The 72,089-nt window shown below is 41.4% G+C and overlaps 1 protein-coding gene across 1 annotated transcript; it reads left to right on the top strand.

Annotated features, from left to right (window-relative positions):
* Positions 1 to 3,001: 3,001 nt before the first annotated feature.
* On the top strand, positions 3,002 to 47,593 carry PGR (progesterone receptor). The gene is made up of 9 exons (XM_038761672.1): positions 3,002 to 3,213; positions 6,715 to 7,515; positions 11,682 to 11,833; positions 26,374 to 26,490; positions 35,346 to 35,651; positions 39,029 to 39,173; positions 40,375 to 40,505; positions 44,220 to 44,377; positions 45,007 to 47,593. The coding sequence occupies exons 1-9, from the start codon at positions 3,002 to 3,004 to the stop codon at positions 45,160 to 45,162; spliced, it is 2,178 nt and encodes a 725-aa protein (XP_038617600.1). The 3' UTR covers positions 45,163 to 47,593.
* Positions 47,594 to 72,089: the final 24,496 nt, after the last annotated feature.

Here is a 72,089-nt window from a genome sequence, read left to right on the forward strand (position 1 = left end):
CCAGAACCAGTCAGGCCTGAGTAATTTAATTGACTGTTGGCTGGAATTATGGTAAAGTCCAACATCAACCGATTGAAAGAAAGTAATTTTAAGATCTTTTTATACCTAAGTGCAGAAAATGCCTAAATAGCCTTTAAAGTGCTAACGTGGAAATCTTAAACTTTCTGTGAATTAACTCTATTGACATGAGAAAATGTTGATTGAAGTTTTCAGAAATATAACAATGCTTTTTATAGCATCTCTTATAAGACTACTAATAAGATTCTTTAAAAATCCTCAATTACACCTTAGGCATTACTCTCCTCACCACCCCTGAGAGGTAGATATTTCTGGCATTTTAAACTGATCAAGTCATAATTACACTTCAGTGTCTTACAATAGCTTCTTTCCTAACCAGTTCAAGATGGCTATGGAAAGCTCAAGTCTGAACCGACTCAAGGAACTGGAAGGAAATTTTTACTGTAAAGATCAATTATGATATACTGAAAAGCCGTATAATCATCAGAACCTGGAAGGAGTTCAAGAATACAAATGAGAGCTGATTAGAATCTTGAATCCAATAGAGATCTTTTGGCTTATGAGGAGGTTTGCTTATCAGCTAATGAATCAAAGTTGGTGGGGTAGGAAATGCTGAATGAACTTCGATTGTCAACAGATAGTTTGGCTTCAAAAAGCATGAGAAACACTAAGCGAAGAATGTCAGTCTTGATGAGCGAGAAAATGGTGAGGGGATGCCTAATGTGTTTTTCTATATAAAATATTCAATGCTATAATGAAAAATTGTATTAATGAGAAGCAGCGTGGCCTTGTGGCAAGAGTATGAACCTGAAAGTCAGAGAACCCGGGTTCTAACCCTAGCTCTTCTATCTGCTGGCTGTGTGATCATAGGTGAGTCACTTAAGTTCTCTAGGCCTCAGTTTCCTCATCTGTAAAATGGGGATTTGATACCTATTCTCCCCCCTACTTAGATGTGAGCCCTATGAGGGACAGCAACTGTCCCTGCCTTGATTACCTTGTGTCCATCCTAATGCTGAGTGCAGTAGTTTGCTCATTGTAAGTGCAAACCAAGTACATTTAAAAAAACAACTTCTGTAAACAATTATTTTCACATTATTTTGGCAAGAAGGACCTAAAATTTGACAAAAAGGAAAGTCAGAGAGCTAACAGGAGGGGTGGCAATGGGGCCTGAGCACTTAGTGCTCTATCCTGGCCAAAGGAAAGGGGCTGCAGAAGAGGGTGTGTGTTAGATCTAAACCTTAATCAATGGTGTTTATTGAGCATTTACTGTGTGCAGAGCACTGGATTAAGCCCTTGGGAGAGTACAATATAACAGAGTTGGTAGAAATGTTCCCTGCCCACAGTGAGATTACTGTCCAGAGGGGCTGGTCTTAATTGGGCATCTTTGGGAAGGAAAGCAGGAGTGATGGATGGACTAGAGGTAATTCTTCAACATATATGCTCTAGGAACCACCTACCATTTAAGTATATCTCTGTAAAATATACTTTTGTATATTGTTATCATTTGTATTTTCTGAATATTTGTGCTTGTTTTTTCTATGTTAGATGACTAATTCATTGAGAACAGGGGTGCTCTGTTCTTTACACTGTATAGTCCCTCACACTTTTGATACAGCATCTTCCCAGTGTTCGAAGTGAGTCGGTGCAGCATTGTATTTCCTTCTATTTCCTTCCCATTACCTTTTAAGGTTGAAATCTGCCCCTATAGCTAGTCCTTACATCTCCAGTCCTTAGGTCTCCAACTGAAACTGAATAAAAACTATCCCCCACTAGATGCCAAGCTCTTTGAGGGTAAGTGTTGTATCTAATGACGTATTGTACTATCCCAAGGATTTAGGGACTTAGTCCTCAACACTCAGTAAGCACTCAGGAAATACCATTGACTGATTATTCCCCTTCACATAAGGGATGATCACATGAGCTTTGCACACAGTGACTGCTTGATAAGTTCTTTTATCTGAATTCTATTCTCTACTGACTAGTGGGTAATGAAGTCATAAATATCATTGAAAGTGTGAAATCATGCAATATGAATAACTCAGGCACAGAAAATACAAACAACATTATAAGAAAATAACAGTAGTTCATACTTTTTCCATGAGGGAAATGGGATTTTAATAAACTGCATTCAGTGACCAATAGGCAAAAGAACCCACTTAAATTATGGAGGAAATGAGGTTTGGAGAGTGGTAAATGAAATTTTGCCAGACACTTCAAATTATTCATTCAATCAATCGTATTTATTGAGCATTTACTGTGTGCAAAGCACTGTATTAAGCGCTTGGGAGAGTACAATACAACCACAAACAGACACATTCCTGTCCAAAATGAGCTCACCGTCTAGAAGGAGCTCTCTTTCTAGAGGGATTAAGCATTAATTACATAATTGTAATTAAAGGTTCACAAGGTTATGACAGGTCTTTGGTGGGACTGAGGAAGAGGTGAAATTAAAATACTGAATATTTTTGATGACACCTCAGGCAGTGAAACTCCAGGCATTTCACTGCAAGGAAGAATTAAAGGTCTCAAAAGGTGATTTATGATCTAATACTAAGGAGCGCTATTTAGCTGTCAACTACAAAATTATCGGGAGTTTCTTCAAAATGCACTCAGTGGAAGTTGCATTTCTCTTTTTAGCAATGTGGTTCTTTTAACTACGTACAGTTTGTACTTACCTCAGTGGAAATATGACTAGTGGGGGAAAGAAGATGCACCTAGCACAAGGAAAACCACTAGCATGCCATTTGATTCTTTCATGCAGATTCTCAGTCTTAGTGTCACCTGTTGTGCTGGAGAAGCGATTTCTTTGTCATCAACATTATCATCATCATTTTTGCTTTTCTCCCTTCTCTATGTGAGTTTCTCTCCCTCTTGGAATGGGAACACCTCCTACCAAACATCTAGGAAACTGCAAAAGAAAGCACCCTGGCAACTCTCTCCCCCACTACTCATCCTTGTTCCTCTCCCACTGTGATTCAGCAAAATGTGGGTCACTGTGGGAAAGGAACAAGGATACACACTTGGCTATTCCCAAGCCAAACTCCTCACTGTGCCCATCTTCACCCTTCTCACGACCGATCACATGCTCACGCTTTTCGTCCTGTCCGAAGCTCCTTCCTCCTCATCTGGCAGACCCCTGCTGCCTCACCTCTTCAGACCCTTTCTGAAATCAAAATGCCGAGTCTTTTTTGGATGGTACTGTTTGCGTTAGCCAAGACTTTTAACCTCAAGAGGTTCACTTATCTAGGAAGAGCTTCAGCAACTTGCCATTTTTTTAATGGCATTTATTAAGCACTTACTATGTGCAAAGCACTGTTCTAAGCACTGGGGAGATTATAAGGTGATCAGGTTGTCCCATGTGGGGCTCACAGTCTTAATCCCCATTTTACAGATGAGGTAACTGAGGCACAGAGAAGTTAAGTGACTTTTTATATTTAAGTGGTTACTCCGTACGGGCCGGGAACTGCACTAAGCTCTGGTATAGATGCAAGATAATGCAATGTGTTGCCAATTTGTACTTCCCAAGCGCTTAGTACAGTGCTCTGCACATAGTAAGCGCTCAATAAATACGATTGATTGATTGATAATCAGGTTGGACACAGTCCCTGTACTGCTTAGGGCTCAAAGTCTTAATCCCCGCTTTACAGACGAGGTAACTGAGGCCCCGAGAAGTGAAGTGACTTGCCCAAGGTCACACAGCAGAAAAATGTCAGAGGCAGGATTAGAACCCAGGATCTCTGACTGCTAGGCCACAAAGCTTCTCCCTTGCATCACTTCTGAGCTTGACCTGGTTAGAAAGGGTTGGGTAGAAAAGATGGAACTACTTTCTGAAAGAAGTAGACAAGTTCTGCTGGAGCTGTAGTCGTCTGGAAATGCTGCTGTACCCTTCACTGTACTCTACTAGGTGCTTAAGAACTACAGAATAATGAAAGTGACACGTTTCCTGCCCACAAGGAGATTTCACTTGTTTGTTCATTCAATCGTATTTATTGAGTGCTTACTGTGTGCAGAGCACTGTGCTAAGTGTTTGGGAAGTACAACTCCAATGAGGTGGTCATTTGGGAGGGACAGGCCTCCTACCAATGCCCTGATTCCCTAGGGAAGATGAAAGGAACTGGTAGGCTGGCAGAGAAATCTGAGGCAAGTCTTCATAATGGTCTTTTTGAACCTGAAATAATCATTCAAGGGCTAGAGTAAGTGTGCAGGGAGCCCAGAGTAGGGCTGGATTGATTGGGGAAACTTGAAGGCTAGCCTAGCGTCGGTGGCTGGTAGTAACAATCAATAATACTAAATGTAATAATGGTGGTACTTGTGAAGTGCATACTTGGTATCGAACCCTGTACTAAGCATAGAGGTAGATACAAGATAATCATGTTGGACACAGTCCTTGTCCCACACGGGGCTCAGTCTAAGGGGGAGGGTGAACAGGTTTCTAATTTTACACATGAGAAAACTGGCCCTCTCCCCTTACTGAAGAAATCTCTTGGGGGAGAAATGCTGAAACATAAATCCCATCCTCAGTCTTCTTGCCCAGTTGCTAGTGAAGCCTTCTGCCACAGGAGTCAGGTTTTCTTTTCGAGTTCTGTGTGAGTCTAAGACTACGCCTCCCTGACAAGGACAGTCTATTTAATCTTCTGTGCAATTCCCCGAGAGAAGAGAACAATGTGGGACTTAGTAAATACTTGTGATGCTGCCGTTCCCAGAAAACACTACTTGGAAACGACTGCATTTGAAGTAATCCCACTTGTCCCATCTGAGCTCATCCTCTAGCCTGTATACTGGTTACCAGCAGGGAATGCGTCCTCTAATTCTGTTGTACTCTCCCAAGCTCTTAGCGCAGCGCTCTGCACACAGGTGCTCAATAAATACCATTGATCGATCGATGGATTCGTCAGCATGGGGCAATTCTTCTTCATTAACTCTTTCCATTTGTGCCATAGAAAGGAGTGACACATCCTTGGCAGGGAACACATCCGCTAATTCTATTGTTTTGAGAAGCAGCCTGGCTTAGTGGTAGGGCAAAGACTTGCACGTCAGAAGGATCTGGGTTCTAATTCCGCTCCGCCACACGGATGCTGTGTGACCTTGGGCAACTCATTTAACTTCTCTGGGCCTCATCCGTACATGGGGATTAAGAGTGTGAGCCCCATGTGGGACAGGGACTGTGTCCAACCTGATTAACTTGTAACTACTCCAGTGCGTAAACAGCGTTGGCACATAGTAAGAGCTTAACAAGTACCATTGTTATCATGATTGTACTCTCCCAAGCGCTTAGAACGGTCTCTGCACGTAGCAAGCGCTCAGTCAATACCATTGACTGATTAATTGATCCTTCATTATAATGCATAATCGGCTCCCACACAAGGAAAGGGGAGAGGAAGGGATAGGATGGGAAGATGGATAGAGGTGGAAAACGGGGGAGGAAATGAAGGAAGGGTGAGGGAGGTGTCAGGAGGAAGAGATGCGTTCAACAACTAGTATGGACCAGTTGGGGGGTGGCCGGATCTAGTTGGGGGTGCCCGGGACTGGGCTATTTAGGGGAGGGGGAGGGAGGCCAGGGCTGGGCTATTTAGGGGACGGGGAGGGAGGCCGAGCTGGGCTATTTCGGGGAGGAGGAGGGAGGCCGGAGCTGGGCTATTTAGGGGAGGAGGAGGGAGGCAGGGGCTGGGCTATTTAGGGGAGGAGGAGGGAGGCAGGGGCTGGGCTATTTAGGGGAGGAGGAGGGAGGCCAGGCTATCTGGGAGAGGGAGGCCGGGGCTGGGCTATTTAGGGGAGGAGGAGGGAGGCCAGGCTATCTGGGAGAGGGAGGCCGGGGCTGGGCTATTTAGGGGAGGAGGAGGAGGAGGAAGGCCAGGCTATCTGGGAGAGGGAGGCCGGGGCTGGGCTATTTAGGGGAGGAGGAGGGAGGCCGGGGCTGGGCTATTTAGGGGAGGAGGAGGGAGGCCGGGGCTGGGCTATTTAGGGGAGGAGGTGGGAGGCCAGGCTATCTGGGAGAGGGAGGCCGGGGCTGGGCTATTTAGGGGAGGAGGAGGGAGGCCGGGCTACCTAGAGGAGGGAGAGGGAGGCCGGGGCTGGGTTATTTAGAAGAGGGGGAGGGAGGCCGGGGCTGGGCTTTCTAGGGGAGAGGGAGGAAGGCCGGGGCTGGGCTATTTAGGGGAGGGGGCCGGAGCCCGGGGCTGGGCTATTAAAGGGAGGCGGAGGGAGGCCGGGGCTGGACTAGTTAGGGGAGGGAGGGAGGGAGGGAGGTCGGGGCTGGGCTTTCTAGGGGAGGGGAAGGCGGAGCTAGGGTATTTAGAGGAGGGGAGGGAGGCCGGGGCTGGGCTATTTAGGGGAGGGGAAGGCGGAGCCCGGTTTCCTGGTCTCCAGCCCCTTGGCACTGGGCTAAGAGGCAAGTGTACTCGTTCCGAGAGGGGCAGGGCTCCCCGGGAGCAGCCGGGCGGCGAGGAGCCGGGGTCCGGCGTGGGGGGGAGGCGCCCCCAGCCCCGGCTCACACCCGCTGCGGGGCTCCGGGGCCCCAGGAGGCCGGGACCCCCGCTTTTTTTCCTCCTCCCCATCCCCACCCCATCCCCGGGAGGGTCCCGGGGGGGATGGAGGGGCCCGGGAGGGGCTGACCCTCGGGGAGCCCGGGCTCCCGGGGGCGGCGGGCGGACGGGGGGGGGGGAGGGGGGTGTCTCCCCCATCGTCATGACGGAGCAGCCCCCCAGGGGTCCCCGGGCCGGGCCCTCCCCGGCTCCGGCGGCCCCCGGCGCCTTCCCTCCGGGCCTGGCGGAGCTGCTGTTCCCCCGGCCCGGCCGCCAGGACCGGCCCCCCGCGCCCCCCCCGGACGGGCCGCCCGGCGCGCTGGACGGCGTGCTGGACGCCCTGCTGGACGCCCCCGCCGCCTGGGGGCTGCCGGGGCCCGAGGTGGGCGGCCGCCGGGACGGGGCGGCGGGGGGGCGTCCAGAAAGCAGCTCCCGGGGAGGCGCCCTCCCCGCCGGCCGCCGCCCTGCTGGACCTGGTGCCCCTGCTGCCCCTCGAGCCGGCGCTGCTGGCCGCCAGGACCCGCCGCCTGCTGCAGGGGGGCGAGGAGGCCGAGGGGGGCCCCCTCGGACCCCCGGACCCCAAGGACCGGCCCTGCCTCCCCCTGGAACACTTCCCGCCCCCCGCCCTGAAGATCAAGGAGGAGGAGGAGGAGGAGGCTGGGGAGGCCGCCGCCACTTCCACTGCCACCGGTCCCTGCCCCTCCTTGCCGCCCCGGCCTCCCCTCCTCCCGGCAGGCTGCCCGGATTACCTGCCGCCGCCCCCCGCCTCTCCCGGGGCCGCCCCCTCCTCCTCCTCCAGCCTGGAGGGCGTCCTGTCCAAGGCGGAGGCCCCCCCGGGCCCCTTCGGACCCCCCCTCTGCCTCCTCCCCCGGGACGGCCTCCCCTCCACCTCGGCCTCCGCCTCCCCGGGCCTCTACGGGCTCCCGCCGCTGGCCTACCAGCCCCAGGTCTACCAGCCTTATCTCAACTACTTGAGGTAAGCGGGGATGCCCCCGGGGGGTGGGGACGGGTCCCTTAGGTTATAATGGCCTTTATTAAGCGCTTACTATGTGCTGTGAGACTTACTATGTGTCTTTTAGACTGTGAGCCCACTGTTGGGTAGGGACTGTCTCTATATGTTGCCAATTTGTACTTCCCAAGCGCTTAGTACAGTGCTCTGCACATAGTAAGCGCTCAGTAAATGCGATTGATGATGATGATGCTGGGGACCTTACGAGGTGATCAGGTTGTCCCCCAGAGGGCTCACAGTCTTCATCCCCATTTTACAGATGAGGTGACTTGCCAAGTGACTTGCCCAAAGTCACACAGCTGACAACCGGCGGAGCCGGGATTTGAACCCGTGACCTCCGAATCCAAAGCCCGGGCTCTTTTCCGCCGAGCCACACTGCTTCCCTTGTCATTTATTCGTTCATTCAATCGTATTGATGGGGCGCTTACTGTGTGCAGAGCACTGGACTGAGCGCTCGGGAAGTCCAAGTCGGCAGCGTGGCTCAGTGGAAAGAGCACGGGCCCTGGAGTTCTTTTAGACTGTGAGCCCACTGTTGGGTAGGGACTGTCTCTATATGTTGCCAACTTGTACTTCCCAAGCGCTTAGTACAGTGCTCTGCACGCAGTAAGCGCTCAATAAATACGATTGATGGTGATGATGGAGTCCGTCAATTGCACTCCATTGGCTCCGCCAACTGTCAGCTGGGTGACTCCGGGCAAGTCACTTCGCTTCTCTGAGCCTCAGTCCCCTCATCTGTAAAACGGGGATGAAGACTGTGAGCCCCCCATGGGACAACCTGATATTACCTTGTAACCTCCCCAGCGCTTAGAACAGCGCTTTGCACATAGTAAGCTCTTAATAAATGTCATTATGATAATAATAATGTCACAACTTTTCTGGACCTCAGTGACCTCATCTGCAAAATGGGGATGAAGAATGTGAGTCACCCCGTGGGACAACCTGATCACCTTGTAACCTCCCCAGCGCTTAGAACAGTGCTTTGCACGTAGTAAGCGCTCAACAAATACCAACATTATATAGAGACGGTCCCTACCCAACAACGGGCTCACAGTCTAGAAAGGGGAGACAGACAGCAAAACAAACCATGGACGGGGGCGGCGGTGACCCTGGGGCGTGGGGAAGGGTCCCCCACCCGTTCCTGGGCAGCTCGACCTTGGGGGGCCGGGGAGAGGGGCTGAGGGCCGGAGCCGCCACCCCCCGAAGGTAACCACCCCACCCAATCTCCCCCTCCTCCCCATCCCCCCGCCTTACCTCCTTCCCCTCCCCACAGCACCCGTATATATGTTTGTACATATTTATTACTCTATTTTACTGGTACATATTTACTATTCTATTTATTTTATTTTGTTAATATGTTTTGTTGTCCGTCTCCCCCTTCTAGACTGTGAGCCCGCTGTTGGGTAGGGACCGCCTCTATATGTTGCCAACTTTTGTACTTCCCAAGCGCTTAGTCCAGTGCTCTGCACACAGTAAGCGCTCAATAAATACGATTAATTGATTAATTGACCGTCTCTATATGTTGCCAACTTATACTTCCCAAGCGCTTAGTACAGTGCTCTGCACACAGTAAGTGCTCAATAAATATGATTGAATGAATGAGTGAACCACCCGGAGCCCCCAGTGCGCAACCCTCCTGCTGACCCTGGTGGTCCTGGTTCTGATCCGGTGCTGGGCCTGGTCTGGTCCTGGACTGGTGCTGATTCTGGTCCTGGTCCGGTCCTGGTTCTGGGCTTGATCTGATCCTGGACTGGTCCTGGTCCTGATCTGGTTCTGGTCCCGATCCGGTCCTGGTTCTGGTTCCGGTCCTAGTCCGGTGCTGGTCCTGATCTGATCCTGGACTGGATTTAGTTCTGGTCTGGTCCTGATGTGGCGCTGGTCCGGTCTTGGTCTGGTCCTGATCTGCTTCTGGTTCTGGTCCCGATCCGGTTCTGGTCTTGGTCCGGTCCTGGTTCTGGTCCTGATCTGATCCTGGACTGGTCCTGGTTCTGGTCTGGTCCTGATCTGGCGCTGGTCCGGTCTTGGGCTGGTCCTGATCTGGTTCTGGTCCCGGTCCGGTCCTGGTTCTGGTCCTGATCTGATCCTGGACTGGTGTTGGTCCTGAGCTGATCCTGATCTGGTGCTGGTCCGGTCTTGGTCTGGTCCTGATCTAGTTCTGGTTCTGGTCCCGATCCTGTTCTGGTCCTGGTCCGGTTCTGGTCCTTGTCCTGGTCCGGTTCTGGTTCTGATCCTGATCTGATCCTGGACTGGTGTTGGTCCTGGTCTGGTCCTGATCTGGCGCTGGTCCGGTCTTGGGCTGGTCCTGATCTGGTTCTGGTTCTGGTCCCGATCCGGTCCTGGTCCGGTCCTGGACCGGTGCTGGTGTTGGTCCTGATCTGGTCCGGTCCGGTGCTGGTCCTGATCTGGTTCTGGTCCCGGTCCTGGACCGGTGCTGGTGGTCCTGATCTGGTCCGGGCCTGGTCTGGTCCTGGACTGGTCCTGGTCCTTATCTGGTCCTGGTCCAGTCACAGTCTGGTCCTGGACTGGTGCCGGTTCTGATCTGGATTCTGGTGCTGGTCCTGGTCTTTATCCTGTTCTGGTTCTGGCCCTAGTCCTGGTCCTGGTCCTGGTCCACAGTGGTCATCCCCCTCCACCCTTCATATATTTCCCACCGAAACACCAACGTTTCTCTGGGTAGCGGAGGATAGAGCCGTGGCCCCGGGATGGGGACAATAGGGGAACCGAGAGCCGAAAATCAAGGCAAAGTTGCCGGGTACACTTTTCCCACCCCTCTCGGGGCTGAAAACCATCAGTTTGGTGAATATAATTTATTAGAACGATGGGTTGATTTTGCGATCAGCTATATCGTATAGTACCCTGCTTTTTATTCTCTTATCACTTCACAACCCCCAGAATGTAATGATGGGGATGAAGGGGGGGAAAGTAGGGGAGGATAAATTTTTCAAGTGTCAAATGACTTTAAAATGATAGAGGGTGAAATGATCTTTGCAGTTTCTTAACAGTCTAAGGTAAGTAAAACTGTGCAACTCCTCGTCTTTGCCTTAAACTTCTTTAAATAGGGGTCGGTGAAAGCATCTAGGTCCTGATGTGTTCGATTCTTTAAGACTACATCACTCGGAAGCAAAATGCGCAAGGATCAAAGCAGTGCAGTCGTTTCTTTAAACTAATTTCTGAGTAGCATAGTTTAATTACTAGAGACTAAACAGTATATGGAAAGCAATCCAGTAGTTAAATGACTTTAGACTGCACAGCTGGCCTGAGCAGAAAATATAGTATTTAGAAACCTGAAACCTAGAGGATAGAGAGTTTATTGGGACTGTAATTTGCTGTATCTGTGGGTTTTTTTCAAGTGTTTTGTCAGACAAGAGAGGAATCATTATCCTCTTATGAAGTTTGTCAGTCTTTACCTTAAAAATTCAACTTTTGAGGAAATAAGATAAACAGGCCATCGAGTTATGCCTGAAATTCAAACATATTGTTAATAGCATTAAAACTACATTTGCACTTAGTTTAAATGTGAAGATTGTATGTTTTATCCGGGTTGTTGAAAAATATAATTTTACCCTAAATCCCTAAATTTCTCAGTTGAATGGTCTTCCTTAAATGCTTTTTTAAAGCATATTTTCTGTGCATGAATATGCTTATCAGCCTGTACCCGCTTCTAGACTGTAAACCCGGTATGGTCAGGGATTGTCTTTATTGCTGAATGGTACTTTCCAAGTGCTTAGTACAGTGCTCTGCACACGGTAAGTGCTCAATAAATACGATTGACTGTCCATGCATTCAACTAGCATTGGATATTCTTTTTTCCAGGTCAAGTCTTAAGATAGCTGTGATGAACATTAAGAGGCAATAGTTGTCATTTCTGACTGGATCTGGGAATGAGGAAGCAGATCCATAGTCTTATTTTTTGTCAACACTTTAATAATTCCCAAGGAATTGCAATTAAAACAAACACCCTTTTCAGTTCAAAGCAATTCTACTGGACGTTAACAGATTTGAAAATTGGGATCGAGTTAGGGGCAAACTTTTTTCCATTATTGCTCTTAGATATGATTCTGTTACACTTTTGAACTAGTGGAAAAAAAGAAACCTTTTAATCTTCACTCGGTGTGTGTGTGTGTGTTTTTTTAAAGGCCAGATACTGAAGCCAGTCAGAGTCCACAATATAGTTTCGAATCATTACCTCAGAAGATTTGTTTGATCTGTGGTGATGAGGCTTCTGGTTGTCACTATGGGGTACTTACCTGTGGAAGTTGCAAGGTCTTCTTTAAGAGGGCGATGGAAGGTAGGATTCTTCTTTCTGAATTATTTAAATATAAATAGAGCCTTAATAGAGTCGATACACGGTTTTAATATACTTCACTATAATAATGCCTTGAGTCTTTGGAAATCTAAAGTATTTCAAAATAATTTAAAATAGCATTTTTCTATCAGTGCTGACTTCATTTTTGATATTTTCAGTATTAGATGTGGTAACCATCATTATGCTAGTTATTGGAACCATCATTATGCTAGTTGAAGAGTTCTCCCTTAGTTTGTAAAGTGCCTTCAGGTCTGTGGAGTTGTGGTGAAGTGCGAAATGCCCCTGCCATCTGTGCATTGCTGTAATCCCCTTCAGGCTTGGCTCTGAATTTAAAATCCCTTAAAAATATAGCGCATCTAGTTAAATCGAACGATATAAGAAAAATTTTAAAAAAAGTTCACATGAGCTAACTCAGTATATTTGTTCTTTATGAGGATAAGTTTTCTTGACTAAACATACTTTTTTTATATTCAAAGTTTATTATATTCTTGAAAATAGCTGCCACATGCTAGTTTTAAAACTGATTATTAACTAAATAGTTACTAAATAATGCTGTACCTACATTGGAGTAATGATCTCAATTGTTCTTATCACTATGTTGGTCCATCTTTCATGACAAATTTGTATGATGAGAGAATTCTGTGAATCAACTCTTAAAGGCGGGATGCTCTTTTGCTCCATGTTATATTTATTGAACATTTTAAACTCTTATAAGGCTGCTTCACCTTTAATAATCAATTTAGTGAAGACATGTTCTACTGTTAATAAAAAATACTTTTCTTTGGTAGTGGTGGGTTTTTTGTTTTAGCTGTTTTTCAGTCTGAGCACTTAGTAAATGCCATAATAAATAATAAATGAATTACTGCTCAGTGGCATCGAGTAAGGTAAGTAATTATTTGGAATGAGGCTCTACTAGTACTTTCTAGAAAATGTTTTAAAATACGTTTGTAAATACAGTAAGCTCTGGCGCTTATTTAGCATGTGTGTGCCAAGCCTTATGTTAAACACTGACCTATTGACAAGATGAGCAGACTGTCCCTGTACTATATGAAGTGTGGGGAGGGGGGTGATAGTTATGGTATTTATTAAGAACTTATTCTATGCCAGTGTACAAGGGTAGATGTAAGATGATCAGAACTGACCATTTCCTGTCCCACTCCAGGTTCTGGGTATGAAAGGCTCACATCCCAAGAGTGTATAGACAGCAAAACAGTTTTATTTCTGAAAAGGAGATGCTTTCTGCCAAGCACTTAGCATCTACTCTGGGTCAGTAGATGATATTCTGTTATGTTACATGCTGCAGACAGGATTTCTGACCTCAAAGATATGGAATCTGTGTGCCAAATACCAAGGTTGAGCAGATCCCTGGAAAGTAGTGTGTTGGGGGGATCTCATTATTCCTATTACACTCTTTTTCTATCTTAAGGTATCCTGGAAAATGGACAATTGTGTCAATACATACTACATTTTAAAAATGAGTTTGAAAATTCCGTGATCTATTCTAAGTACATTGATTGGGAAAAATCCTGAAATATGAAGTGCATTGTCAGTGTAGATCTAAAGCAATGCTTAAATAAGTGGGGCTGGGGTATTATTATTTTTGTATAACAGTACTGTTGTGATTTTCATTGTCATTCACTCATTCCATGGTATTTATTGAGCCCTTACTGTGTGCACAGCACTGGTCTAAGTGCTTAGGAGAGTACAGTACAACAATATACAGACACATTCACTGCCCCCCAGAGAGTTTTTAATAAGATCCTTGTTAAAAAGCTGAAACTTTATAAATGAGGGGTTTGAATGTTTAGTTGATTACACTGCTATGGCAATTTAAATTGCATTTTAAGATGCAGAAAGAAGTGATCTTGACTACTGGTCTCTCACGTCATTGCATGTCGGTTGATCTACAGAGACACTCATGAGAAAGATTATTTTGACTGCCAAGTATATGTCTCTCGCACCAACCCCTCTCCTTCTCTGCAAACTCACATTTCCTCCTGCCTCCAGGTCATCTCCACAGGCATATCCCAAGGGTAACTCAAACTCAGTATGTTCCAAAACATACTTCTCACCTTCTCTCCCAAAGCCTCTCCTCTAGTGGTAATAATTATGGTATTTGTTATGCATTTACTGTGTGCCAAACACTGAACCTATCTGCCAAATACTGAACTCAGCGCTGAGATAGATAATACACAAGATAAACAGATCGGCCAGCGTTTCTCTCCCACAAGGGGCTCACAGTTTAAGTAGAAGGAAGAACAGGTATTTAATCCATATTGTGCAGATGAGGAAACTGAGGCACATAGAAGTTTCAGCGACTTGCCACACAGCAGGCCAGTGGCAGAGCTGGGATTAGAACGCTGGAATTAGAACCCAGGTCTTCTGGTCCCCAGGCCATGCTGCTTCTCCAACTTTGCATTTACAGTTGACAACACCTCCATCCTTTCCATCAGAAGTCCATAGCCTTGGCATTTTCCTCTTCTCCTCCCTCTCTTTTAACCCTCATATTCTGTTGGTCTCCAGACCCTGTTGATTCTCCCTCCACAAACACTTCAAGAATTTGTCCTCCTTCTCCCTCTTGCCCTACAGGCCCAGGCACTTTTTATATCTTGGCTTAGTCTCCCCTGTCACATCTAACTAAATCTCTCCCATCTCCATCCCCTACTTTGCCGCCCTTCTTACTTTTCTAAAACACTGTTCTGCATACATCTTCCCAAAATTCAAATACCTCTGACTGCCTATCCCTCTGTCCATCAAGCAGAAGTACCTGACCACTAGCTTTAAAGCACTCTCCACTCTCTTTCTCCAATTTTTATTGTCTCTCCTCCCACAGCACCTCAGGTTGCACACTTCATTGTTCTCGAGCCAACCTGGTTTCAATGCCTTAACTTGCCTCTCCTGTTGCTGATATCTTGCTCACATCCTTCCTTCTGCCTGGAAACTTCTCCTTCTTCACATCTGGCAGACCACTACTTGCCCTATCTTCAAAGCTTTTCTCAAAACTCACCTCCACCAGGAGGCCTTCCCAAATTAATTCTCCCTACCTTATACTCCCTACCTCCCATTTCAATACTTCTATTTCACTTCAGCTCTTGGTGCTTAGTACAGTTACTAAGTTATTTAGTTACTGTTACCTTCTTCAATACATAGGTTAATATCTTTAATCAGTCAGCGGTATTTATTGAGCCCTTACCGTGTACAGAGCACTGTACTAAGTGCTTAGGAGAATAAAATACAAGAGACTTGGTAGACATATTCCCTGCCCACAGAAGAACTTCTAGAGAGGGATGCAGACATTAAAATAAATTATGGCTATGTACATAGGTGCTGTGGGGCTGAGAATGGAGTGAATGGCAAGGATTTAAAGGGATCCAAGTGCACAGGTGTCACAGAAGGGAGAGGGAGTAGGGGAAACATGGGCCTAGTCAGGGAAGCCCTCTGGGAAGAGATGTGATTTTAATAATACTTTGAAGGTGGGGAGAGTGATGATCTGTCATACAAGGAGCGGGAGAAAGCTCCAGGCCAGAGGAAGGAAGGGAGCTCGGATCGGTGGCGAGATAGACAAAATTGAGGTACAGTGAGTAGGCTGGCATTAGAGGAGCTAAGCGTACAGGCTGGATGGTAGTAGGAGAGCAGCAAGGTTGAGGTAAGAGGGGGCAAGGTGATTGAGTGCTGTAAGGCCAAAGGTAAAGACTTTCTGTTTGATGTGGAGTTGGATGGGCAACCGTTGGAGGCTCTTAAGGAGTGCGAAGAGGTGGACTGAACATTGTTTTAGAAAAATGATCTTGCTAGCAGAGTGAAGTAAGGAAGAGACAGGAGGCAGAAAAGTCAGTGAGGCGGCTGATAGGTAAAAGTTAAGGCAGGACAGGATATGTACTTGGATCAGCATAGTAGCAGTTTGGAAGGAGAAGAAATTACTTTTCCCTATCAAGATAATTTAAATTAGTGCCTTTCTCCTCCCCACTAGATTGTAATCTCCTTGAAGGCAGGAATTATAGTTCCTAATGCTATTTTATTCTCCAAGTTCTTAATACAGTTCATTGCACATAGACACTCAGTAAATGACTGTCGTTTTGGCAGTATGTGTAACTATTTTCACTCTGAGTAAATAATTCCTCCTAATTGTAGTCTCCAGAAGCTCTCCTCTTAAATTCTTCATCTGAATGAGTCAGAATATTTTATCTTGGTGTTAAATCTTACGCAGTCAGCATTTTAGAAAGAAGAGAGGTGGATCACCACAGCTTTACGTAATTTAGAAGGGGAGAAGGTAGAGATTATTTCTATAGTCCTTTTGAGAGGTGGTGAGAGCCTTTACCAGGATAGTGGCAAAAAAGATGGCAAGGGAATATCAGAATTATTACATGTTATTGAGGAAGAACAGGGCATCTTAGATGCAACGTGGGTGATAAATGAGAGTGAAGCCAGATATGGGGGCAGCTGGGGACTGTTACATTAGTCAAGCTGAATGTCTACTACTTCTTAAACCATGAAACACTGATTGTGGTGTGGGGGGGTTTCTACTCAATCCATCAACTGATCCTATTTATTGGATGCTTCCTGTGTGCAGAGCACTGTACTAAGAACTTGGGAGAGTGCAATATACTTCAGATGATGATTGCAATTATCACAGGTAAATAAATGTTTTCCCCCAGTTTCGTATGAGTATGAAAAAGACTCCTGTACTTTATACTCCATATCTACCACGGGATTTGAAGCAGATAAAGACAGGGCAATATCTTCTTCTGAAGAGATTACTCAGAGACACTCTAGAACTTTAGGACTTTACTGAAAGCTCATCTAGACTGTAAACTCTTCCTCTAGACTGTAAGCTCCTTGTGGGCCAGGAATGTGTCTGTTATATTGTTATACTATACTCTCCCAAGCACTTAGTACAGTGCTCTGCACACAGTAAACACTCAATAAATTCAATTGACTGCCTGACTGACTCCTATCACTGGCCACATGTCTTAAATGGTACTTTTTATCATCAATCAATAATATTTACTGAGTGCTTATTGTACATAGAACACTGTATCAAATGCTTTTGGGGGGGTACAATAGAGTTGAAATCCAAGTGAGTAGGTGACTCACTATTAGCTGCTTAATGGCTGAGGAAACAACAGCTTCTGAATGATTAACTCATCTCTCTCCATCCCCCTGCCACCTCTGAAAGGAAGGAATTAGAATAGGTACCCTAAAGAAACCTGGTTTTGATCCCAGAACCACCTTTATGTGTGCATAGTTAAAGGAACTCCTTATTTTTCTAGTCACAGAAGATAAACTTTCACCATCAGGGTTGGCGTCTTTGATAGAATCTTTGAGTAAGAAGAACAGTCATATGTGTTTCTAAATGTGGATTATATGAAGACAAATCCTAGTTTAGTGATGTTTCAAGCGTCAGTAAGACTTGGAAGAGAAGACTGTCTTTTGGTTTCTAGCCAATAGAGGGAAACACGTAACTGAAGTAGTCTAGAAGAAAGTTAGCCATGGTTTAGGAAGACCCAAGGCTGCCTAATGACAAGAGCATGGGGTTGGTTGATGATGATGGTATTTGTTACATGTTCAGGCTCACAGTCTTAATCCCCATCTTACAATTGAGATAACTGAGGCACAGTGAAGTGATTTGCCCAAGGTCACATGGCAGACAAGTGGCGGAGCCAGGATTAGGACCCACGTCCTCTGACTCCCAAGCCCCTGCTCTTTCCACTAAGCCTCGCTGCTTCGGTTTGAGTGCAAATCACTTAACCTCTCTGTACCTCACTTTCTTATTCTGTAAAATCAGGATCACATATCACATACGTGCTCTTCCTCCTCCTTTGATTGTGAGCCTTATGTGATATAGGGATTGTGTCTAATCTGATGATCTTGTATCTAACCCAGCCCTTAGCATGGTCTTTGGCACATAGTAATTCTTAATAAGTAACATCATCATTCTTCTTCTTATTATTATTATTATTATTATTATCATCATTATCCAACAGGAAGGAAAAGCCAAATGGTAAACTAGCCACCTTTGAAGAACTTCTGGATTATTTGGTTTGATTGACTCTTTAGGAAGACTTTTTTTCTGGGCTCTTCTTTCACCTAACAGGATTATAGTTGGTATCAATTTTTCTTTATCTAGTAACAATTGTGAACATGGTCTTTCTGTTTATAAAAATAATCCCCTGGTTTGGATGATATGGAATTCTCCTGGACCATCTAATGTTGGAATGAGAGAGTGTGTGAACCTTCCAGTGAGAAAACTAGAAAACTGGAAAGCAGCATGGCCTAGTGGATAGACCACAGGGCCTGGGAGTCGTAAGAACCTGGGTTCTAATCCCAGTTCCACCACTTCTCTGCTGTGTGACCTTAGGCAAGTCACTTCACTTCTCTGTGCCTAAATTACCTCATCTGTAAAATGGGAATTAAGACTGGGAGCCCTATGTGGCACAGTGACTGTTTCCAACCTGATTAGCCTGTATCTCTCCCAGCACGTGGAACAGTGCTTGGCACATAGTAAGAGCTTGACAAATACCATTAAAACAAACATAAACCTGATAAACTCGGATCTCAAGCACTTACTATAGTGCTCTGCATACAGTAAATGCCCATTATATAGCGTTGATGATGATCTACTTGCAAACTTTGAACAGTATTTGACTCATAGAAAGTGCTTGACAAATACCACTAGACAAAAAATAAATATGCCATGCAAATTAAAGATATTCTTTTCATGATCAAAGCATTATGTCGCTGGTGGAGGATTGGAGAAGTGATGTGGACCAGTTTCTCCCTCCCATGTGGACGGATAGTGGTGTAATCTGTCCCTAAGAATCTTCATAGTGGGAGACAGCACCACATCCTCCCTTATAAACCCATATCAGTGATTTTTAACCCAGAAAGTCAAAGAATTGGGCCTTTCTCCAACTCAAATCTCTCCTACTGTACTTTAGCTATTGAACTGTACTCTCCCAAGTGCTTAGTACTGTGCTCTGCACACGATAACAACAACCCCAATTCCATTTTCCTTCCTTCATCAGAAAAGCTTGCAGGCATTTTATACCTTAGGGGTTTTACTGTAGTGAGTCTTCTATTGTGTTTTCTGTCTGGACCGTAAGCTCCTTGTGGGTAGGGATCATGTCTACCAACTCTATTATTTACTATACTCTTCCAAACACTTATACAGTGCTCTGCATATAGTACACACTCAAGAAATATATCACTGATGGGTTCAAATTGCATTCCTCTACATCTATGTATTTGTGGCACCCAACTCTTATGTTTCTTACTGTCACAGTTTGAGTATTCCCTTTTATCAATATTTTAATTTTATCTTTTCCCTCAATTTTGTGGAAAATTACTCAAAACTCTTCAGGAATAAGCCTTGTACCCACCTTTTTCACATGGTACTCCATCAAGAAAGATCAGGATTTTCAGAAATGATTTGAAAAAGGACAGGATACCCTTTTGGAAGATGAGGCATAGATTTTTTCAGGTAATGGGGAAGGAAGCCTGGAAAAAATTATGGAAATGGAGATCAAGTCAATGGACAGTGAAGGAGGACAGAGAAAAAAGATAACTTGAGTGCAGAAGCCTTTCAAGGTGAGAGAAAGAAGGCTGAATATTACACTAGGGGCTAAAGGAATCTGATGAAGGAACCTAAGAAAGGGAATTACATTCTCAAAGTGGGGAGAAGGGAAAGTGATTTTAGACAAGAATTTTGAGTAGACTGCATTAGAAAGCTGAAAAGAAGAGAAATAAGAAGATGTGATTACCAGAGTCAGTTTAAGAGAAGCCTGATACGTGAACAAAGGTTTTGTTGGGAATGTTAGGGGGGAAAGTTTATTGAAATAGCATAAAGAAAGTCCAGTGGGGTCAGGTTACAACCTGAACATCAGATATGTATAGGGGAATCGAGCACCACTTTTATTAATTTGACTGATGGGGATGATAATTTAACAGATACAGGACCATGCATGAATACAAATGAGTTTAGTCTTTGTTTAGGAAATGTGAGTTAACTGAAGAAATATTCAGAAGAGATACAAAATAGAATGAGGCCACTGGGATTGAGAGTTGTCATGAGAATGGATGAGGTTACTTATGTTTACAGGTTGACGTAGGGTTATTAATTCACCATTAGAAGCTATTATGATGGAAAAAAGTGGCTCTTTGCCATGACTGTCATCAGCATGGCAACAGTTTTCTCTGAAATTACTTGTTGGAAAAGACACAGTTATTGTACCTCAGCAGCAGCCACTGGCACTGCCACAAGCATCAGAACAATCATAGTAGCAGCAGGATTCACAGTAACCCAGGACAAGCAAACAGCATACTCATCGATCCACATCTGGAGTCCAGTTCTGTGTTTAGTGGTTCCTGGCGGCTGGTCGTCTCTCTCTCTCTTGCCATTCTCCGAATATACTGAGCTCCCCTGGACATTTCCAAAACGGGACTGAAGAGCGTAAAAGAGATAAGAAAGGGAGGAAGGAAGGCAAATGATAACAAATGAGGTCGTTCATAAATCTGCCCCTGGTTCTGTGGCTTCCTAACCTTCTCTACATCCTTAGGTGACCCAGCCTGCCTCTGCAGCTAATTTCTAGGAAATCTGGCTGAGTTTCCAATCTCATGTTCTCCCCATTCAGGGTTTCTCTACGCAGGATTGGCTGCCTTTCTGGGATTGGCTTTTAGGCTTCCAGGTCATAGCCTACGTCAGATGGAGAACAGCTCCTTACCCTAGTTGCCTCTTGAGCCCAACCCCAAATAACTTAACTGGGAGGCTTTCCTACTCCTCTTGGCCAGGAAGATGAATGACTGAAGTTGAGCTACTCAGTGAGAAGAGCTGGTCTTTCCCCCTCCAAAGTGCTCAGGCTTGCTTGTTCTCCTAGGCAAAATAGACAACTCTACATAATTAGAGGGGCAACTGAAGCCATAAAAAGAGACTCGTTCACATGCACAGGAATAACTTAACCAAGGAATAGTCTCATTTAACTAAGCGGCTTATAAAGCTGTACTCAGTTTGGGTTTGGGATTTTCCCACAGAGTTTCTTCTGTGGATTTGCAGACCTGCCTTAGCCTAGTACTTAATCTTAATCAATTTATTTCACTTTAGCTGGATTATTCCATATTGGCTCAAATGTGATTTTTGCATCACTCAAAACCAGAAGAACTACATGATCCACCTTCAAGAAAGATTTTATCCCAACACCACCCAAGCTGGGGAGAGGGAGGAGGAGATTATCAATCAAACATGGTATTAATTGAGCCCTTACCATGGGCACAGTACTTTACTAAGCACTTGTGAGGGTACAATACAGGGAAATTGGTAGACATGATCCCTACCTCAAAGACCTTACAAACTCAGCAAATTCTCAGTGCCTTAGGTTTGCTGGCTGCGATTCTACTCTAACTTTATTGCAGCAAAATATCATCTGGTGGTTCTGTGGCTTGTCAGATTGGATTTTCTTTTTAATTAGCTTCTTAATTTATTGAGTTCAACGGGTTCTAATCTGTCACATTCTGAACATATTCAGCTGAATGGAATGTAAACCAGGCAAAAAACAATAAAATACTTCCAGCAATCTCCTGGAAGCTCCCAGAGTTCACTACTTTAGAGTTCTTTCACCCTAACTCTAGGCTTCTTGCTCTGCTCTCTGGCCCCAATGGCCATGTTCCGGTTTTAAAGCTGAAAGAGGATGAAGACATCAGTGGATTGACTTCCATTTCTCACCAACTTTGAAAATATCTTTCTGCTTTCTATTTCCTGCAAACTACCTGCATTAATTTCCTTTCCATAGGCATCTTTTTCCTTGCACCCTGCCAGGTTTCTCAATCAATCCATAAATCATATTTACTGAGTGCTTACTGTGTGCAGAGCGCTGTACTAGGCACTTGGGAAAGTGCAATACAACAGAGTTGGCAGACCTGCTTCCTGCCCACATGGAATTTACTTTTCTTCTGGAGATGATGAATTCAGGTAATTAAATGAGAAGAAAACTACAAATTGTTACAAACGTAGCATAGTGGTATGAGGGCCAAAGCATTGGAGCATCAGATCAGGGTGGCAAATGCAGGGTGGATAATTTAGAATGACTTATAAGAAGCAATGGAAAACTGTAGTTATTCAAAAACTGTATGCAGCAGTCACCAAATAATAATAATAATGATGGCATTTGTTAAGTGCTTACTATGTGCAAAGCACTGTTCTAAGCACTGGGGAGGATACAAGGTGATCAGGTTGTCCCACGTGGGGCTCATAGGCTTCATCCCCATTTTACAGATGAGGTAACTGAGGCACAGAGAAGTGAAGTGACTTGCCTGAAGTCACACAGCTGACAATTGGCAGAGCCGGGATTTGAACCCATGACCTCTGACTCTCAAGCCCGGGCTCTTTCCATTGAGCCACGCTGCTTGTGGTCTACCAGAATAATAAGGTTATTCAAACTGTGGTTGTCAAACCTCTGGTTGATGACTGGTGAGAGAAACCTGCATTGATTATAAAGACCTAGAAGGGAATTGTACCAACTAACTTACTTTGCATAGTGCATGCCAAATGAATTTCTGTTCTTTCTCTCCGCCTTCAAGTATATTAAATATGTCCTGACTTTAGAATGTTGTGTGGCTCCCACAGCCCCTTTCAACTACTGTCCTATTTCACATTGTTATCTCGTTCCTCAGACCTACTCAATTCCTCATTTTCCTCTCCCTCTCCTTATCTGAAGTGACCATTCATTTTGCACTGGAGGGCTACCGAGTTTTTCACCTTGGTTTTGCCACCTATCAGAAGGCCTGATGTCTGGCTGAGGTTCGACTTTGGTCAAGACAGCAGCTGCGAGGGCAAAAAGTCTAGGAGTAGATGTATCAGCTTCATAATTAGAGTGCAGGGCCAAACTTGAGATGGAAGGAACTTTGAGGATGATAATAATAATAATGATTAAAAAATGATATTTGTTAAGCACTTACTGTCTGTCAAGCACTGCCCTAAGCGCTGGGGTAGATATAAGCTAATCAGGTTGGGCCCAGACCCTGTCCCACATGGGGCCGACAGTCTTAATCCCCATTTTACAGATGAGGTAACTGAAGCCCAGAGAGGTTAAGTGACTTGCCCAAGATCACACAGCAGAAAAAAATGGCAGAGCCGGGGTTAGAACCCAGGTCCTTCCAACTCCCAGGCCAGTAATCTACCCACTGGGCCATGCTGCTTTGTTTTTGGCAGGGCAAAGAGGGAGAGAGTTGGGGAAGGGAGAAATGAGGAAAGAAAGGATAAGAGGAAGAAGAAGGATGGGGAACCATAAAGGGAGTCATAAGGAGAAGCAGAGCTGCCTAGTAGGTAGCACAAGACTTAGCATCGGGCGACCTGAGTTCAAATCCCAGATCTGCCACTTCCTTTTCATTCAATCGTATTTATTGAGCACTTACTGTGTGCAGAGCACTGCACTAAGCGCCTGGGAGGTACAAGTGGCAACATATAGAGACGGTCCCTACCCAACAGTGGGCTCACAGTCTAGAAGGGGGAGACAGAGAACAAAACAAAACATATTAACAAAATAAAATAAATAGAATAAACATGTACAAATAAAATAAATACAGTAATAAATACGTACAAACATATATACATATATACAGGTGCTGTGGGGAGGGGAAGGAGGTAAGGCTGGGGGGATGGGGAGGGGGAGGAGGGGAGAAGGAGGGGGCTCAGTCTGGGAAGGCCTCCAGGAGGAGGTGAGCTCTCAGGAGGGCTTTGAAGGGAGGAAGAGAGCTAGCTTGGCGGATGTTGGGAGGGAGGGCGTTCCAGGCCAGGGGGATGACGTGGGCCGGGGGTCGACGGCGGGACAGGCGAGAACGAGGCACGGTGAGGAGATTAGCGGCAGAGGAGCGGAGGGTGCAGGCTGGGCTGTAGAAGGAGAGAAGGGAGGTGAGGTAGGAGGGGGCAAGGTGATCTAGAGGGTGAGGAGTTTTTGCCTGACTTCCTTGCTGTGTGACCTTGAGCAAATTACTTAACTTCTCTGTGCCTCAGCATCCTCATTTGTAAAATGGGGTTTGAAGACCTATTCTCCCTCCCCCTTTATCTAGAGCCCCACACAGGGCAGGGACTGAATCTAATCTGATTATCCTGTATCTACCACAAATCTTAATATGGTGCGCAGAACAAAGTAAGCACTTAACAAATACTCCAGTCAGTATTGTTACCACAGGCATTGGGGCTACAATAAAGACCACAGCCTGACTGCTGGAAATGAGAAACGGAGCCCCCATATTGGCCCCACTTATTTCCCTTTTCTGACTCCAAGGGGTCGGGTGGATGAGCTGCAGGTGCCTACCCTACTTAAAGTTGTGGAGACACCGTTGCTGACTTTATTTCTCTCCACTTTTGTACCAATGCCATGAGCCCGTGGCCCCTTTTTATCCCCATGGGATTGGCTCCCCAGGCCAAGGAGCTTAGATGGAGCTGAGCAGCAGTGACAGAATGATGGTATTTATTAAGCACTTGCTATGTGCAAAGCACTGTTTTAAGCACTGGGGAGGTTACAACGTGGTCATGTTGTCCCACAGGGGGGTCACAGTCTTAATCCCCATTTTACAGTGACAGAAGAAGGTAAATTAAAGTAGCAGCTGTTCAAGACAGCCCTAGCCACCGGTTTTCTGGCATTCACACTCCTCAGTCAGTTAATCGTATTTACTGAGCAGTTATTATGTGCAGAGCACTGTACTAAGCATTTGGGAGAGTGCAATATAACAATAAGCAGATACATTCCCTGCCAACAATGAGCTTACAGTCTAGAGGACTACTGTTTCCTGCCTCTGCCAAACCCAGCAAAATGCTGCCTACCAATTCCATACCAGATGCTGCTTCTCTAAATTGTACTTCTCATTACAATGATTTCATTGCCACATCATATTAGTAATTAGTGGTAAGGTTGTGAGGTGTGGTGAAGAGGCTAGATGGGATAAAGTGCTATAAAGATAGATTTAACTCAGCTTCTGCTTCTGACAGTTTCACTAGGACCTCAAACTATTTTTGTACACTCTTTACTTAGTGCATAGACATTTCCCTGCTTGTAGTTTTATGGGATTAAATTGGCAGCTATCTTTTGTTTTACCAGAATGTCCTTGGCTTTCCAAGTTGTGACTGTGCTTTACTCCACTAGCTCAGGGTTCATGTTACCTCTTTCTGAAATTTTATATTCAAAACAGCCTTTCTGAATCTAGTGGTTGATCCTTTATTCACTGACTTCAGTGTTGAATAGACTTTATCGATCAATCAATGGAATTTATTGAGCACTTACTGTGTGCAAAGCTCTATACTCTTCCAAACACTTTACTACTATTCACTGGAGAGAATACAATAAAACAGTGTTGGTAGATGTGTTCCCTGCCCATGAGGAGTTTAAGTCGAGGAAGAACTTAGCATCTAGAGACTTTATAGATCTGAGTCTCTCAAATTGAACCTATTTTGGCATCAGATACATTTTATGATGTTGTGTGACATAGTGGGTAATGGCCTGAGAGGAAGAACATGATCCCTGCCTTAAAATTCTGGGACAAATCTCTTAACTTTTGTCATCAAAAACAAAGGGAAGTGGTAGTTTTCTAGCAGCCATGGGTAGATATTTTTCTAAATGCTACCAGTCTTGCAGATGGTTTTCAAAGAGTGGATGTGCCCCGTTGGGAGAAATGTAACAGGATTTAGATGCAATCCTGTGGAGGTGGTGTTTTGGAGGTTTGGGGTTGTCACTGGTTATGTGGGCCTTGGGATTGGATTTACCGGGGTTTCTGAGGGTTTCCGAGGGTTTCCAAGGAGACTAAAGGTAGGAGCAACTTTGGGATGGAAGGGAGAAGGAGTGGGAGATTGGTCTTTCTGCTGCCATTGTTGATGAAGAGTTGCAGGATCCTTTGAAGAGAATCCTTCTCATTTCCCTTATCTCTAGACTCTAAGCTCATTGTGGGAAGCAGGCCAAATCTGTTACATTGTATTCTCCTAAGTGCTCACTACACAGTAAGCACCTAGTAAATAGGATGGATCGATTTATTGATTTATTAAGTGTGTTGCAACTCAATGGAGCCATTGCTGGCTACAGCAAGCACGCTCATGTTCTCCTGATTGCTGCTGCTCCTCCATTCTTTGGTAAATTTCTAACTGCATTTGAATTTCCTCCCAGCTGGACCCAGAAGGATTCATTGCAAGAACCCTCTTGGAAGTGAAGAGGAAAAGCATAATGACATACTCCCTAACTTTTTCGGGATTTTGAATGTGTAAGAAAATGCTGTATGAGATGTTTCCTAAAATTTTAAGCAGTTTTACTAGACCTCCTGAAACTTTCTGCACAGTTTTGATTCAAACCATTAAAGGTTTTCTAACTCGAATTGCTGAACCGCTAGGTCTTTTTTAATCTTGGAGGAAAGTACCTTTAGTCTTGGTTTTTAAGTAATTGCGTAGTGCTTTTGTTTTCAAACATTTGAAGTCCTAAAATGAGCAAAAGTTTCTGAAGAGTTTGGAACATTAACAGTAATGTAAATTTTGTTCTTCTTTTTACTTGTAGGTCAACATAACTATTTATGTGCTGGAAGAAATGACTGTATAGTTGATAAAATTAGAAGAAAAAACTGCCCAGCATGTCGACTAAGAAAGTGCTGCCAGGCAGGCATGGTCCTTGGAGGTAACGCTGACATTTTTCTTGATTGCCATTTTTTAAGTCATTCAAATATAACATTTTGACTCTGCAATTCACACGTTCGTATTATGCTTCTGCTGCTGGATTTGCTCTCCAGCCCGTCTCAGATTTAAGACACCATTCCTAGAAGCTTGTCTAGGAAAAATTGTGAACTCTTACAAAATCAGGACGAAAATGATGATGGAGTCTCCTGTCCATAACGATAGATGAGCCCCACCTCCATGACTACCTCCAGGTTTTGAGGTATGTGTAAAGGCCGAGGTGTGAGACATCTGGCCAACCCTTGGCCATACACACGGAAGTAGCACGGGGTATGCAGTCATGCATTTCTCGTGCCACAAGTTGCCACAAAAAGCACATTCTGAGAAGCACATTTTGCTTTTCATCTGACCAATTCTGGAGTGTGCAAAAATGCTGAGCACCTCCTAAAAGATTGTTTACAGACATTATTTTATCATTCATCTGTGCCAGATGTCTGCACCATCACAGCTGAGCTCTGATATCTTGTTGCCTGGGATCCTGCAGGACTTGGGTGATCGGAATGAGACCTTGCCATTTTATGGTGGCTATGTGCCCGAAGTACCCCAAGTGGAAATGGGCAAGTTCTTTGGTACTGGTGTTCATGCCTCACAGTCATTTAGCAAAACCCTGATGACAACATCGTGATAAACGTAGATTTCTCTTTTCTTCTAGAGCCGAAAATCTGTCTTTCTAAACTCTGCGATGACCATGCCAAAACATCTCGTGCGGTCATCTAAAACAGCATTTCAAGGGAGTGAACTGCTCAAGCAGCCAACTGCTTGTCACAATTTTCAGCTGCACACCATCAATGGAAGCCGTTGAAGCAGGCCCTGTTTGCTGAAGCGTGATGCTGATCTTTTTCAGACTGTCAGTTTGGCATGTTTAATACCACATGTGAAGCAATCGTACCTCTCCAAGAGTGTTAGCCACTGTTGTGCAGTCATCTGCAAATAGTAGCTCATGGGCGAAAGTCTTTGCCACTTTCATTTTTGCACAAAGTCGATGCTCCCTTCTGGGTAATGCGGTAGGCCCCACATTTCACACCCCTTGCAGTTAGCAAAGCTGAGAACATTTTGGTGAATAGATTTAGTGCAAGAATGCACTGCTTGGTGCCATTTATGCTAGTGAAGCAGTCTTGATCCAGAAATCTTGACTCTCAGTCCAGCGCCGGATGGTCTGTGATGTTAACAGACTTTTTAATTGGTCATGGAAAGCCATGTATAGGCCTGGGTCCTGTTCTTCTCCTGAATTTGTCTAGTGGCAAATATCTTAGTTCCACAGTCAAACCTTAAAAGTCAACATGAACTTTTTTTCCACCAACTGCTCAGTTAGTTCAGTATCACTGTAACAATCTTTCCCCCAGCTCATGGTGATCACATAATAATAATAATTATGGTACTTAAGTGCTTACTGTTTTCCAAGCACTGGGATAGATACAAGCTAATCAGGTTGGACACAGACCCTGTCCCACATGGGGCTCAAAGTATTAATCCCCATTTTTCAGTTGAGGTAACTGAGGCACAGAGAAATTAAGTGACTTGTCCAAGGTCATACAAAGCAGACAAGTGGCTTAGGTGGGATTGGAATCCAGGTCTTTCTGACTCCCAGGCCCATGCTCTATCCACTAGGCCACGCCGCATCTCATGAGGGACAATTTCCCTGCATTTTATGGAGATATAAAGCATCACCGACTTTGAAATCCCATGGTATTTCTTCTGGTCCCCAGACTGTGCACAGGTGATTGAAACTTTTCTGGTGAGGTTATACACAACATACTTGTATGCCTCCATGGGAATGTCATCTGCATCAGAGACCTTTCCATCTGAAGCCTGATTTTTAGTCTTCAGTACCTCTGACGGGGTTCATGGAAACGCAAAATCTCAAAATGTAGGAGCTCACATATCCAAAACCATCAGTGGTCAATTGGGAACTCTGTTCGTTCAGCCTACCTAACAGGATCGCAAGACCAGCACTCAGCAGTTGTGACTTCTCTGTATTTAGGATGGGGTAAGCACACCTGGATTTGTCCACAGTCTGGAAAAAGCTCTCTCAAGTTTTTCTTGCTATTCTTTCTAACTTCTTGCCGTTGTACAGCTCCTCAGCTTTCTCCAGACATCACTGCTCCTTCAATCTGGCATACCCGGGTTTGTATCAGCTGGTTGGTGCTCCATTCGGCCACCTTTTTAGCAGCAGAGTTCTTTGATCCATGCTCGATGTTGATTTTGCATGGTCTCCAGCATCAGCTTGGCCTCATCTTCATTTTCATCCAACCAGTCTTGGAGAAGTTAATGCAGCTGCCCGGCATATGACGTCCCCAACTACGGACCAAACTCAGGATCTGTACTGTCGCCATATAAGAATCAGTCGAGAACTTGATCCATACTGTTGGCTAGCATGTGTTTTTTTGGTAGCCAGAGACCAGCTCTCATATTGAATTTCTCCCTAGGAGGCATGCAATAGCGATGTTGAGATGGCACCAGGACGATTCTGGCCACAAGATGGTGGTCAGATATAGAACAGGTGATCATGACATTCTGTCATTCACAGTGCTGCCCAATTTGATGAAAGCATTTGACATAACCAGCTGGATTCCTAGCATACCTTTCAAGAATGTGTTAGCCGAACTTAAACCACACTTACAGTGGATGACGCTTCGAAATGGCAGTCAACTCTGGCATTAAAGTTGCCAAGAATTATGAGCTTGTCCTTCTGAAGGAAACCCCTTGAAGACATTGTCTAAGTCCTCAAAGATGCAGTCCTTGTCATCATCAGAATGGTCCACCATTGGGTCATGCATACTGATGGTTGCAGGTCTGTCAAAGCCCACACTAGATCCAGGCGTTGGGACATTAAGCAATCGTTGATTCCTCTCAGACTCGAACTGAATGTTTTGATGAGAGATGTTTCTATCGCAAACCCAACGTTAGCCTGGTACCACTTTGGAAGCAGTTTTCCATTCCAACAAAAACTTTTCCAGAACCAACTTCCTCTGAGCTAGACTTGGCATCCAGTGAGGACTTGCTCTGTGTCCCTTTGTTGATGGGGTGTCTGGCCAGTTTTCTGGTGGGGAGTCCTGTTGGCTAAAGGAGACAGCTGACACCTGACATTGCCAGAAGCAAGACCGGAGATTTCATTCACTGATTTTTTTACCGCTGAAATGAGTGACCAGTTGGTCGTGGCTGGCCTACGAGTCTATGAGGAAGTAAACTATTTTCAGGAATCATTTTCTCCCCTTTTCCTGGATTGGGGAGAGTAGTGTTATCCTTGGAAAGGGCTGCTCTTTTCTGTGAGAAGGATGTGGAAATCCTGCTGCTTCCAGTCAACAATGAAGGACCTCCAACTCCCTCCACTGGCTTGCAGGTTTGTGATTTGTTAGCCTACTATTTTGCAAGATTGGTAGGGAAAGGAGACAAGGTAAGTTAAGGCTGATGGGAGTAAATGACTTCCAAGTATAAGCTGTATATAAAATTGAGTGACATTCATAATTTTATCTTTGTTTCCCATATCAATGCTTAAATTTTCAAGCTTGCTACCTTGTTACCGTTTCTTTTAAGGTATTTGGTGTTAAAGAGACGAGTATGCTTATCTTTTATTCTTGTGCCTCGGATTCTCCTAGATTCTCATGTTAAAGTGTTGTTTTTTTTCTCAGTCAAAATTAATTTCCGATGTTCCTGGTAACTTTGAGCAAGTGATCGTTATGTTAGCATGTTTCAGTAAGAAGGAATAATTGGTTTTTTTCCCAAAAGTGGGTCACTCTTTTGCCTTTCTCTATTTGGTATGGATAGGAGAAGCAGTGTGGCTTAGTGGAAAGAGCACGGGCTTGGGAGTCAGAGGTTGTGGGTTCTAATTCCGGCTCCACCACTTGTCTGCTGTGTGACCTTGAGCATGTCACTTCACTTCTCTGTGCCTCAGTTAGCTCATCTGTAAAATAGGGATTAAGACTGTGAGCTTCAGTTGGGACAACGTGATTATTTTGTATCTACCCCAGCACTTAAAACAGTGCTTGGCCCATAGTAAGTGCTTAATAAATACTATTATTATTATTATTATCACTATTATTATTACTAGATACTTTTCATAATACTTCTATAGTGAAATTGGAATCTTTCATTAGGAAGAATTAGGATACTAGCATTAAAAATTGTTTTATGCTAGAATTTGAATACCTGGCTCTATACTTCAGCAATACAATGAAAGCTTCTTAGATTTTGAAGAAAAATTTCTTCCATGATGCTCAAAGGTATATAAAATTTCATTTGCTATATGAAGTTACTGAAGAGAAGGGATTTCACACTGAAGAAAAAACCTGTCAAGCTTAAAAGTTACTCATGGAAAGTATTATAAGTTTGACATTCTCACCCAGTTGTAAGGTACGGAAGTGGAGAGGAAATTGAATTCTTATTAGAAGAAAGTTATTTATTTAAAGAAATACAACTACTGGTGGTATATTGGGTTGCCCAAATACATATGGAACTGTTTTTATTGTCATTTGTTCTTCAAAATGATTTTGTAAGTGTAGCAAATAGTTTGAGCTATAAAGATCAAGAAATGGCATGTGTCCCCTGTAAGCTTGTTGTGAGCAGGGAAAGTGTCTACCATCTCTGTTGTACGTACTCTCCCAAACGCTTAGTACAGTGCTCTGGACACAGTAAGCACTCAATAAATACCACTGACTGATTGAAAACATACAGATTTCCCTCTGGGCAAATTCCACATTCACCATTTGCAGGGTGTTTTATTCATTTCAGTTTTATCTCTTCATCTCACAGATTCACAGTACTTTGTCTCAAATAGAATCAGCTCTCCCTGTTGAATTCCAATTGATCATTGCTGTTGCTAAATTTCAAAAATTTTAAGTTCTTCACAATCCGATAAGCACTAGAAAGACCATTAACATGACATAGTTCCTGTTCTCAAGGAGCTAAAACTCTCAAAAATACGCATGCCCTAATTTTTTCCCCTTCCCTGGCTGTCTGGTTACAGAACTCATTCGCGGTCAATCAATCAGTAGTGCTTTATGAATAACCAGTGTGTGCCCATCATCATACTAAGTACAAGATTGCAGGGGAGATGAGAGGTTGGTGCTAGCAAGATTTAAGATTTGAGAGTCATCATCTATGATAAGAGAGTGAGAAGGGTAAGGGGATCCAGGCCAGAGCCTCAAGGGACAACCAGTTAGAGAATGACGAGTGATCTAAAAAACACAGACAAAGTCCATTCCTTTTTTTTTTTTTTCTTTTACAACAAACGGGCTTATGGGTTGTTCTGACTGGGTAAACTCTCCTCTTAAACCTTTCCTCCTTACTATAGGTTTTAAAGCACTTGATCACCTTGGCCCCTCCTGCCTTACTTTCCTGATTTTCTGCTACAACCCAGCCCGCCCACTTTGCTCCTCTACTGCCAACCTACTCACTGTACCTCGATCTCATCTACCTCACCGCCGGCCATTCACCCACGTCCTGCCTCTAGCATGGAACACCTTCCCTCTTTATAGCTGACAGACCATCACTCTTCCCACCTTCCAAGTTTTATTAAAATCACATCTCCAGCAAGAGTCCTTCCCCAATTAAGCCCTCATTTCCTCTTCTCCCACTTCCTTCTGCGTCACTCTTCCAATTGGATTTGTACCTTTTATTCACAGCCGCCCTCAACCCCACAGCACTTATGTTCATATCCATAATTTATTTGTATTAAAGTCTGTCTACCCCTCTAAACTGTAAGTTCGCGCGGGCAGGGGACGAGTCTAGCAACTCCGTTCTATTGTACTCTCTCAAGCACTGAGTAAAGTGCTTGGCATACAATAAGCTCTCAATAAATACAATCAATCGATTCCTCCCCTTCATCTCCCATATTTGTTTCCTATTTCTTCTGTGCATCTCTCAGGTTCCCAACACCCCTCTCCATTTTTTTTTTTTTAGTGGTCCCAGATTGACCTCTTGCTTAGTTGACACTTGTTTCTCACATTCACAATAAAATCCACCAATGGTATTTATTGATCACTTACTATGTGCAGAACACTGTACTAAGCGCTTGGGAGAGTGCGATACAACAGAATTAGCAGAAACGTTCCTTGCGCATAACAAACTTACAATGTCTGTCTCCTCTGCTCTAGACTGTAAGCTCCGTGTGGGCAGGGACTGTGTCTGTTTATTGTTATATTGTACTCCCCAAATGCTTAGTATAGTGCTCTGCACACAGTAAGTGCTCAATAAATTTGAATGAATAGAGGACACACACAAACACACAGCTGAGACCACCGAAGCCTCCCAGAAGCTGATACTGATATCATATATACTGATGTCCTGATATTGATACTAATATTTTGTTCAGGAATTATTTTGTATTGCTTGATGGTGGGATTCAGCTTAAATTTATTTGTGTGGGAGTGGGGAATTAGGTTGCCATACCCCTGGGATGCTTTAGCAGAAACTGTTAGGGAAACTGGCTTATAATGACACCTTCCAGTTTCTCATTTTTGCATTTTGCTATGGTTCCATTTTAAACATACAATGACTGGTCTCAAGCAATATCACTTCTACACACCGGACTTGGATTTTGGTCTGTTTTTGGTAAACTTTCAGATGCTTTGAGCCCTTGATTTTCTATTTTTATCAGATAAGCAAAAACTTCTGTAAACATAGCTGCCGTTGTTAGAGCCCATTCTGTGAACTCTGCTGTATTTTTATTTTTTTGGCCTCTGACTGTTTTTCCTGAAGTCAATCCACCCCACTTTTGATTGTTGCACACCAGGCTATCCTGCTTCTTCCTGCTTTTGCCCAGCACTCCATCGTTAGGCTGATTGTACACCAGTGTCCTCATGCGGAAATGAATCCACAGGGCCAAGCCAACAGGAATCATTCAACCTGTCTATTTGGCTTAATGATTGGAGGATGGGAGTCACTGAAGGTTAAGGAGAATGGTTGAATCGTGACCCAGTTTATTTTATCTCCTCCACGTGTTCAATTAGTTCCAGGCAGGCGCAGCCAAGCTATCTCGAAGGTGTGGCTTCTGCCCACTTTTCTTGCAGAAGCACCATTTCATCTCTCAACTCGGTGGATGCATGGGTAATCATCTTTCACTAAAATGTCTGTATAGATTGCTAGTAGGGGTGGCTATCGTCATAATCACCATCAGTCCTATTTATTGAACATCTGCTGTGTGCAGAGCACTTTACTAAGTCCTAGGGAGAATACAATAGAAATAAAATGCATGATCCCTTCCCTCCAGTGTTTACAATCCAGTCTGCCTGTTAATTACCCTTATTTAATGTCTACTGCAGATAGAGGTGGGACATTCTGGGAGAGATGTGTCCATGGCTTCCTTGTGGCTCGGACACAACTCGACAGCATAAGACAAGTGTTGATTATGTCTTTTATGTGATGTTGATTTTTCTGCTCCAAAAATGAAAAGAAATGAAATTTAGGACTGTAGCATGTCCAAATCTCACAACCGTAAGAAAAGTTAGATGTTGGGGTGGGTGTTCTAGAGCTTGGTTTTTTTATTCTAGGTTTTTTTCTTCGTCAATTAGTACTCTGCTGAGGAGCCTGTGGCTGAGTTTACAAAATTCAGTGGCAGCTCTGAGCTTTGAAAGTCTGCCTGCTGCAATCTCCTGTGTGTCCTCAGCCTTCAGAGATTCTGCATCAATAATCTATAATGTTGAGCTTTATTGTCATTATTATTGAACATTACCATTTATTTCTACATTCTTGATTCTTAAAAATTACTATTTGAGCACCCAATTTATTCATTCATTCAGTCATATTTATTGAGTTCTTACTGTGTGCAGAGTACTGTACTAAGCGCTTGGAAAGTACAATTCGGCAACAATAGAGACAATCCCTACCCAACAACGGGCTCACAGTCTATTCTTTGCATAACTCCAGAAGACTGGGTCTGGCCTGATTATCTTGAAACAACTCCAGTGCTTAGTTCAGTGATAGGCACTTAGAAAGTGAATAACAAGTATCATAATTCTTCTTGTAATTATGAAGACACCAGCAAGTAGCTGCAAGAATAATGCATATACTTTTTTCTTCCCAGGAGTTAAAAAAAATGATCATTTTTAGTAACAGTTAAATGAGAGCCCATTCCTCTTTCCATAAGCACACAATAAATACAATTAATTGTTTGAACTAGATGAAGATAGCTTTTTGGATGGAAGACAGGTTTTTGGCAGGTTGGGTGAGATATAATTTTGGTAATGTAAAGAAAGTAATTCAAAAGTGGAAAGCAGCATGGAGTGAGGGCTTGAAAACTGGGCTCTAAGCAAGAAGCAAGTGTAGCCTAGTGGAAAGATCACAGGACCTGGGTTCTAATCTAACAGTGCTCCACATAGTAAGTTCTCAAAAAATTGACTGATTGATTGGATTCAGATCTCTAGGCAGGAAATGGCCGCACCAATACTTGTGGTATTTGGTAGGTGCTTACTATATGCCAGGCATTGTACTAAGCACTAAGGTAGATACTGGCTGGACACAGTCCTTGTCCCTAATGGGGCTTGCAGTCTAAGTAGGAGGGAGAACAGGTATTGACTCCCCATTTTTCAAGATGAGGAAACTGATAAAATCCCTTTTTCACCCCCACACCGTAGGCTGTGAGGGTCATGGACTGTGTCTGATATGGTTTTCCCTCATCTTCACCCTCGTGTTTAGTATGGCGCTTGGCACCTAGCAAGCCCTAAACAAGCGTTACCTTTATGATTACTAAGAGACTCAAATTTCAGTCAGTTCAAACACAAAGATGGTTTCTTTTGTGATTCTCTATGCAAATTCAGCCATTGTCACTGTCAAACTTGATACTGTACTTATGCTTTTTTTTAGGTCGGAAGTTTAAAAAATTCAATAAAGTCCGAGTTGTGAGAGCGATAGATGCTGTGGCTCTCCCTCAACCAATGGGCCTACAAAATGAAAGCCAAGGTCTAGCACAAAGACTCTCCTTTTCGCCATGTCAAGAAATGCAGTTTGTTCCCCAACTCATCAACCTGTTAATGAGCATTGAGCCGGAGGTCATCTACGCAGGATACGATAACACGAAACCTGAAACACCAAGCACTTTGCTGACCAGTCTAAATCAGCTAGGCGAGAGGCAACTTCTTTCTGTGGTCAAATGGTCCAAATCATTGCCAGGTAATGATAGTTAATTTGTGGAGAGAGGTAGTCAAAAAAGACCAGTTTTGATTATAACCCAAATTGCAGTAAAAACTTCATAATGAATATAACTAAATGAAATTAAATGAAATCTCACCCTTTTTGGTGAGTATGATTTATGTACATAGCCTTAAATTGAATATTAGAAATTATTTGTATTAATGCCTGTCTCCCCCTCTAGACTTTGTAAGCTCACTATATAGGCTGGGAATGTCTACCAACTCTATTGTATTCTCCCAAACTCTTAGAACAGTGCTCTGCACATAGTAAGTGCTCAATAAATACCACTGACTCATCGATTTATGATATGTAAAGGCACTAAACACACAGTCAGTTAAGATCTAGAAATAGATACACTCAAAAATCAGTAAAGTTCATCAGGTTTTTTGAAGTAAATGGGAAAATGATTTATCCTCCCAGTAAGTAATTTCCTACGTGAACAGCACACTAACATAAGTGGCTGAGTTTATAATTATAACATATAATTATAATTATATATTATAATCATATTATATATTATACATAATATATTATCATATATTATAATGTATATTATAATTATATATTATTATAATTATAATTGTTATAATTATAATAATAAGTATTACTTGCCAAGCACTCGGGTTAAGACAAGGTTATTGGACTGGACACAGTTTCTGTCCAACTTTGGGCTGACCACCTACCGTATGCCTATTGTATGCCTATTCTGGGGAAACTGAGTCCCCGGAAAGGTTAGATGACTTGCCCAAGGTTACACAGCAGGACAGTGGCAGAGCTAGACTGGTCTCCTGATTACTGTCCCCTGATCTTTCAATTAGAACATGCTACCACAGAGTACAGTTTGTTTATTTGGCCTAACTCTGATTTCTGAACTTTGGATTCCTAAATTTCAAGCCTTTACTTTTGTAATGCTAGTTATATTCAGGACTAACTTTTTAACACTCTCCCAGTGATACTTCTCTCAGTTCCAGCTTCTATGCTCCAAGGTGCCTACTCCAGGAGAGCAATGTAGGGGCCATTTTCCCCCATAGATTTGGGACTAATTTGGTGACAAAAACCTTTGGGGCTCCCTGCTGTACTTCTTGGGAAGCAGCTAGAACCACAACTAGTCTCTGGACACTGGCTTCCTTCTGTTTTCTGACTCAGCAAGGAATGGACACTGTGGACTGCACTCTACCCCAGCCTCAGGCCTTTGTCTTCTGCCATTTCCTCAGCTGTATATATATGTGTGTGTTTTTTGTGTGTGTATGTGTGTGTGAGCCCCCTTCCACAATCCCTTGCGTGAGCATCTGTGATTCCTCTTCCCTATCCTTCCTAAGAACCATTCATTCATTCAGTCGTATTTACTGAATGCTTACTGTGTGTGGAGCACTTTTCTAAGTGCTTGGGAGAGCACAATACAACAACACAACAGTTTTGCAGTCCTTAATAGATTGGGTAATTAGCAGGAAGCAAGGGAGTATTTCAAAAGCTGGGCTTCTCTACTCAAGCACAACTGCTGATTCAAATTATACAGAGGTTTGTATTGCAGCATGGCATTACACAGTGTCAGAAATAAAAATGAGGGAGTCATTTTAGGTCATCTCTTGGCTAGTACATATTAAGAGTTTTGCTGTAAAATCCTTCAGGACTGGACACCTTGTAACAGTGCTTTGGTAGGAAATTAACAGGTCAGAGTACTTAGAAGGATAAAGCATTTTTCTCTGTTGGTTAAGTGATTAGTGTCCATTCATCACTTTTTACATGAAACCTTTTTATTTTGATTGTTATCTTCAGTGTTCTGTGTTTAGCTGATTGTTATCATTAAGTGGGAATTCGATCTTAATGTTCTCCTTTGTTTCAGGAAAATAGTGAATGATAGTGCAGAAAAAATGTACTTCTATACTATGTTAAAAGCATCTTTAAAATTGCACAATTAAACATAAATAGGCACTAGTAAAAGTTCATTTTATTAGTATTAGTCCATGTATCTACACAGAGAGCAGATTAATGATGGTTATCAATGATGATTTAAGATTTAACAAGCTCATAAAAAGGTAAAAATGGTTTCATTAGTGTTCTTTGCTGAAACTCATTACCCAGAGTTATGCACAAATTGAAACTCAGACAAGAGTCATCGAAGGGATTATGTACGATAGAGGCAAAGAAAGAAGAGTGGAACTGCATAGCACTTTGCAGAAACTACCCAACATTCTACACAACATCAGCAATATCAGCAAGGAACAAACTGATTCATATGGTTGTTGGAGCCAGGATTTTAATAAGACAGTTTCCCTTTATAAATAGTTTCATGGAAATGTCTAGTTCAGGCCATACAATTCTTCTAACAGGAAAATTTCCAGTTGAAATGTTTCTCCTATTTATTATTACTAATAATAATAACTAATAATCATGGTATGTGTTAAGCGCTTACTATGTGCCAAGCACTGTTCTAAGCACTAAGCCTCATGTTCAGAAAAGAAAAGGGAAAAAATAGAGACTCAGCAGCCTCCTGGAAATTACTTACCTCATGGGAAGCCTAGTCTGTACCCACTTTCAAAAATGTGATGCTGTCATTGGAAAACCAATGGGGAAATATCAATCCATAGTAGCAGCTGACCCTAGTTTCTGATGAAACTTATGAGCGATATCTCCCTTGCAGCCACAGTTTACCCGAACTCTTCTCTATCCTTATTCAAACAGGAGGAAATTCTGGGCATTTCAAACACTGTGTACTATTACTGACATTCCACATTTACTTTCTGATTTGGCATGGTCAAACATTTTAGAGATGCCCCTTGTATTTTCCTCTCTCAACACAGAATAATTTTTAAATGTAAGTTTTCTCACTAGCTTTTTGCTCTTTCCTCCACCATCTTGCTTTTGGGACAATTCTTTTAAAATCCTGGCTATATTCTACTGTTCACAGCATGTAGTAAGAATTAAATCCTTAAGCCACTTGGCAAAAGAAAACTTGGAAGAGTGGATGCATAGAAACAGATAAAACCTTTGCAGGGTAATTTTCTTGACATTAGAAATTGCTCTAATATCGTGAGAAAACGAACATATTTACATATTGGTGGCTCTGAATGGAGAGCAAAAGATAATTACTTGGGGGAAAATGGGCAGTTGCTTGCCTGCAATGTCTTGCCAGTGTCTGATTTCCACCTCTGTATTCTGTCTTAGCACTTGGTGTTTCGCACATAGTAGGTGCTCCTACCACTACTTTTGGAAGTCTTTGCAAGCATCAGTAATTTCTGATCTGGAATTATTTTTTTTCATATGGATTAGTGTGGAATTGTGTTCACAATTTTTTTTTTTTTGCTTAGTGAAACGATGCTTAGATCAGCCTTTGATTTTTTTTATTTGAATGTTAGGGTTCCGTAACTTACATATTGATGATCAGATAACCCTTATCCAGTATTCATGGATGAGTCTAATGGTGTTCGGATTGGGATGGAGATCTTATAAACATGTCAGTGGCCAGATGCTGTATTTTGCACCGGACCTGATCCTAAATGAGTAAGTAATGATTTCCATTTTAGTTGGAGGTTGTCGTGTGCTTCTTTCCATTTCCAAGTCATAAATGAGGGAGCAATGAAAAAATAATTTTGTATTCAACAATGCTGCCTTCAAACTGATCATGGCTGATAGATATCAAGAGTTGAATCCTTTGAATGCCTCTCTTAATGTTCCATTTCAAAGTGTTTAGATGTAGAATACTGCAAAGAAAGAATTGATTTATTTATTGCTCAATGAAAATTTAAATTTTATTTTGAAGTGCTGAGAAACCTATTGAACAGTTGCATAGTTGCTTTTAAATAGACAGTGAAATTCTTCCTTCCAACCGAGAAAAGCAAACAAATTGATTACTTTGGTTTAGAAGAGTCCAGAAAGTGAAAAATAGCTGGGATGGAAACATGTTCATTGAACTGGTTCTATTTCAATCAATCAATCGTGTTTGAGTGCTTACCCTGTGCAGAGCACTGAACTAAGCACTTGAAGTTAGCAGACATGATCCCTTCCCTTAAAGAGCATAGAATCTAGCAGGCTAGACAGAAATTAAAATAAATTACAGATAGGGGGAAGCACAAGAGTTTGAGGGGTGCATAAGTGCTCTTGGGGGTGCAAAATGGAGTCGTAATTAAGTGCTTAAGGGTGAGTATTCAACTGCATGGGTGATCTATAATTTTGCACAGAGGGAAAGTCTCGTTGCCAAAATAAGTTGATAGTATTTATTCAGAGGCTACTGAGGTGCAGAGTAATGTAATAAGGACTGAGAAGAATATAACAGAAACAGAAAACATCATACATCTCTTCCCCACACACACTCATTCACATAGAGTTTGTTACCTTCATGTTTGAAAAGGATATCACTGAAGTTGAACTTTTTCTAAGTGTGCATAAAAAGACCATCAGTCCTCTCAAGCTGTGCTTGTGTTGAGCTGTTCTATTTACTATTCACTGCATTCAGTGCTTTTCTCCATTTTGCATCAGTTTTGTGACCCTCCAGGGATTCTGCCCATTCTTAATTTCTGTCAGAGCTCTCTGAAGTTGATGGGAACATCACGACTTAATACATTCTGCCACAGGAAGAAATAAGGAGAGCACAATTTTAAAAAATGGCAATTACTTTAGCAGTGTCTTTCTCCAAGTAATGAATTGGCTAAAACATTGTGGGTCATTTCTTTTCTGTCTTTTGGGGGTGTTTTTGTGATGGAAGACAGCGAATGAAAGAATCGTCGTTCTACTCAATATGCTTAACCATGTGGCAGATCCCACAGGAGTTTGTCAAACTTCAAGTTACCCAAGAAGAATTTCTCTGCATGAAGGCATTGCTACTGCTTAATACAAGTAAGAATCACCCACATCCACCTAACTAGTTGAATTTGCTTGTTTTCTTCCTTTTCATACTTCCCCATTCCTCCATCTACCAGGAACCACTATTATAAAAAGTCAATTTTTAAAATTACTGTGTAAGTAAAGTTACCTTTCAATACATAATACTCTTCCAATAATAACAGTGTTTGTTAAGCACTTTATATGGGCCAAGCACTATACTAAATGCTGGGGTTGATACAAAATAATCAGGTCAGACGCAGTCTTTGTCCCACCCAGGGTTCACAGTCTAAGGGAGAGGGAGAAAATGTGTCATCCCCAGTTTTATAGATGAGGAAACAGAGGCCCAGAAAAGTTAAATGACTTGCCCAAGGTCACCCAGCAGGCCAGTGGTGGAGCCTGGATTAGAACCCATGTCTTGTGACTTTCAGGCCAGTGCTCTTTCCACTAGTCCACACTGCATCCTGATAATTAAAATCCAGCTAATTCAGTGGTTTCAAAATATATTCTAAACGTTAGGTTAATAGATGAAGCCTGCTTTTCAAAGCAGGATCATGTGAATTTTAAACATTAAAAAAATTCCAAAGTATCTATCTGCAACAGTTTCCATAACATAATGGAGATTTGCTTTAGATGCTATTAATCTTTAAAAACATTGTTTTGACCCCCAACTTTCCTTCTCCCTCCATACTGTTTTTCTATCCAAAGCTCTTGAGGTGCTAAGAGACTAAGTATATGCTTCTTGAGGGCAGGAACCATGTCTACCAACTCTATATACTCTCCCAGCTGCTTAGTACAATGTTCTAAACACTGTAAGTGCTCGATAAATGCTATTGATTGTAAAGGTTTTTCCATTACTCACCAAACATGAGGTTTCCAAATGGAAAACTCTCCCTAGTATGATAGAACACATGCATTCAAAGCAAACATTTTGTAGAACAGAACCAGTTACGTTAAGAGCTCAAGATTTATGCTCATATGCTATGATAAATTACTTCTCAAAATGCCTATGGGCCTGTCAAAATGTAAATCTATTAAAAATGCAGTGTGTGAAGGGAGCTTGTAGAGCATGAGGGGACTGTTGAGAATATTAATATTCAATCCCAAATATTTTGACAAAATCCTGAACCATTTAACTTCCTCAGAGAGATTGATGAAAAGAGCTTGCTTAAGTAATAATTCTAATGTTTATTAAATATTTACTATTAGCCAAGCCCTGTAGCAAGCATGGGGTAGTTCCAATATGATTACTCTCACAGTCTAAGGGAGGGGGGAGAACAGGTATCTTATCTCCATTTTTACTGATGAAGAAATTGAAGCAAGTTACTTGCCTGAGTTTCCTCAGGCAGGGAAGTGGCAGAGCTGAGATTAGAATCCCAGTCTCCTGACTCCTAGGTCTATGCTTTTTCCACTAGACCAAACTACTTCTCTCTTTAAGCTAAATATCAGGTGAGTAATGTAGAATAATTGCCATATGCCTGATAATTTTGTCTAAGCCTCTCAGAAAGCATTGCAGTGCAACCTCAAAAGCTCAATAAAAAACAAGAGTGTTTTATAAAATCCTTATGTTATGTATCTATGAGTGGAGGAGGGATGCTCCTCTTCCCCTCCTCCTCCCCCTCCCATCCCCTTACTGTGGGGGTTCCTCAAAGGTCAGTTCTTGGTCCCCTTCTGTTCTCGATCTACACTCACTCCCTTGGTGCCCTCATTCGCTCCCACAGCTTCAACTATCGTCTCTATGCTGATGACACCCAAATCTACATCTCCACCCCCGTTCTCTCTCCCTCCCTCCAGACTTGTATCTTCTCCTGCCTTCAGAATATTTCCATCTAGATGTCTGCCCGCCATTTAAAACTTAACATGTCCAAGCCCTGTCCTCCACCTGACTTTCCCATCACTGTAGATGGCACTACCATCTTTCCCGTCTCACAAGCCCAAAACCTTGGTGTCACCCTCGACCGCTCTCTCATTCACCCCACACATCCAATCCATCACCAAAACCTGCTGGTCTCACTTCCGCAACATCTCCAAGATCCACCCTTTCCTCTCCACCCAAACTGCTACCTTGCTGGTTCAATCTCTCATCCTATCCCGACTGGATTACTGCATCAGCCACCTCTCTGATCTCCCATCCTCCTGTCTCTTCCCGCTTCAATCTATACTTCACCCTGCTGCCTGAATTATCTCTACAGAAATGCTCTGGGCATGTCAATCCCCTCCTCAAAAATCTCCAGTGGTTGCCTGTCAACCTTCGAATCAAGCAAAAACTCCTCACTCTTGGCTGCAAGACTGTCCATCACCTCGCCCCCTCCTACCTCACCTCCCTTCTCTCACTGTAAAGCGCAGCCCACACTCTCCACTCCTCTGCCACCACTAACCTCCTCACTGTGTCTTGTTCTCACCTGTCCCGCTGTCAACCCCTGGCCCATGTCCTACCTCTGGCCTGGAATGACCTCCCTCCACACATCCGCCAAACTAGCTCTCTTCCTCCCTTCAAAGCCCTACTGAGACCTCACCTCTTCCAGGAGGCATTCCCAGACTGAGACCCCTCCTTTTTCCTCTCCTCCTCCTCCTCCCCTCCCCATCGCCTCCTCCCTCTGCCCTCCCCCCCCCCCACAGCACTTGTATATATTTGTACATATTTATTACTCTATTTTATTAATGATGTGCAGATAGCTATAATTCTATTTATTCTGATGGTATTGACACCTGTCTACTTGTTCTGTTTTGTAGTCTGTCTCCCCCTTCTAGACTGTGAGCCCGTTGTTGGGTAGGGACCATCTCTATATGTTGCCTATTTGTACTTCCCAAGCACTTAGTACAGTGCTCTGCACACAGTAAGACATTCTCTCTTCCGTCTCCTTGACACCACCAAAGCATCTCTTAAAAATTTGCAGTAATATCAGGCTCATTGTTATTAGGGTTTTTAAGTGCACTTTATGAAGTAGAAAATAATTCATCTTTTTATCCGTTATTGGTCTTGATAGGCTTAAAAAGAAGGAGGATATCTTTTTTTACTTGAGAAGATACTGGCAGGAAAGTGTCCTGTCCATTTTTTACCCAGTCATTGAATGTAGTTTGCAAGGACACATTCTTCATGGGGAATCCTGACTTCAGCTGTAATACCTTTTCTAGGGTAGGTTTAGTTAGCCTAATTAACCAGCCCTTTAAACCCAAGCTTAGAAGGTCATTTGTGAACAGGAAACACAAGTAAATTTGTTATAGCATTTGCATGTTCCTGTATTGTGAAACCAGAGTAAACACAGGCACTCAGTAGAGTTTGAAAAGGAGTCTGTGAAGAACTAAAATTAGATCTCTGGAGTTAGGCTACTAGATTTATAGCCACATTTCCCCCCACATTTAGCTCACCTAGTTTTCAAGCCATATTCCTTTTACTAATGAACTGAAGGAAAGTAAAAAATGCCTTCATGCTATCAAGTGACCCATTTCCTCTTCACTGTTTACTGGAAAGGGCCCACAGTTAAACATTAAAAGTGAAACAATAATCACTATATAGCTCAGAAGGCAGGATCAACTTTCCCTGCCATGGAAAATTTACAGTGTTTTTCTTTTAGATTGTAAGCTCGTTGTGGGCATGGAATGTGTCTCTCCCAAATGCTCAGTACTGTGTTCTGCACACGGTAACAGCTCAATAAATACAACTGATGGATTGACTGACTGACTTTTAAAGGAAATGATATCAACAGGCATAATGTGTCATTTTTTTAGTTCCTTTGGAAGGGTTGAGAAGTCAGGCCCAGTTTGAAGAGATGAGAGCCAGCTATATTAGAGAACTCGTTAAGTCAATTGGCTTGAGGCAAAAAGGAGTTGTCTCCAGCTCACAGCGTTTCTATCAGCTCACAAAACTTCTGGACTCCTTGCATGATGTGAGTATTTTTTTTTACATTACCAACAATTTTCCTGCAAGTTTATTATATATTTTAAATATATTCCTAAATACATAATGTTGATATTTGTTAAGCGCTTACTCTGTGCCAAGCACTGTTCTAAGCTCTGGGGGAGATACAAGGTAAGTAATCAGGTTGTCCCATGTGGGTCTCACAGTCTTAATCCCCATTTTACAGATGAGGTAACTGAGGCACAGAGAAGTTAAGTGACTGGCCCGAGATCACACAGCTGACAAGCGGCGGAGCCGGGATTAGAATCCATGACCTCTGAGTCCCAAGCCCGTGCTCTTTCCACTAAGCCACGCTTTGCATTTCACTATTTAAATATTCAGTTTTCTACTTGTAAATGTGTTGAATGGGTACTTAGTTCACTCCAGATTGGCAGTTTGAAACATTAATTTTTAAACAATTTCTCAAATATTATATTTTAAATACATGTGTACTCCCAGGATGCATTTTCCCATCTGAACCACAAAGGAATTAAGGTCCAGCCTACCCAAAAATGATCTGGTGCCCTACTACAATGTCATAGGAGTGGTAAATTGTAATCAATGTTTGATAAATGATATTGTCTTCCTTTTCTGTTTTCATCTGGTGAAATAAAACAGCTCGTGAAGCAACTTCATCTGTACTGCCTAAACACCTTCATCCAATCCCGGGCCCTCTGCGTTGAGTTCCCAGAGATGATGACAGAAGTAATTGCTGCCCAATTACCCAAGATTCTAGCAGGGATGGTGAAGCCTCTTCTCTTTCACAAAAAGTGAATGCTATTTCTTTCTTTCTTCTTTTAAGAAATTAAATTCTGTGAAATTGTTTTCCAGTTTTGCTTTGGCCGGCGATTTTGATGTCTCCAGATTTTAAAATATTCTGCCCGATGCCTTATATCTGTAACGTGGAGTAAAGTTCATGGTCAGATCTGAAAATTCCAATTCAAAAGTTTAACTACCATCTTTCATAAGAATTGCAATGAATCCCTAAAAATAAAATCCATAGGAAGTCACAGTATGAGTACTAGTCTAAAAATTGAATTTAAATCAATTTCACTCATCTTTTATATGAGCAATTAGCTATAACATTTTATCTTAAGCAAATGGACAAAAATAAATTTACAATAAGTAAAGAGAAATGAACAGGAAATTAAATGTTCATTGCAGTATTGCTTCTTTTCATCTCCCCCTTCCTCATATCAAACCCATCTCACTAAAACAGCACATGCAAAAGGGTTGTCTTTAACCAGGACCAAGTTCTCTATAACTGTTTGTTGTTATATGTATAGGTTTAGCAAACAGAAGCAGAAATTGTACCATGCTATTATGTCAGATGCAAATTTAACCTTCAGAGAAGCTAACCCTTCCTGTTGGGGAAGGGATTTATCCTATTTGGTCAAGTCTTAGAGAGGATCAAGAAACCAAGACACAGTCTTGAAAGTAGAGACATCAGTGCAAAGGTTAAATCCATTAATGCATCAAAGGCCTCTCCTAGGAAGTCTCGACAGTGTGGCACAGTGTGTTGCTTATACACTGGTCTTTTTAGCCTAACGCACACATGGCTTGGACAGTGCTCTTATTAACATCACAGCTATAATGTACACTTCTAAAATAAGTCACCAGACTTCCTTTTAAAGACATGGAACATAGATATGTAGCACTCATTTCCCATAAGGTCTATATGGATTTAAAACATGGTTAAGGAATTCAAACCAATTTTAGCCCTATAAACACTTGGTAATCCACGTAGGCATACTTCTTAAAGGTGATCTCTTTCTATCAGCCTTTCTTTTGTGAAAGGATAGAATTGCAATTGATTATAAACTTGTGCTATCCTAATATGGTAACAGGATACGTGAAAATCAATGAAGAAAATAGTACAAGAGCAAGAAGCACTCTGTTTTCATAGCATTTCCCTTTGATAGAAGAACACTTACATTTTTTGCCACATAACAGTAACGTTAAAAGACCTATTTTAACTGAAATAAAACTGACCATAAAACTAGGTTAAGTAGCCTTACTGGAGCAAAGAAATTGTACAGTTTAGGAAACTGAAGCAACTGTCATACTTCCTTTGAAATGGCAGTGAATTACCTTAGACATTAATTCAGTCAAAGGAAATCTCATAGCGTACAAAAATTATAATGAAACCTCCATTGTCAAATCCATCATCACCTCTTCAAGTTAAATCCCAACATTTAAAAAAATATATATAACAAGATTTTACTGCATGGTTTCAGGAAACAATTTCCTCAAGTTGGCACCAATGGGTGTGAGTGCTATGGCTTATTTGGTAAATGGGTGTGGTCTATAAATAATGATGTCATTATTTTTGAAGCCATTTGTAGTCCCAGAAATAATTTCATATCAATATGAATAATTTCAGAATATATTGATTTCCTTGACCCAGAAAGTCAAAAAGATCTGGACCCAAATCTACAAAACTTGAAAGTGGTACTGAAAAGTTTCTACTGTAGCCTCAGTTTAAAACTTTTACTTTTGAACTTTGTTGTAAGTAACTGTAGATGAGAGTGGATTTGAGGGTAAGAAACCTGAAATAATGAAACTGGCAATTCTAGGCTTAAAATGTTTTTGTTTTGTTTTTTGGTGTTTTTTTTTTACTATCCTGATTCACTAAAGTACTGTGAACTTTCTCCAACTTTGCAGCTGCTATAGTAATTTTCTATATCTTCACCTTTTGGCTGATGTATCACCTTTCAAGTGGTTGCAAAATAAGATCACATTTTGGGAATTCAAAGAACTTCTTGACTTTCAGGTGGGTTATTAAGGGAAGTAGGGTAGAAGAGAGGCCCAACTGTCTGGAATGGTTTCTAGGCTGTTGTTTCTAGAATGAGTAATAGAAATTGGATAGCTCTTTAAGATCTTTTCCAGCCCTGTTATTCTGTGAGTTAAAGTTTTACAATTCTAATGTAATAGTCTCCTTCCCAGTTAATTCCTTACACACGGTAACATTTTATGGGTGTTTCTCTATTGGGATCAATGACTCATTTTTGGTGGAATATGTCTTAATTAATGTCATGATTAAATTCTTTCATCCATCTGTTATAAATTGCTACAGATGTTCTTGCAAGTGTATGACTACATTGCCCCCCACTAACAAAATACATCCTTGAAATGGCAATAAGGAATCAATGTGTAATTTCTAAATAGCCTCAGCTTGAACAATACATTATTTTAATGAAACCTTTTCAATTGCTTTTTTTCTAACATGAAAAGGCATAATCACCTATCATAACAAATGTAAATGTATTATAAACAGTCATATCATTACTTTTGTTGTTTTTCAAGTGTCTGTTTCAACACTCCAGGTAGCTTTTTGCGATGTCTAGCAGAAAAGGGAAATAGTATAAAATGATCAACTCCAGGAGAATAATCCTACTCTTCTAAAATTTTAAAGTGTAATAAAGTAAAAACACACATACTAATGGTATTTTTCAAGTACTTACTAAGTACCAAGCACTGGTGTAGGAACATGGTAATCAGATTGGACACATTCTTGTTTCACACTGGGATTCACAGACTTGAGGAGGAGGAAAAACAAGTACACTATCCCCAATTTTTAGTTGAGAAAATAGGTACCGAGAAGTGAAGTGACTTGTCTAATATTAATTACTGAACAGGCAAGTGGTGGAGCCGGGACTAGAACCGGAATCTCTTGACTCCCCATCCCCTTCTCTTTCCACTACTCCACGCTGCCTTTCTATTTTTCCCAAATATTTTGATTCAAAGAAATACAACTTAGAGTATCAAAATTAAATAGGGCAATCCTCCTTTTACCAGGCAGAGTGAAATATTTGGTCTAATGGAAAGATTTCAAAACTTTACAATGCAGTGATTATTCTTCTCTGTTTTGGACGTCCCCTCCCACCAAAACTGATCAGTTGATCACAACCACTAGCCTATATTTCTTTCAATGATTTCAATCAATCGATCAATCATGTTTATTGAGACGTTCCTGGGTGCTGAGCACTGTACTAAGCACTTGGGAGAGTGCAATATAATTTCAATAATCAATGGTGAAAATATATATCAGGCCAAAACCGGTCTGTTTAAGGTCAAAGACCAATTTTATCTTTGGCTTTGATGGAACCAGTATAGTAACCCAGGGAATTCCTATATTGCTAAAATTCTCCTCTTGCCTTAAAATTTAAAAGTAGAGCCCTGAAGATCCAAATAAGAGTTAGGCCCTTATTTTAAATTTCCACTGGCTACTTCAATAACTACTCTTTTTAATATATATTTTTCTAAATTCATTTATCACTTCATTATGATGAACTGAAGGGAGACACAAGTGTCTCCTACCCCTGTCTAGATCTTCCTCTTCACTTAGGTTTATGCCTGGACATATGAGGAGAATCAGCTCGGTGTCCTGAAGAAGAGTTCCAGGTTTGGATTCAGGAATCCAATCATTCAACAAGTGGTATTTATCGAGTGCTTACTATGCACAGAGCACTGTACAGAGTACGTGATAGAGTACGATATAACAGAGTTCTTAGACACGGTCTCTGCCCACAACAAGCTAGCAGTCTAGCCACAGAGCACTCCCTGGAAAATCCCAATTGAACCTGGAGAGTTTCCTGTCCCAAACAATTGCTCTAATCAGGCAGCACATTGGAATCTAAGCAGCCTTGGTTCAGACCATGGGAGTGGAAGGGACCAGTAAAGCAACTCCTTTCTTCCTCTTTTCCCTCCCTCTCTGCATGGATACCAAGGAGCTGTCTTGCGTGAAAGGCCCCAGAATCAGGTTTGTGGATGTTTTTTGTCTTCTTTTTTTAGTCTTTCATTTTTTTTTACATCCATTCTCCCCATCCTCTAAATCCTACTAAAATCATAGCTCCTACAGGAAGTCTTCCCTGACTAATCTCTCATTTCTCTACCACATCCCCTGTGTACTTACCCACTTACCCACTCTAACCCCTTATGTACATATCTTTATTGCTTTCCCTTCTTGTAATTCATCTAAATGTCTGCCCCCACACTAGATCGCAGTGTCCTTGAAGGCAGGGACCTTGTCTACTTATTTTATTGTACTCTCCCAAGTGCTTAGTACTCTGCACAGGGTAAATCCTCAAAAAATATGGTTCATTGATTCATATTTTCCACCTTCCTTCTAAATCCTTCATTAATTATTTTAATGGTTTATTTCTGCCTGATTAGCTCTAAGTTAATGCAGAGTGGATCACCCAAGGAAGACTAGGGCCAGTATGGGAGACAAAGGGTGATACAGGACCATCCCTTGTTCAGTCTCCCAGGGGTCCTCCAGGCTGGGAATGATCCAGAGATCCCTAAGCTACAGTATCCCTGAGAGAAGCCCCAACTCCATTCCCAACCTTCCAAGAGCTGGGACAGAAGTCACAAGCCACCAGAGGACTAAGGGAACATGGGGATATGAAGTCACTGAGATGCTACTTTAAGATTGGGTAGATTGGTTAAATAGAACTGAGTTGGAACGATGCTACGGCCTTTGTATCTCTTCATTGTCCTCTTCAGATCAGGCAGGAAGATAGGGTTGGGTCTTTTATTTGGGATTGGGAAATCAGGCACTAGGAAAATGTCTGGCAACTGAGTTTAGGTTTGTTCTCAGCCTTTGCAGCTGTGCAGTTTGGAAGCCCATTGCTACACTGCTGGATCAGGCCCAGCATGTCAACTTCATTTTACATTTACCAGCTCTTGTTGCTTCGTGTCATGCTGACCTTACTGTTAAACACAGGTTTGTTTGCTTTTTCCCCTCTCAGAGAGAAATGGGAAAAGCATTACTTTTAAGTGGATTGAAAGCTTTATCTGACGATGTTCTTTCAGAGAAATGTGTATCAGGCAGTTTTAAAAACACATTCTGTCCTTTGTCAATAATATTTTTCCCCAGTATGTACAGTATTACAATGGATTTTTTTTTGTACTTACTCATATTGAAATTAGTACCGTATCCAAAACTGATAGATTTTCAAAAAGAAATATCAACTGACTATGACTGTGTCTCCAGAATATTATTAATTAGCCCTTTGACTTGTATTTTAAATTCAAAATGCACCTCCTAATCAAAGACAAGGAATACATTCACAAAATCTAAACAACTGTAAAACAAAGCCTATTCTGCAAAATTATTCTGATTAAATGGACCTGATTAACTTGTAACAAACTTAGTACTTAGAACAGTACCAGACGCATAGTAAATGCATAGCAAATACCATAAATTATTATTAGGCCAAATATGCAGTCTATTTGTACCTTTTTGTTTTTGTTTGGTGTTACAAACTCTGTGTATAAAATGTGGATAAAAATTTATTTTCCCTAAGAACCTGAGTACCTTTTCCAAAAATTTTCAGAAAACAATTACAATAGTACAGTGTGTAGTAGTGTTTCTATTGTTCTTTTCACATCCTTCTATCTCTAAGCACTTAATACAGTGCTCTGCACACAGTAACCACTAAATAAATATAATTGATTGATGGATTGATTTACTCTGTGCCAAAGTACTCTGCTCAGAACTGGGGAAATTCAAGATAAGGCAGTCTGACCCAGTTCTCCGTCCACACAAGATAACATCCCTCTGTTCACTGCTGTTTCTCTGAATTAGGCCCAGAGATTAATATGTATACATATATATTTGAGGTGGAACTTGGGGATGATAGAAAATGAATTTTTAATTCTGGCAGAAGTAAAAGTTTACTATTTTATAAGCCTCTCATTTTTAAATGGAATGTAACAGAATTGAATTATTTTTTAATTTCCAAAACCATTTCTTCATTAAGAAAAATGTATATTCCCCTAACTGGTCTATTACTCTTGATTGTGGGAAGGTCAACAGAATGAAGTCGCCCTTTTTCAAGTGATAAAAGTGCAGTTTTTAATCACCAGCACTCTTGTAGAGTAATTGTTAGGTTAGAAAGATGAAAATGAATCTTAAGTGATTCTCAGAGTTGTGGTCTTTATTCTCCAAATCCCAGCAATTCTCTCCATGTTCTCTATCTGCTTCTACCATCTCTAAGTCATTTTTAATAGATGACAGAATGAGTGTGGACTAAAAAAAAAATCTTTTGCAGGTACACCAAACATTTCCAGATCTGCTGAGAAATAGTAATTTGATAATTTGAATGTCATCCTTTCTTTTTCTCTTTTCACCCTCAGATGGAGAGGAATGATAGCTAGTGAGGGATGAGAGGTCCCCAAAGTAATGCACAGTACATGTAAGAGACTTATAATAACTTTAGTATTTGCCAAGCACTTACTATGTGCCTGGCACTGTATTGGGTCAGACCAGTCACGGATAATTCCCAGGTGGAAAAATTTGCATCTGTATAAGAGAGTGTTAACTACACATGATGATGTAAAATGTGGAAGATTGAATATTCACATTTTGAAGCAATTGACGTACTTCATGGCAAAGAAAAATAAGTTATGATTATGATCCACTTTATGGTCAAGAATATGAATTTATTATAACATTTTCCACAGGAAACTTTCATTTCCTCTCCTGGCCATTTGTACTTTCACAAACAGCCATATTTTGGAGCCTAGGAATTTCTTAGCATGAAAGATATAGGAAGCAAGATCTCAGATCTAGATCAGATTTAGACCTTATTAGAGCTCATGTGGCTCCCTATGACAGTTTTATGTGACTTGGTTCAGTAAAAAAAACATTCTTTTCAACCCAAAGCAAGACATGGTAGAGTTTTAATAGCCTTAGAAGACTTGATATTTTCAACACTGTGGTCCAAAATTTTCTATGCCTATTTAAAAAAATGTGTAAGAGGACATTGTGGTTGATTCTCATAGTGATAGTAACTCATATTGTAAACAGGGAGTGCTTGGGATTTTATACTGCTTAAATGTTATACAGTTGAGCATTGACAATAGGAGAGTTTATGTTTCTCAACACAAATGTTTACATTTAAACTAAAAAATATCATTTTACATTTCTTTTACTTGGTCATTTCTGTAAATGTGTTGTCGTAATTATTAATCTTGAAAGGGTTGTGTTTCCAGAATTTTTTAAAAAATCCCAGAAATATCAGTACATAAATTTGGAAAAATCCATTTTAGGTACTTTGAATTTTAATATTAGTAATACTAAGAGAAAAGCAGTGCTCCCCATTTGTTCAGTCACAGAGTTTTATAATTGGATTGAAGATTAAAAGAAAAATTTGTGGCCAAATTGTTTTGCTGTCATTCCAGCATCTCTGCAAGAAATGGAGAAATGTAGTATAATTCAATAACATATAATAACATTGCTCCTTTAGGTGAGATTACTGTATATTTGTACGAGCTAATGGTACGTAAGGGGTTGGGGAGGGGGGAAGAGAGCCCATGTAACCCAATGGCTTTTACAGTAAGGATTCCCATAACTATATAACTAGATGAGGTATTTTTGCAAGTTTCTAAGTGAACATGGTTGTTACGGTTAGCTGTCCCACTGAGAGAGAGAGAATTCTTTTTTGTTCTCAGAGCTAGTAACTAATGACCACAGCTAAATGAACTGTGCTGCTACTTGCAGACCACAATTCATGATTGGAATAGAGAACTTTTGGTTTGACTCCTTTTACCACCTGGTTGTGACCATACTCACCAGTGAAACTCATTACAGCTCCCTGTCTTCCCAAAATGCAATCCTTCATTTATCTGTACTCATGAAGACATGACATCTTTCTGAAGGCAGAAATATATTAATGGTAGTCAAAGCATTTGTTATCAATTAGTCACATTATTGAGCACTTTGTGCAGAGCAATGTACTAAGCACTTGGGAGAGTACAATATAACAGAGTTGGTAGACACATTCCCTGCCCACAAGGACCATACAGCCTGGAGTCTTACTACTTTGCTAAATGCATTTACAACTTTCATCTGCTTGCTTACGCTGTTATTATAATTCAATACTGCATATTTGGTCCAATAGGAATGTCTAGAAAAGAAAAAATATTTGGATTTAAAATATGTTAAATAGTATCTGAATTATTTTAAAGAATAAAAGATACTGATAAAATCATTTCAGTTACATTGTAGTCATGAATCTAGAATTTTTTATTTCAGCCTAACTGAAAAAGTCTGTTGAACAAACGTTTCAGCTGAAGCTGTTACCATGGATAGCCACATGAAAGTTAAACCCCTAATTTTAAGAAATAAAATTTCATGTAGTACTTGTTCTGACAGCGTAAGAACATTGAGCCCAGGAAACTGAAATACACTTTTTCTACAAAATCACATTTGATTCAAAGATGTAGATACAATGTAGAATTGCCTTCAAAACAATACCTATTGTTTAAGGCAAATTATCTCAGCAGTTAGAAGAAAGTGAAATCCGGCATTACTATTAAACAACTTATTTTTTAACACCATTCATTACACCTTTCAATCTTTTCACCCCACCCCACTTCTGCTCAATTCTGTGACACTCTAGTTCTTTTTCTCACTCAACTGTTTCAATGTTAAAATCTAATCTATATCTGAAACATTTCACTAGGCAGATTGATTTAAAAACCCACACTAATATATCAAGGGAAATCTACAATGAATAGGAAAACAGCCAAGGGAATTGAACCCCAGATTTTAAAAAATCAATGTAAGATGTGATTTCTATTACCATTTTTTCTAGTCCCTGGTCTGGTCATCCAACTGTACTGTGGAGATCTGGGAACCAGAAATGAGAAATCTGAGTGAAAGGAAGTGTCATCTCACTCACTCCAGTTCTAATCTCCAGAAGGCAGAGAAGATAAGGAAGAAAAACTGTGTCTAATTATAATAATAATAATAACAATAATAATAGTTGTGACATTTGCTAAGCTTTTACTATGTTTTAAAGACTGGAGTAGATACAAGATTATCAGGTCAGGCACAGTTCCTTTCCAACATAGGGTTCACAGTCTAGGATTATAATTAACAATAATTAAGGTACTTGTTAAGTTCTAGGTAGCAAGCCCTGTTCTAAGCTCTGGGGTAGATACAATTTAATCTGGTTGGGGACTGTCCCTGTCCCACATTCTTATCTCCATTTTACAGATGAGGTAACTGAGGCACAGAGAAATTAAGTGACTTGTCCAAGGTCACACAGCAGAAATTTGTTGGAGCCAGGATTAGAACCCTGGTCCTTCTGTCTCCCAGGTCCATGCTACATCAACTAAGCTGCACTGCTTTTAAAAGGGAGGGAGAATAGGTATTTAAACATCCATTTTGCAGATGAGGAAACTGAGGTACAGAGAACTTAGGTGATTTGTCCAAGACCACACAGCAAGATGGGTCCGGGACTGGAATCCAAGTTCTCTGACTCTCAGAGTTTGGCCTCTTTCCTCTAGGCCACCCTGGATCTTCATAGGTAACTATTTTTGCTTCTACTGCTCTTCCACCTATGTGAATGTAGTGATGTGGTTTGGTGTGGGGGTGGAGGGGCATAATTCAAAATCAAATTAGTCCAGTCATCCCTGCAGCTAGTGTTATTTCCAAGGCTTCCTAGAACCATACTTCTATGGTGATTTCAAGAAACACATCTATAACCCAGCCAGAAGCAAAAAATCAAATCATCCACATGATGATTATAGTATTTGTTAAGCACTTATTATGTGCCAGGAACTGTACTAAGTACTGGGGTGGATACAAGCAAATCCGGTTGGACACAGTACCTGTCCCAAATGGGGCTCATAGTCTCAATCCCCACTTTACATGAGGTAACTGAGGCTCAGAGAAGTGAAGTACCCAAGGTCAAACAGCAGCCAAATGGCAGAGCTGGGATTAGAACCCATGACCTTCTGACTCCCAAGCTCACGCTCTACCAGCTACACCATGCTGCTTCTCATAATGCTTCTAATAATCCCCATAGCGGCTTTTTGGAGCCCAGATGGAAATCTTGAAAACCGATGAGAACATATGCAAAGCATTGCAGTTTTAAGTAGGCCTCTGTTTTTGGAAATTAGTACCTCTTAAATGGCTACTGGCTACTCTAATATACCTAAATCCACTGAGCAAAAAAATCATTTTAGCTGAAGTTCTGATCAGTTTTAGGTAGTATTTCTCCTACTTTTATGAATTCTTTGTAACAAAGATGTTTTGTAAATCCAAGTTTTTAATAAATGAACAATAATTTTTGGAGCAACATGATTTTAGGGACAACATAATTCAAAAAACATAAGAAGATAATATTGAGAATTAAATGGAAGGTTTACATAAATTGCAAATTATGCTAACAATGTTTCTGTAGTATAAATGTCTGGTACTTGTCCTCATTCAAAATTTTCTAGACTCAGAAGTTGGAATTATTGACTGGGTCCCCAAAAAACTCAATCTGTGCATCATAATTTCCTAATATGGGCATATTTAGATGCAGTAACTAGTTTAAAGTGAAGTACACCTGCCTTTTGGTTGCATAGTTTTCTCAGAAATATTTCCCAGATATATTTAGCCCAATAGCTGCAAGTTTATATTTAGATTAAATAGAGATTACATTATAATGAAGCAGAGAAGCAGGGTGGCTCAGTGGAAAGAGCATGGGCTTTGGAGTCAGAGGTCAAGTGTTCAAATCCTGCTCTGCCAATTGTCAGCTGTGTGACTTTGGGCAAGCCACTTAACTCTCTGTGCCTCAGTTACCTCATCTGTAAAATGGGGATTAAGACTCTGAGCCCCATGCGGGACAACCTGATCACCTTGTAACCTCCCCAGCGACTAGAACAGCGCTTTGCACATAGTAAGTGCTTAATAAATGCCATTATTATTATTATACAGAAAACAACTTTGGAAGAAAGTCATGCGGCATTGTTAATGTTTTAAGTGACTTGATCAACTGACATCCAAAATCTATTTTATCTTTAGCATATGATTGTATAGAAATTACTTTCTTTGTACATTTTGATATAAATTTCCAACATTGAAGGTGATGGAATAAGTAAAAGTTTACATTTGAGAAGAATTGTCACCTACTGCCCTATGATTAAAAACTGCGATGTATTTTGGTAACTGAGACCATTTAATATGAATTAATATTCATTCCATTAGATGCTTCATTTTTATTAATGAGAACGATAGTACTCTAATCCTAGTTGAAAAGTATGCAGCTTTCTATAACAGGAACTACTGGATGACATAGATACCATCTTTCACTTTTGTAGATTGCCTAATACAGTGCTCTGCAAACAATAGGGGCTTAATAAATACTGCTGATAATGATCCAGAAATAGAAACCATGTGAATAGAAGTTTAAAATATATTCCTTTGTTAGTTATGATGCAACTAGAATGTATTATACATTGCACTCTGAAGATTTTTTTCATTCTTTATCAAGAATGTGTAGTGTGTTTTTAGACACCTTGGCTGTCCAGAGATACTCGAAAATTAGGGGAAAATGAACTATTCATTTTTAAAAAAAGTATAACTACACACACACCCATAAAATGATCAAAGTTAAAGTTCAAATTTTTTCATGTTTATTTCATTATATTGAACATTGCATTCAATTCTGACAACTGACTTTATTTTGTGGTGAGCAAAATACACTCTGGACTAAAAAGCTACTTTGTTGAGAAAGGAACTTAAGGCACCAAGGTACTATTTAGTTAATTACATCCTGGCCCTGGAATTTAAAAAAAAAAAGCCAAATTCACATTCTTAGTTGTTTTACTTTAAGTTTCTAAAAGGAAGTTTCTGAGAAGAAGGATCATCATCATGACATCCCTTTATGACTCCTGAAAGGCTCTCTGTGCAGAAATCTAGGAGTTAAGTGACAATAGCCCGATCTGACTATAACCATCTTGACATCCTCTAAACTATAAGCTCATTTTGGGTAAGGCAGAATTCTGTTAATTCTGCTATATTATACTCTCCTAAGCACTTCAGTGCTCTGCACATAGTAAGAGCTAAATAAATATGTTTGGTTGACACCAAAATGGAAAAACTGAAATAGAGAATAAGACCCCTTGGTCAATTGTTATCACTATTTAACTTTTGGGACTAAACAACCTAGAAGGCAGAAAAAAGTAGACTCGCATATGCATCAGTTCCTGTATTTGTGTTGTTCAAAGACCATAAATGAACAAAGCTAAGACTTCCTAGTTAAAAAACAATTGCCTGGCTTTCTGATGATTTAAGCTAATAGGAAGTTTGTCTATCAATCTAGTCAATGTACTGTGGCAAGAGCACTGTGCTAAGCAGTTGGGAGAGTACAACAGAGAAGCAGTGTGACAGAGCACAGGCCTGGGAGTAAGAAGGACCTGGGTTCTAATCTTGCCTCTGGCAATTGCTTCCTGTGTGACATAGGACAAGTCACTTAATTTTCCTGTGCTTCAGTTTCCTAAACTGTAAAATAGGGGTACTTGTTCTCCCTCCTACAGGAGATAGACAGGGACAGGATCCAACCTAATTAACTTGTACCTATTCCAACACTTAGAACAGTGTTTTACACATGAGCACTTAACAATTATCATAAAAAAGAGATGCCCTTGAGGAGTTTCGAGTCATGATCAGAAATCCTCCCTGAAATAAAATAGCAAGGATGGTTAGCCCAGAATCCCTGGAAAAAATTTCTAAGAATCCCAATTTTAAAAGTAATTTTGGATTAAAATACACTTTAAAATGATTCCCCAGTGAAGAACAGCTAGGCAAATACTTGAAACAAAGTTGAATTTGTTTTCAGGAATGTCATTGACCATGAGCAATTTTCAAAAAGCTATCAGATCTTGAATCACAGAACTAAAGTTCTTTTTTTTTCAACTCTTGAAACTGTAGGGCTCATGGACAAACCATTCATGGTCTTAAATAGAGCACTATTAATTCCAACAATTACAATCTTACTTGATTTGGATCTCTTTTTCCACATCAATTTTCAGCACATTTCATTTCACAACTCCTTTCTGGAGCCTTATAAAAAGCATCAAATCTGAGATCCTTTCTAAAGGTGAACTTTAAATGGAAAACAATCAGACAATCCTGAATCCATTGGATTTAATTTCAATGATTTAGCAAAGGGGTGTGGCCTGTTGTAATCCATGACCTTTTCTTTGGACCTCACTGCTTTCTTTCATAATGTTGGTGTTTTCCCTCTGACCATGTCTTGGAATTAAAAGTATTAAAAGTGATAGTAGCTCCTGAAATATCTGAACCAGAGAATAAGATGAGAGACCCCTGTTGATGAGGGAACAATTCAATTTAACATTCTTTAAGAAGATAAAGGAAGCGTGACAGATCTCTGGTTTGAGAGGAGACTCTTTTGATTCTTCAGGATCCATATGGTTGGTGAGAAATGAATTTTAGATGAATTTCCCCTCTAGACTATAAACTCATTATGGGCAGGTAGCAAGTCTGCTAATTATGTTGCATTGTACTCTCCCAAGGGCTATTACAGTGTTCTGCACATAGTAAGCACTAAATAAATAGGATTGATTGATTGATTGATTGATTTAGAGATTTTCTGGGCCTAATAATATTCCTGCCTAAGCGAAGCAGCATGGCTCAGTGGAAAGAGTATGGGCTTGGGAGCCAGAGATCATGGGTTCTAATCCCAGCTCCGCCACTTGTCAGCTGTGTGACTTTGAGCAAGTCACTTCTCTGTGCCTCAGTTCCCTCATCTGTAAAATGGGCATTAAGTCTGTGAGCCCCACATGGGACCCCCTGATCACCTTGTATTCCCCCCTAGCACTTAGAACAGGGCTTCGCACATAGTAAGCACTTAACAAATACCATCATTATTAAGCCAAGAGGAGAACCAAATAGGACGAGTCTGTGGCCAAGGGAAAGGGAGGGGTGTCAGTATGGAGAGATACATTGAGCAGGACATATAACTCATTTATCCAAACCATCATCAACTGTTTTTATTGAGCAATTACTATGTGCAGAGCACTGTACTAAGCACTTGGGAGAGCACGATACAACAGAATTAACAGACATGTTATCTGCCCACAACGACCTTACAGTTTAGAGTTAAATGACTTGTGTGAGAGTAGTAATGTTTATTAAGTTCTCATTTGTGTGGTGCACTGTATGAGTCCTTGGGAAAACCAATTTTGTTTGCTTCCTCACCTCCCTCTACTATTAAAGGCTACTGCTGTTGCTTGTTCACATTTCCACTAGAGCACCTGGAAGCACCTGAGCATGGCTCAGTGGAAAGAGGAAGGACTTGGGAGTCAGGGGTCATGGGTTCTAATCCTGCCTCTGCCACTTGTCAACTGTGTGACTTTGGGTAAGTCACTTAATTTCTCTGTGCCTCAGTTCCCTCATCTGTAAAACGGGGATTAAGACTGTGATCCCCACGTGGGACAACCTGACAACCTTGTATCTACCCCAGCAGTTAAAACAGTGCTTGACACAAAGTAAGCGCTTAGCAAATACCATCATTCAATTCAATTCACCTCCAGGTGTTGAGAGGTGTTGGTCAAATTCTGTTTTCTCACTAAAAGCTCTCATAGAGTTTCCTTTGGAAGATCATTTTTTTTCCAAAGTCATGTTTTCTTAAGCTCACCAAATATGTTTTCAAAGCTTGGCAATTATCTTTTTTATCTTTGATAGAATTAAACCATGGAAGAAGTAAATTAATGCTCACAAACTAGAATCTTATTTCATCTTTTGGTCCCAAGTGTAGGTGCCTTGTTATCACTCGGTCAGTGGTGTTTGAGTGCTCACTGTATGCAGAGTGGGTACTAAGCAGTTTGGACAGCCAAAGCAATTGTCTCCTGAGGCAAAATAAAACAAATCTGTGCAATTACCAGCAGGTGCAAGGCAGTCTGAAATGCTTATTTGCATAATTACATAAAAGCAAATTTGGGAGCATTGGAAATCAATAATTTGAGGGGTAAAAAAATTCCTTAGAATATAGGAAACCTCACTATATAAGACCAATTAACAATCCAGCTCCTAATTCTCTGTCTGTGGTCACAAAGCATCTTTATTGAAAATCATCTTCATCTTTATATATGCACCCTGTAACAACTCTAACATCATTTATATAGATAATAATTTATCAAGCTACCAAAACCCCTGAATATTCTGTCTGGCATGATTAAATAGTTTCCCTTTACATTACTTAACACTTGTCCATGAATTTATTTAAATCTTTCTTGAACTCGTTAGCCAGGTCACAAATTGGATTATGGCCTAGTGGATAGAGCTCAGCCTTGGGAGTCAGAAGACCTGGGTTCTAATTCTGCTCTGCCACCCATCTGCTGTAGGCAAGTCACTTCACTTCTCTGTGCCTCAGGTATCTCATCTGTAAAATGGGGATTGAGCCCTATTTGGGGCAGGGACTGTGTCCAACCTAATTAAATTGTATCTACCCCAGAGATTAGAACAGTTCTGGTCCTGGGATATAGTAAGGGTTTAACAAATACCATTAAAGAAATGGTTCAAGTCATACACTCCTTCCCTTCTCCCTTCCACCCCTCCTTCTAGGGTAATTTGGAATATTCTGAGAGGGGACTGATTGGCTATTGGCCAATAGGGTCACATACTCCACCTTTGGATAGAGCTGAGTAGGAGAACTTTAGCAGTTGGATGAATGAATTTGCAGTTCTGACTCCTGTCCCTGAGGCTCAGCCAGAATGATCTGATAAGGTATTGTTTTTCTTCTTCTCCAAGGTACATTTGGGATAAAAAAGAAAGTTAGCGTGATTTAATTTGGTCATGAACTTAGTTTGTGGGTTATTTCAGCTTAAACTTGATTTCTCAGAATTCCACCAAATGGCCAGATTTGGCTCTGATGTGTGGTCTGATAATCAGATTGATTCCTTAGTTGACTGGTGGCCTCTCAATTTCAGAAGCTGTAAAAAAGTTACCTTGAAAACCTCTCCTTCAGTATTCTGGAGAGTTGTTTCCTTGTTTTTGTTATTAATAATGGCCTGCTTACAATCCTGATTTGCTCTTGGGAAAGCTACAAAAACTTCAACTGGGTTGTGGTGTAATTACCTAACTTCCTTTGCACTTTTAAACATAGGATGGCAGATCTTTTGTGTACTTTTTGGGTAAATAACAAGATGACCCCAAATTCAATCTTAAAAGGTGGAGATTTCCCTGAACTCCAACAGAACCTCGTGAGATTTTGGCTTCTGCAACTGAAGTAGTTAATTACTTATGCTTACCAGCTGCTACATTCACCGTCTTGCCATCTGTTTCTATTGAACCTATCAATGGTATTGAGTGCTTTCTATTTACACAGGTACTGTTCTAAGCACTTAGGAAAGGACAATGCAGCTTAGTACAGTGCCCTGCACCCAGTAAGTGCTCAATAAATGCGATTGAATGAATGAATTAGCAGACACATTCCCTACCACCGTCAAGCTATGTTCTCTCCAGTCCTAATAAAATCACTGATTACCCCAATTAGCTAGTAACTCTCTCCTGGATTCACTAAACTAGGCAATCCTTTTATTCCAGTTTTCCGATGCTTATTACAGAACAGCTTCTTTGAACACTCATTTTTCTTCACTTTGTTATATGGATTGTTGTAAGAAGGTTGAATTTTAATTTCAAAATTAAATTGATTTTAATGGGGTTTCCCAGCTACTTAAGCCATATTTAAATTTTCCCATGTTCCTTTACTTCTGAATTTTCATGAGTTACTTGTGAACAACTTGCCTGTTAGAGAATATCATTGCATGTGAGGCTGTGTTTACTTTTGAGACATATTCTTAAAATAAAAATTTTGCTCTAAGAAATTCAATTTTGGTGATCTACTTAATGCAAATTTAATATCAATTTAAAATAAGCATGGTTTACATCATGCCTCCAGGACAGCTGATTTTGGCTAGTGCTACCTGATTTTGGCTAGTGCTATTGGCATCTAGCCCTGTGCTGAGAATGCGGTGCTATTAGCTTACTCCTTGATTGACAGATTACTTCTGGTTACTACTCTCAACCTTTCTGCTGCTCTGAGCAAGAAGCTGGCATGGTCTGAGGAAGCCCAAGGTTGGTTGCTGGCATTTTTTTTTTCATCAGCTCTTATCAGGAGAACACCTATCTTATTTAAAGTGGTATCAGCAAGGGCACAAGCTCGAGGGGAAAGTGCCAGGTATGCAACCTAAGATATTTCAGTCCTTCGATGCTCAATAGAGACTCCATAGAGAAGCAGCATGACTCAGTGGAAAGAACATGGGCTTGGGAATCTGAGGTCATGGGTTCTAATACTGGCTCCGCCACATGTCGGCTGTGTGACTTTGGGCAAGTCAATTCACTTCTCTGTATCTCAGTTGCCCCCATCTGTACAATGGGGATTAAGACTGTGAGCCCCATGTGGGACAAATTAATTACTTTGTTTCCCCCCACCACCACCCTCCAGTGCTTAGAATAGTGCTTGGCACATAGTAAGCATTTAACAAATGCCATCATTAATATTATTATTATTATTAATCTCAACTCCTCTATCAGTAGACTAATAATAGGTGTCATTTGCACCTTAAAGGCATGGGCAGAATGGGACATCTCTGTGAACTCTTAGGTTTGCCATGTTTGATTTACTCAGCTCATATTAACAATAACGTTTTCATGAAGCTTAAGAAAACATCACAGCATCAATAACTAGTTCTTCCTCTTAGTTTATAGGTAGGGCTGACATGGAGGATCCCTAACTATGCAAAGTAGAAGATTCCACATGACTTGGGGAAAAAATACTTTTCCAAAGTGATGTCTGCTCAACCAAACATGTACAGATACATTATTTTAGCTACCCAATATAATTTTGCTCATGTTTTTTATTCCCGAACCAAAAAGAAAGCTAAAACCGTTTGTAAATGAAGTCAAAATTTGTTTGTGAAATATTTGGGGGTAATACTTTGAAATGGCATGTGTGAAAATGTTTATATGTTTAAACAAGACTTAAAATGAAGTCTATTCAATAGGATCTCCCTGGCAATTTAGAAATCTGTGTCTTATCTGGGTCTTGATCAGATAAGATATTGTATGTGCAATTTTTGAACAGCGTCACAACTGATAAAGATTATGTGGCTTTTAATGCTGTATAACAACTCATTTTGTAAAACATTGTAATTTTATCATTTAAAACCTCACTGTAAAATGCCTTAAGATCACAGCAGCCTGGGTTTTTTTGTTGTTGTTGTTACTAAATTGCAGTCAGTACCATTCTTTTGCTGTGCACTATGAAAATATTAGGCTTGTTCATAAAGCTGTTTCACCTGTTGCCCACTACTGACTCTAAAAACTACATGTTTTCTTATGTTCTTCTTGTTATTACCTTGGTCAATTTAGTCAAATGTGACTAGTTGCAGTTCTCATGTTTTTAAATATAACATTTGGGGTATACCATACAGAATTATATTCCCATTTACCCTCTTACTGTTCTGAAACTCACAGCCAACTCCAAGTGACATAAGGGGATGATTCTTCTCTGCAGCTTAAATTCAGTCCCCCCACCTGAAACCAACATTTTCCTCTTTCCCTGCAGCCCTTGGAAAAGGATTCCCCTTATATCTTCACATGCCTTCAGGTTCGTAAGCAGGGTTGTGAAGGCTTTAGAACTTTGCTGGCTGAATTAGTCACCTAATGGGATTCATTCTTGGAACTACTGATTATAGCTGGGAACATAGGAAGAGTTTACGTTATGTCTTTCAGTTTCCTGGCCGTTATAGCTTTTTTTTTAGTACTGTTTTCTGCTCCGCTTACGTCCCTTTATTGGGTTGGGTTTTTTTCCCTATTTTGTTTGTCTCCATTTCTTATTTCCCAGTGCACCGTGTCCTTGCCTCTCCTCTTCGTCTGGTTTCTCCCCAACTTGATGTTCCTCTCTCTTACCCTGCTTCCTCTACTCCTAGGTTCCTAAAAATATGAGAAATCCAATTTCAGTGTAAGACCAGTGGCTCATTTTGTTACTAACTGTGGATACTCAGAGATCATGTCTACTTAAACTCCTGTGCTTTCCCAAGTGCTTCACACTGTACTCTGACCCATAAAACTCTCACTAAATACCACTAATATACCCTCCTTGATGATTAGTAATTTTTAAAGTACCCTTAACTTCACCTCTATTAAACAATTTTGAACCTCTTCTTCATTAATTTATACCAACTGTTCTTGAATCTTCTGACATTTCCCATCTGCATAACTTTCAGTGGTGATTAATTGGTTATGCTCATGCCCTGCATAGCGAAGGAATCTTTTCTTTTGCAATCTTTGACCTTCCATGGACTGCCCCTTGACCTAATATTTAGGATCCAGTGCACCACAGTTCTGTGTGCCTTGTCAACATCCTTCATGACTTTGCACTTTTTTTATCCCCAAGTCTGTCCTTTCCTTTCTAGATTAGAATCCTAATTTCAATATATACTCCTGTGAATGGCTTAGTGGAAAGACTCCCAGGCTTGGGAGTCAGAAGTCATGGGTTCTAATCCCAGCTCTGCCACTTATCAGCTGTGTGACTTTAGGCAAGTCATTTAACTTCTCTGTGCCTGTTGCCTCTTGTAAAATGGGGATTAAGACTGTGAGCCCCACATGGGACAAACTGATGACCTTCTATCTACCCCAGCACTTAGAACAGTGCTTTGCACATAGTAAGCACTTAACAAATACCATCATTATTATTATTAAAGATGTTTCTTTGATCCTTGTAGTTCTGCTTGCTCATCTGAATACTTCAGCTCTGTTATTTCCCAGTTAAGGTGCATTGACCACAGTTACCTGTTCTCATGCTGTGCGGTGTTTGGGGGCCCAAACTATGCTTTTTGTTTCAAAAAAGTCTTGTGAATGATGCATGGCATTTTGTTGACCTCTTTGGCTTACTCCATACATTTACTGGTCCTTCTCTGAGTCTCTTTCACTCTCCCTTTTGGCCTATCCTCCCCTATTTATCCCCCTCTCCTTTGCCACCAAACTATTCTATCTCCCCTTCCCTTTTGCCTATTTATTTTCCCCCAAATTTGACCTCTTCCATCACCTCTGTCAAATTCCTCATTTGTCTATCCCTCTCCCACTGAATTCCTATGTCCTTCATCTCTCACACTCTTCTCCAATCCCTAGTCCTCTACACTTTCCTCTCATTTTCTCCTTTCCATCCAAATGTGAGGAGAGGAGTGTCAGGGGCTCAGAATTATCCATTTCTCACTAATCAGAGATGACTTTTTAGAAAAGGTGAATTATGAGCCAAGCAGATGGTAGTTTCATTTAAATTTAGAATCTCCCCATCATCTCCTTTTCCCTCTCTTTCCCTCTTCCCCCCCTTGTCTTTTACTCATTCGTTCTTTCTTTGCCTCTTGGCCTTTGTCCTTGGTTTTTACCTCTCTGTGTGTCATTCTCCTCATCTGGTCCTCCTCCACATCCTCCTCCTCCTCTCAGCTTCATACCTCCTAAATGTGCTGATGTCATCGCCTCTTGCTGTGTGACCTCTAAATCATGTTTACCAGAGATGACCTCTGGCCTAGAGACAGCCTGGGCCCAAGTTATTCAGCAATGTAGTCAGGGCTCATCATACCTCATAAACAGTGGTTTCCACTTTTGTCCTCTCACCAATGTTTTTTTTTTCATAGTTTGCTCCTATGTAGGAAAATGTTGTTTACCATCACCCTGGGTTTCCAATTAATTGATCAGTTCAGAAACCCAGCAGCCTGTTAGTACCATTATAATATGCAGGGAGCTTCATTGTTACCACTGTTTGCATGCTATTGTGTTAAGCATTGGGGAGGTGGGGAGGAAAGCAGATATAGAATGGATGCTCTAACTCTCCTAAAATGAATAATAATAATAATAATAATAATAATAATAATACTTGTTAAGTGCTTACTATGTGCCAAGCACTGTTCTAAGCTCTGGGGTAGATATAAGTTAATCAGGTTGGACATAGTCCTTGTCCCACATGGGGCTCACACTCTTATCCCCATTTTATGATCATGGGTTCTAATCCAGGCTCTGCCATATGTCTGCTTTGTGACCTTGGGCAAGTCACTTAACTTTTCTGTGCCTCAGTTACCTCATCTGTCAAATGGGGATTGAGACTGGGAGCCCCATGCGGGAAAAGGACTGTTTCCAACTTGATTATTTGTATCTACCCCAGTGCTTCAAACAGTGCTTGGCACTTAGTAAGCGCTTAACAAACACCATTATTATTTTCAGATGAGGTAACTGAGGCACAGAGAAGAGAAGTGACTTGTCCAAGGTCACATAGCAGACATGTGGCAGACCTGAGATTGGAATCCAGGTCCTTCTGACTTTCAGGCCTGTCCTCTAGCCATTAAGCCAGGCTGCTTCTGTATGCCAGAAGAACAAATGTGCAGTTAACCGGTTCAGATGTCCGTGTAGGGTAGTTGGAGGTAGAAGCTCAGAGGAACGTATTTTTCACTAATTAAGTAGTAATCAGAGATCATTTCCTAGAAAAGCTGAGTTTGGAGCTAATGCATGAGCCAGGCAGGTAAATGTTCTGGTTCGATATAGAATTGCCTCAAAGTAGCAAGGAACATTTCAGTCTGTTCCAGTAGGGGTTTGCTATTCTGATCCAATTTTCTCTCTTATAGAATAAAATTAACAAAAGGACAGAAAGGGATTTGCCAAACTTGCAGGGTTAGCAGCAAAGGAGTAGCAATCCAGGAAAATCTCTGTCCCAAGATTGTAACAATTGATGCAGTAGATTTGCAGATTCTGTTTTTGTCTGTCGCAAGGTTAAAAAGAAACAGGCATTTCTGCTCCACCGAGTAATCTGTGTGTAAGTAAATGGTGCAGAACGTTTGTTTTCTTATTGTTCAAGATAAAACAAAAGTTGGTGTAAATAATGACTAAAAGTACATTATCAGTTCCGGAACTTGACTTTTATCAGTGTTCCCGATCTCGCATTTGTAATTGAACCACTGTGATAATTGGAAATGTGAAACCAGGGTATACTTTTTTCGGTCTTGTGGAGGCAGGAGACTATAAGACTGTAGAATCGAGTGGTGTATTTCAATTTTGAGGTGCATAGAATTACAGATTAATTTAATATTATGCAGGTAGCCAACTCTAAACAGCAGTTGCTTCTATTAGAGACCAAGCAAAGCAAATTAACATTGAGACCTGAGAATGCTGAATACAGTATTCCTATCAAATAATTTGATGTCAGTGAAAATATTTTGAATATTTCCATTGAAAATGCAGAGACATGTCCTTGTTCCCAAAAAAGAAACCAGTGTTGTTATGCTTGTGTTCCATTGGGTATTAAATCCTGACAATTCAACCTCTCCAAAAAAAAAAAACAACAAACCAAAAATCCTCAGCAGGTCAGTCTTCAGGTTTTGTGCTATAGCTAATGATGGTGAGATTTTATCCATTATATGGGTGTGGCTGAAAAGACTCATAGGTGACTGAAAATCCCTTCTGCCTTCTAAATGTACAGAAACTTTCCTTTCTGCTACTTCCCTGTAACACTTGTGGGTTCAGTTCTTTCATATCTGGTATTTTTCCCAAATGAGTTTTCAGGAGGAAGTGTTCTAGCCAAGTTTCATGTAGGGTAAAGCTTATGCCCAGCAGACATTTTGGCCTTATAATGAGCACCTAGTGTATGGTGAGCACTGCAATCAGCATTTGGGAAAATGACAATAATGAAAATTGTGGTGTTTATGAAACACTCACTGTGTGCCGAGAAAGTACTGTACTAAGTGTTGGGATAGATACAATATAATTAGGTCAAGCAGTTGAAGTAGGGAGAACAAGTAATTTAGCCCCACTTTACAGTTGAGGAAACTGAGGCACAGAAAAGGGAAGTGATTTGCATGAGGTCACACAACTGACAAATGGCAGATCTGGGATTAAAACCCAGGGGCCCTGACCCCTGGGTCCTTACTCTTTCCTGAAGGCTTTGCTGCTTTTCACAGTTTACAATCTCAATAAAGCAGGTTTGGGGCTATTTAAGGACAACAGCCCATTGGGGAACCATGAACCATTAGGACTGACAGTGTCTGGGAGGTTACTATTCCTATATTTTCTATTCCTGTGCTGTATTTCTAGTGTGGATGGATTCTGGACTTGCTTCCACCCAGCCTGGCCTCTCAAGCAGGAGAGAAAGCACCTTGGGAAACCAGCTATCAGTTGTTCATAGTCTTAAATGCATGTCTTCAGACATCTAAATCTAATCAGGTTGGACATAGGCCATGTCTCCTCCCCCCCGCCCCCGCTCACAAGGCTCACAGTCTTAATATTTGTTTTGCAGATGAGTTAACTGAGGTACACAGAAGTGAAGTGACTTGCCCAAGATCATACAGTGGACAAGTGGCAGAGATGGGATTAGAACCCAGGTCCTTCTGACTCCCAGGGCTGTGCCCTTTCCACTACGCCACGCTGCTTCTCACATACATAATAATAATAATAATGGCATTTATTAAGCCCTTACTATGTGCAAAGCACTGTTCTAAGTGCTGCGGAGGTTACAAGGTGATCAGGTTGTCCCACGTGGGGCTCACAGTCTTCATCCCCATTTTACAGATGAGGGAACTGAGGCACAGAGAAGTTAAGTGACTTGCCCAAAGTCACACAGCCGACAGTTGGCAGAGCCTGGATTTGAACCCATGACCACTGACTCCAAAGCCCAGGCTCTTTCTACTGAGCCACACAGAAGGACAATGGTGAATAAAACAGAAAAACCCTGTCGGAACTTGTTCACCTTCCCAATACCTGATTTCACTAAATTGTGGTTAACTAGGATTGAGGGCAGAAGAGAGGCTTGTGGATTTATATTTATTTTCAAGGGATCAAACAATCCTAGACGGTTTATTCAAAATGGCATTGGGTGGGCATCATAAGATTAAAAATATTACAGCATATTGGAGTGAAGCGTAATAAGGTATTTGACAGAAATGCTTACAAAAAGCACAATGTTTTTTTATGGTATTGAAGTGCTTACTATGTGCAAAGCACTGTTCTAAGTGCTCAAAAGCCTCACCAAGATACCTATAAGCAGCATGGCTCAATGGAAAGAGCACAGGCTTGGGAGTCAGAGGTCATGGGTTCAAATCCCAACTCAGCCAATTGTCAGCTGTGTGACCTTGGGCAAGTCACTTAACTTCTCTGTGCCTCAGTTACCTCATCTGTAAAATGGGGATTAAGACTGTGAGTCCCACGTGGGACAACCTGGTCACCTTGTATCCTCCCCAGCACTTAGAACAGTGCTTTGCACATAGTAAGCGCTTAACAAATGCCATCATTAGTATTATTATAAATCTTTTTTTTTCTTGAAGTGGTCTGAATCTCTTTGAAATACTGCTGCTGGTTGTCTTTGTTTTAAGCTTGTTTTTGATTGAAAATATCAGAGACAGTGGCTCAAGGTAAGACATATCTTCCAAGTTGCAGCTATCCTGATGAAGGCATTTCACCCAATTGAATATACTGCCAGGAAAGCACTTTGCCAACACATTTCTCTGCAAAACAAAATAGGTTATTACTGCTTCAGTCTCCCACAGGTTGTAACCCAATATACAGACACATCTGGTTGACTGCCAGTCACACCAATTGAAAGGATGTCACTAATCACTTGGCAATTATGCTGGTAGAGGTTATACCTCTAATTAGACAAGTACAGTACTTTCAAGATGCCTTTCTGCCCTGGCTGCAAAGGTCAGTGAAGAGTCCCAGGAATCTTTGCATGTTTATATTCAAAGGAACACTATGAACTTAAGCAAAGACACTGACCCTGGGTCAGCTCTGATCTGGAGGATGTTACAGTAAAGGCCGTGGAAAAATTAGTGATTTATACACCATTGCTAAAGCGTGGCTGTAGAGAAGCTGCGTGGCTCAGTGGAAAGAGCACAGGCTTTGGGGTCAGGGGTTCAAATCCCAGCTCCGCCAATTGTCAGCTGTGTGACTTTGGGCAAGCTACTTAACTTCTCTGGGGCTCAGTTACCTCGTCTATAAAATGGGGATGAAGACTGTGAGCCCCACGTGGGACAACCTCATCACCTTGTAACCTCCCCAGCGCTTAGAACAGGGCTTTGCACATAGTAAGTGCTTAATAAATGCCATTATTATTATTATTATCATATTTTCAAAAAAGTTAACATGGTAAATAGCTATAGTAACCTCATTTTGGGTAGGGAAAGTGTTTGTTAACTCTGTATTAAGTGCTTAATACAGTGCTCTGCATGTAGTAATTTCTCAATAAATACCATTGATTGATGCATGCTAAATACTTATGTTCCAGGCTCTGTACAAATTGCTGGGGTAGTTACAAAATACAGTCTTTTTTCCACGTGGAGCTCACTGTCTGAGTTAGAGGGAGGGGGATTTAATTCCTATTTTAGAGATAAGGCAATTGAGGTACAGAGAAGTGAAGCAACTTGCCCAAGGTCACACAGCAGACAGGTGGCAGAGCCAGGATTAGAACACAGGTCCTCCGACTCCCATGCTCTTGCTCTTTCTGGAGGCCCCTGCTGGATTTTCTTACCCTCCTATGGCACTTACCTAGTTATTTCTCTCAGTATATCTCCCTACTGTTTATATTGTGAGTACCCCAGGGCTAGAAATAGTCTAATCCAATTTACGTATATATCTTTAAATTATCTATTATAAAATGTTTATATTAATGTCTGTCTCCCCCTCTAGAGTGCAAGCTCAATGTGGATAGGGAACATGGCTGCTGTGTTGTACTGTACTGTCCCAAAAGTTTAGTACAGTACTCTGCACATAGTGAACACTCAATAGATATGATTGATATTGGAAAATTGTGGGGATATCTTTTTATGGTATTTGTTAAGCACTTACTATGTGCCAGGCACTGTTTTAAGCACTGGGGTAGATAAAAGATAATCAGGTTAGACACAGTCCATGTCTCACATGGGGTTCACAGTCATAATCCCCATTGTACAGGTAGATAACAGACAGGGAAGTGAAGTCATTTGCCCAAGGTCATGCAGAGCTGGGATTAGAACCCAGGTCCTTCTGAACCCAGCCTCTGCAATGTCTTTTGATGCCTCTCTGCAGTGGAAAGAATACTGGGAAGCTGGTATTGGCTTCCTAAAGGGTACCAGGAGATCACACTGTTGTGCTGGAGCAAAGTCCTAGGTCTGGAACCCCTGAATGTCCCCTGAATTTCTGAGAGAGGACCCAGGAAGTTTTAAATCCTAAAGTTTTAAATAATAATAATGGCATTTATTAAGCGCTTACTATGTGCAAAGGCCTTTACCAGCCTCCTTTATGCTTGGACCTCTTCGAGTAAGCACTTTTTAGGAGTCCAAGGAACAGAACCATGTTTCAGGCTATATTCAATATTCAAACAAGAGGCCAGGTGACTGAATTGCTGCAGCTAGATATGTTAGTACAGTGCTTTGCACATAGTAAGCGCTCAAATACGATCGAATGAGAAGCTGGTTTATGGTACAAAGAGCTGCTTCCCTCTATGATCCAAGGGGGGCTTATTGCAGTGCTTTCATAAGTACTTTGGGGAGGATCCATGTGAAAAGTGACTCATAACTGTTGTTTGACCTGAAAGTGTCTTTCATTTCTGTGGGCAGATAGATTAACACTGGGTTCCTAAATTTTTACATTGCCTAGAATGCAAACCAAATTCCCAATCCTGTCCATTTAAGATAAACGAAAAGGGGAATTTGTATCATTTTCAGGTATTTTATAGTCTAAGGGCCTTATCAAATGGTGACTGATGAAGTCACAGTGGAAGAGGAAAGTCAATGAAAGATCCAACCACAGAGAGCCCCATTTTCCTGGCCTTTTCTGGACTCTCTCCGCCTAGACAATGAGAATTTTGCCACACAAATATGCCGCCCACCACCCCCTGAACGACCCCCCACCACACACACACACACACACACAC

Source organism: Tachyglossus aculeatus, chromosome 20, assembly GCF_015852505.1.
Source record: "Tachyglossus aculeatus isolate mTacAcu1 chromosome 20, mTacAcu1.pri, whole genome shotgun sequence".
NCBI lineage: Eukaryota > Metazoa > Chordata > Mammalia > Monotremata > Tachyglossidae > Tachyglossus > Tachyglossus aculeatus.

Coding starts and splice junctions, on each gene's coding strand:
- PGR (XM_038761672.1), top strand. CDS start 3,002: ATGTGGGTCACTGTGGGAAAGGAACAAGGATACACACTTGGCTATTCC. Junction 35,652..39,028: donor ATGGTCCAAATCATTGCCAG/GTAATGATAGTT, acceptor TTTGAATGTTAG/GGTTCCGTAACTTACATATT. Junction 39,174..40,374: donor CCGGACCTGATCCTAAATGA/GTAAGTAATGAT, acceptor TTGTGATGGAAG/ACAGCGAATGAAAGAATCGT.